General features: G+C 38.2%; 4 protein-coding genes and 1 pseudogene across 4 annotated transcripts; 3 read left to right on the top strand and 2 right to left on the bottom strand.

The window, feature by feature from the left end:
• Positions 1–24,806: 24,806 nt before the first annotated feature.
• Positions 24,807–25,651, bottom strand: LOC111204650. Its single transcript, XM_022699836.2, has 2 exons — positions 25,317–25,651; positions 24,807–25,158 (listed from the first exon to the last, which is right to left on the bottom strand). The coding sequence occupies exons 1-2, from the start codon at positions 25,523–25,525 to the stop codon at positions 24,954–24,956; spliced, it is 414 nt and encodes a 137-aa protein (XP_022555557.1). The 5' UTR covers positions 25,526–25,651; the 3' UTR covers positions 24,807–24,953.
• A 4,480-nt stretch (positions 25,652–30,131) lies between these two features.
• Positions 30,132–32,244, top strand: LOC106355817. The gene is made up of 4 exons (XM_013795696.1): positions 30,132–30,323; positions 30,471–30,872; positions 30,941–31,737; positions 31,833–32,244. Exons 1-4 carry the CDS (start codon positions 30,132–30,134, stop codon positions 32,242–32,244), a joined length of 1,803 nt encoding a protein of 600 aa, XP_013651150.1.
• Positions 32,245–32,503: 259 nt separating this feature from the next.
• On the top strand, positions 32,504–33,584 carry LOC106355816. The gene is made up of 2 exons (XM_013795695.1): positions 32,504–32,828; positions 32,872–33,584. Exons 1-2 carry the CDS (start codon positions 32,504–32,506, stop codon positions 33,582–33,584), a joined length of 1,038 nt encoding a protein of 345 aa, XP_013651149.1.
• Positions 33,585–47,384: 13,800 nt separating this feature from the next.
• On the bottom strand, positions 47,385–49,574 carry LOC106353716 (acetolactate synthase 1, chloroplastic). The gene has a single exon (XM_013793508.3). The coding sequence runs from the start codon at positions 49,532–49,534 to the stop codon at positions 47,567–47,569; it is 1,968 nt and encodes a 655-aa protein (XP_013648962.1). The 5' UTR covers positions 49,535–49,574; the 3' UTR covers positions 47,385–47,566.
• Positions 49,575–50,072: 498 nt separating this feature from the next.
• Positions 50,073–55,644, top strand: LOC106366635 (annotated as a pseudogene).
• Positions 55,645–72,089: the final 16,445 nt, after the last annotated feature.

The raw sequence follows: 72,089 nt of genomic DNA, 5'->3' as shown, positions 1-72,089 counted from the left end.
TTGGGCGTCTCGCGCCAACATCTCGTCTCGCATGCGAGCAAGATCCTTTTCCGCCTTCTCCGCTTTAAAGAGATAGATCATGGCCTCTCTATGGCTCGCCTCAATGGCCGATCCAAGCAAGTTCAAACCCTGTAAAACCGATTAACACGTTATAAGCAAAAAATAATAATAACGATCGTCAGCATTCTTAAAATTTATACCCCGTTAATGATGCGAGATCCTTCCCCAACAACTTTCGGCCTCCCTGACTCGCTCGTGGCCTGAGGAGCGTCAAAGCCCGATGGAAGACCAGCGAAGAAATCATCGAAGTCCGGAATAGGGACCTCGCTCGTACCACTTCCATCGCCAAAAGCAAGGTTCGGATCCCATCCTGGAAGCATGCAATCGTCCACCGAAAACTCCAGGTCGCCGAGATCAATATCTTTCCCCTTCGAAGAATTCGGCCCCGACACAATAGTGGGAGCAGCGTTGGGACCTTGGTCTTCAGGCTCGGAATCACTCCTCGTTTCTCCGCCCAAAGCAGGACCACGATGCACAAACCTCAACGCCTTTCGAACTCTCTTCGGCGTAAAAGAAGTCCAGAAAAAAGGACCATTCCTGAGCAGATCCCTCATCGCAATAATGTCCTCAGGAAACGGAGCAAGAGGGTTGATAAAGGGACGATCGTTCGGCAACCTCCGAAACAGTGGGATACAACTCTCCTCAACGGACGCTGCGTCTACACGAACGAAGAAGAAAAACTTCCTCCACGAGTTGAAGTTAGAAGTGAACCCCTTGACCACTGACATGAAGTTCCGAGGAACCAGCCTGTATGTGTCCGTTTCCCTGATGATCTGTAATCGAAGAAGCGCTTCGAAGTGATCAATGGTGAGTGAAAGACCATGCTCGTAGCTCAGGACCAGGATCCCTATGAGGTGCTGGATGCCGAGAGGGTTCAGTTGGCTTATCGCCACCCCGAAGCGATCCAACACACGGACGATGATCTCGGGGATCGGAAACCATAAACGGCAACGCACTACAAATGCCTCGTAACAAGTAAAGAAGCCCTCCGGGGGACTACTAGCCCACTCTCCTTGACAAGGAACCCTGAATTCCACCGCGTCCGAAATATGGTAGAACGACCGCATCACCTCGAGAAATCCGCTAGTGCTCCTACTCGGCGCACCTGCCTCCACCGGGCGATGGTTCATGCCCGGGAACGATTTCTCTATGGGAGGCGTGATCGAACCGTAACACGCCACCCACCATGCCTCGTTCTCGGCGGGGTCTACCGAATGAGGAACGAATTCCATCTTCGGCACTCGAAGCTCTTCAGAAACATTCGCGGGCAAAGACCCTTTCTTAGAACTCCTCTTCTTACTCGACATCTCGTGTTTTTCTTTTTCTTTAAAATCAAGGAGGAAATGACAGAGAGAAAGAGAAAGAACTTTTCAAGAAAAACCTCTCTATGAGAATGAGTAAGTGTGAAGGTTATGAAGAAGTTACCTCCCTTCTTATAGGCATGAGAAATTACTATTTACTTGCGGATTTTTGGACACGAACTTCGCCCAAATACAGCAATCTCGTCCAAACTCGCCATACCACGCATTGGGACCTCGCTAGAAATCCATGTTCCCAATGTGCTGGGGGGGCTAACTGTTGGGGTCAAAAACGGTTACAACGAAGTTAACGTCCAAATCCCCGAAGAAGAAAAACGTAGAAAAATTCTTCGACAAATATTTTTTCGAAATAGATTCTTCTTTACGAAAAACCTTTGTGCAAGAAACGCGAATCATCGGACAAGAGCTCGAGAAGGATCGTTACGCAGCGACCAAACGCGTGCTCCACTCGGTCGCTACGAAGCGACCAAGTTCGAGCCAAAGCTCAAGTCGCTACGTAGCGACCAAACGCCCATTCTGCTCGGTCGCTACGTAGCGACCGAGCTCGAGCCAGAGCTTGACCGAGCTCGAGCCGGAGCTCGGTCGCTACGTAGCGACCAAGCGTTTCGGTCGCAACGTAGCGACCGGGCTCGAACCAAAGTTCGTTCGTTAAATAGCGACCGAGCGTTTCGGTCGCTACGTAGCAACCGGGCTCGAACCAAAGTTCGTTCGCTACGTAGCGACCGAACTCTTCCAAAACGTCGATACGACATCAGTCCATGCACTCTCGTCTACCCTTCGATGCTATCTCCCGAATACCATAGCGATCCCGTCTCACATTCCCCGCCATTTCTAAGTTATCAATCAAACTTTACCGTTAAAACCGCGGAAAGTTCATTCTTTATCGAAAGAAGCCGTAATAAACGCTTCGAGTCAGAAGACGGCCCAAAGGGACCTAAGACATGACTCGAGGCCCAACTTACGATTTCTTAACCAACAGCCCGTAAACCGCGTGTCGGTTTACGCTTGGTTCGCAAGGGAAGATAAATGTCAAGTTTCCGCAGATAAATACGAAATTTGGAAGATGATTACGAAGATCGGACAAAATGGAATATCTTCATTTTTATGCTATGGCGGCTTAAGGGCAGCAGAGGAAAGGCATAAACCGACCTTGGAGCCAGTATATAAGGGGTCCTAGGCGAGAGGCATGAGAGGACTTTGGATCAGAGCAAACTTAGCACTTAGAGAAATTAGGCAACTTTCTGTTTTTGTTAGTTCGAGCTGCGACTCAACTAGGTTTTGCAGTCTTAGGTTGTTAGAACTAGGAATCTCTCCGACAGCTCTCGTAGCCAAGGCTTCTACCTTGTTGTAACGCTCATACGCGGATTCGGAATAAAACTCCTTTTGCTCTCTTTTGCGATTTCTTATTGCTTTTGGTCTTTAATCACGTGTTCTGATTGTTTGGCGTGTGGTTTAACAGATATCCGGGACCTCTGGGAAATTAGGGTTTTCCTAACTTTCCTAATTTAAACGAAAATCGACAGTGCGAATTTCGGTTTCCACAGAGACTCCGTTCTTGCTGCTCCGTCTGATGCTTCCTTATCAGGCTCGGGCTCCGAGTCACTGTCCTCCCCGTCGTAGGTCTGCGCGTCCTTCGCCTTTTCTCGTGTAGATGCCTCTCCTCCCGACGCCACAGTCGGGAGACTTGCGCCTGTCCCGAAGTTAGGTGTTTCCAGAGGTGGCATAGGGCGAGCCTGAGTCCGGAATCGGCACTTCTTGTTGCTCGCGGTGTTAAGGGCTTGGTTCTCGTCTCAGAGGGTAAGATTCTCCGATTCGAGCTGGCTGAGCTTCTCGGATTCTGCTCCAGTTGCTTGGAGTGTTCGTTGAGTTTTTCCTTCAGGATCTGAAACTCCGAGGACAACTCGGGATTGGTCTCTTCCAGAGCTCTATGTAACCCGGTTACTTGACCTTGCAGGTCATCGATTTGTCTTTGGAGTTCAGCCTCTCTCTGGGTAGCTTCAGGTAGCTCGTCATGCTCATCCACCGCCATTATCATGTGGTTTAGATTACTCCCCTCCTTCTAGCGCCAAACTGTTAGGGGATTTTTGTGTAGGATCTTTGTGAGTACCGCGGAACGATGGACAAGGCTAGTGTTTGTATTGATTTCGTATATAGTTTGAGAGACATAGACTTGAAGAGATATTTTATTGAGTAACGAAGCCGGAACTACAATGATTGATGTATAAACCATAGTTATAGCCGTCTAACTCTAATCTCTAAGTCTTGAAGTGTCGATCCCTTGCTTTAGGGTTTAGGTTCCCTTTATATAGTCTTCCTAAGGCGGGCCTTAGTCGGTTGGAGTAGGTTGAACTCTTCCATATTCGGAAATATGGAAGGTTCTCCTTATCAAAAATTTTACATTTCCCGGAGGAAGGGGAGCGATCCTGAGACCCAACCCGGAAAACTCCACAGCGGGGAACCGGCGTTCCTTCTAGCAGGGATCCTGGGAACCGGGGTTCCTTCCAGCGGGGATCCAGAGGCCGGTGTCCTGCCTAGGGTCTGGAGGAATTCGATACCTGAGTATTTTTCCCAACATTAGGTTATACATTTTATTGAAAAAAAATCTTGAGCAAGAGGTATGTTCTCGTGAGCTATTGAAGGCGAATAACTTGTGAGTGCAGCTCGGCCTTTGTGTTTAAGAGATTAGAAATTGATCTGTCACTAGTCGTGTGTGACTGAGGGTAAATCGAATTAAACAGAATCCGATTAAACATAAATTGGTTCTTGAATCTCTCTCGTGTTCCTTTGCTTGGCTGTCTATGAACTTTCAATTTGAATCAGAGGACCCCTAGTCGACCATATATCTGACCAAAAAGATTATGCTCGCCCATATCTTACTTCTATTTTTATGAACCGTGCAGCCAAGGTGTGAAGTTTTAGAAGTTTCCTCCACATCCAGGAGTCATGAGTTGTTGAATCGGAGATGTCCCAAAAAGATTTTTCTCGAAGAAGATAGGTCTTTGTCCAAGAAACCCACAGCATACCAGTAATCTGAATCAGAGGCTAGTCGACCATATATCCGACCAAAAAGATGCTGCTCGCCCATCTCTTACTTCAAATTTTTATGAACCGTGCAGCCAAATGTAAAGTTTTTGAAGTTTCCTCCACATCTAGGAGCCATGAGTTGTTCAATCGGAGATGTCCCAAAATAGATTTTTCTCGAAGAAGATAGGTCTTTGTCCAAGAAACCCACAGCGGAGTAGTATTGCAAAGCAATCACCAGAACTATTTCAGAGTAAAAACCAGAGAGGAATAGCTGAGTTTCCTTATCCCGAGTCCTCCCTAATTTTTTGGCACTGCAAGATCATCTCACGCAAATTTTGATCTCGTAGTAAGTGTTGGTGTTCTTGTCCAGAGGAAAGTTACACACATCTTCTCAATCGTTTCAAAAAAGTTCTAGGGTAGCCGGATATCTAGCTGAAGAAATTCATTAAACTCGAGATTACCGTCTGTATAAGTTGTAGCCTGTCAAAAATTGAAAGCATTTTGGCTGACCAGTCGAGGAAGCGAGAACGAATTCTATCTATCAAGGGTCCATATTCTGTTTTCGTCATAATCTTCGTAGTTAAGGGCATTCCAAAATATCTTATGAAAAGTTGTTCAATATATTGACCAACAGTAGTAGCTTTCTCTTCGAAATTATGATATGTTCGACCCCGCCATGTACAAAGAAGATTTCATCATATTGATGCGCAAACCTGATTCTTCTTCAAAATCTTTTAGAACTGTAACCAGACCATCCAGCGATTCAGCTGAGCCATCAATGAATATTATCATATCGTATGCAAAATTGAGGTGGGTTAGCAGAGCCGTGCCTCGTTTTACCAAAAAGAAACATTGGTTTACGGCATCATTTTTTTCAAAACAACACTTAATAAAATATACTATATATGTAACTAATACTTACTAATCTCAAGTAATAATATATACTTTCTTGCTCTGTTTTCCTTTTTACTTTTTCTTGTTTTTTATTAGCTATGAGTTATGATACTTTGTGGATTCTTTTTCGAGTCGAAACTCCGAGGACCTTTTGAAATTCCTTTTCTCAATGAAATATCAGTGTAATATATATATATATATATATATACTGATATAGGTTTAATTATAAAACTATAAATAAATATTAGTAAGCAAGATATGAACCACAACAAATAAAGACATTTATTAAAATATTATTAGTTCACTATTAAAATTTACTTAAAACATAAAAAGATTTTGTTAATTTTACAAAATTAGGGTAACAAACAAACTTCGCCGACCGGCTTCTTCTTGCGAACATGTTCTCAAATTCAAGGTTTTTAAAAAAAAAAATTCAAGGTTTCATATTAACAAAGTAGTTTCATCTCATTTTTTTTCTTACATAATATGTTAAGGATTTTAAGTGACTGGTTATTGAAGACATCTTTTTATCAATGACGGCATATTTCTTTTACTCGCTTATGTATGCTATTAATGCTAGTACGGCTCTGTGGGCTTAGCTCCACATCTTTCCACTTTGGGTGGAAGGAAACCAATCATTTGGTTGATATAACATAGAGGGTGATCGGTAAGTGCTCTGAGTGCTTTCCACGGCTCATTTTTCTCTATATCCACTTTAGTTTATCAATCATGCTTTAAGAAAAAATTTAAAGCTACAGCTATAAAAACTAAAATAGGAAACAAAATAGTTTTGGAAATCAATTTTTCTAAAGCTTTATATTTAATGCTCTGGAAATAATTAATCTACAGCTACAACAATAAAATCTACAGCTATTATTTTAAAACCAAAAAATAAAAGTCACATCACTTACCAATCATCCCCATAGTCGCAGCATATTTATTATTTGGATCTACCTCCCTTGGTTAATTGTATTCAGTTTCTTCGTATAGATTCTGCTATGTAATCTATACTATTAAAATGGAATGCATCTTAAAAAATCTATTTAAACAAGGTTGTTGGATTATTTCATTAGACTTAACTTTTTTTGTCTTATCTTATATTTCTGTAACTATATAAATACTTTACATAACTTAAATGAATTCATTTATTATTCTCCTATAATCTATTATATAATTACTCTAACAATAAATCCCCATGAATATATGACAGATTATTCAAACATGTTTACACATGACGTGATCATTACCACATATAGTTCCATTTATAGTATAAAATTTTCAATGGCTTAGTTTTGTTTATTATAGGTTGTAATGGAGAATCCTATGGTGTATAACAATTTTTTTTCATTTTTATGTGAATTGGAAACTAAAAACCTTAATGTCAACTATTCAACTATGAAACATTAATTTAATTAATTACATGCAATCAATTATTAAGATTTGATTTTACATTCTTATATATGAACTAAGTGATTAATATTATCATAAAAAAAATATCAAATTGTCTAAACGGGTTGGAGATTTAAATGTAATTAGTAAAAAAAAATATTTGTTTAAATAGAACATGTTTATTTACTTTACAAATTCTAACAATGCATATGATACGTTATATTGAATTTTCACAAATGTAAAATATATTGCGCTTTAATCGGGTAGTTTAGGCTGTTTGCAAAAAAAAATATAGGATAAATAATTAACTATTAATTATTCGAATAAAAAATATTCGAGTCACTAATTTTTTTTTTTTTGCATAATTTGGTTTATAAATAGTATTTTTAGGATATTTGGTTATTTATAAATTAAATATAATTAATATCTGTAGGTATATAATTTGTATTTTAAAAGTTTATGTACTCATTTGGTTCTCAGTTCGGTTTCTATTTTTCGGTTCTAAAGATATAGGATATGCTCAGTTATTTATGAAATTCAGCTTAATTTTTTTTTTCAGTTTGGTACGGTTCAGTGCACCCCGGTGAATGTATCCAAACCTATACATTATCTAATATAGAAATTATATAAGAACAATTTATTTAATTTCAAAAATAAACCCGCGCTTTCTAAGCGCAGGTCGAAATCTAGTTCCGATTATAATTAAATCTATGGGTTTGTAGTTTGTTCTTTGGCATATATATAACTAACCAAAAATAACTAAATTGATTCGGTTGTTTTGTGAGAACAAAAAAATAAGTTTGTTTTTTTTTTTTTTTTTTTTTTTTTTTTGACGTCGAACGGCTATTCTATTACTCAAGTTTGAGGTGGTCTGGGTAACCAGACCAGAATAGAACAACCAATGAAAAGTAACTCTCTACGAAAGGTCCTAGCAGTTTTAACCAAAAAATCAGAAAACTGGTTGCGCACTCGTGGTACATGGGTGATTTTGAAGTCCGGGAAGCAAATCTGCAGCGTCTCTATCTTCTCCAATTCTGTCGCGAAACTTGGCCACTCTTGGGGTTCATTTATCATTTCTATCAGCTCCTTGCGATCTGTTCCAAAGCTCTGGCATGGCGAGTGTTGAAGCATATTCTCCATCGCCCATCGCAGTGCTTCTACCTCCGAATGCAATGCTGATTCACATCTCATGAAATTCCGTGTTCCCATAAGTTGTGTGTTCTCCCCGCTATCTATCCAGACCCATCCACATCCACTAAAGCGATCAGAAGCTGTCCAAGATCCATCTAATAGGCAAATATTACCCAAGCTTAAGGCTTGGCTTTCCTCATTATTGATGACCTGAACTACTGGTGGTATTATGTCGTTTGCTACCAGGCTTGACATTCACTTTCTGCGTATCGAACTAGTTCCAATGGGTCTCTGTCTATTCCCCTGAAAATTTTATCATTACGAGCCTTCCAAATATACCATATTATCCAGGGATAAGGATCCATGTCTTGGTCTGGTTCTAAGATTTCATTCTTTCTCCAGAATAGATAGTCCATGTTCGTGTAGACGCTTGCCACTGGAAATATACCTGGGCTTGTAGGAGTTGCTGATAGGGACCATACTTGGAGTGCTGGAGGGCATTCAAATATTGCATGTGTTACAGATTCTTCTAATTCTCCACATCTTGGGCAATAATTATCGCACCTCATATTCCGCCTTACTAGGTTCCTCGTTACTGCCACCTGACCCGTTATCAATTGCCATATAAGATGGCACATCTTCCTTGGTGCTTTTAACTTCCAAGCAAAGGCCTGAAGTGTAGTGACACTTGGTTCCAATATTTCTTTTTCCTCTTCTGGCTTCAACAGGTTTTGAACAACCCAATACCCAGATTTAACTGTATACTGGCCATTCTTCGTGTAGTTCCAGCAGAAAGTATCACGGCGATGAGTAGAGCTTATGGCCATACTACGTATGAGAGATATGTCATCGGAGTGGACATAAGCCTCCAGTAACCCTACGTCCCATTCCTTCAAATCTTGGTTAATGAGATCACTCACTCTCATATTCGGGTGCATCACAGGTGCTACAGGTGTAGCTGGTCTAGCAGGTATCGTTGGAATCCACGGATCCTCCCACACTTTGACTTCATAACCAGAATGAATCTTCTGTCTGATCCCCAGAAGAAAAAGCTTCCTTGCGGCGTAAATGCTTGTCCACACATATGATAGACTACTTGCAGAGATTTCTCCCAATGGCGAGGTCATCCTATAATATCTGCCCCTCAAGACTCGGGCAACCAGTGAATCAGGGTACTGAACCAATCTCCATAATTGCTTTGCCAATAGTGCTAGATTAAACTCATGGATTAAACAGAAGCCAATTCTGCCCTCCTCTTTTGGTAGACAAACCTTTTCCATTTCGCCCAGTGTATTCCTCTTTTCGGTGGATTCGAACTCCACCAAAATTGTGCAATGGCACTAGCGAGGTTTTCACAAATCTCCAATGGGAGCAGAAACGTCCACATAACGTATGTCGGAAGAGCGAGCAAAATGGATTTGATCATTACCTCCTTCCCCCCTTTTGAGAGCCATCTACCTGTCCATCCATTTACTCTATGCATCAGGTTATCCTTTAGGAATGCAAAGAGTTTGCATTTAGAGCCACTAATATCCTCTGGAATTCCCAAGTACTTTCCCATCCCACCATCATTATGTATGCCGAGTACATCTTTAATCTCTTGCCGAGTAGTTGCATTAATCCTCTTACCAAAGAGTAAGGAAGATTTGTCAAAGTTAATACATTGGCCAGATGCTTTACCATATGTCCTGACTACTTTCATTACTTCTTCACATTCACGGGGCTCCGCCTTACAGAAGAAAAGACTATCATCAGCAAAGAGAAAGTGGGATACCGAAGGACAAGCGCGTGTGACACGCATACCCGTTATCTTCCCTTGGTTCTCTGCATGATTAAGAAGGCTAACGAGCGCTTCCGTGCACAGAATAAAAATGAAAGGAGACAAAGGATCTCCTTGACGCAAGCCTCTACCTGGAACAATATTCCCTCTTGGCTGCCCATTCATAAGAACTTTATATTTTACCGATGTAATGCACCTCATGATCCAGGTGATCCATGTTTCGGAGAAACCCATCTTTCGCATCACAGCTTCAATAAACGACCATTCCATCCTATCATATTCTTTACTCATGTCTGTCTTGATGGCCATCCTCTTATTACGTCCACTCGGTTTAGTTTGCAAGGAAATAGGTTTGTTTTATATCTAGTATAAAACATTCTAATTATTTGGCCTAAGACTAGGATTTTGGATTTTCAGGTTAGTTTTAAGAAGTATCTGATTGGTTCTGGTGAAATGGGTAAAATTGTACCTATGTAGGACTTGGTAGATTTTCGATTCTGATCCAGGTGGGTTCAAGTAAACCCAAAAATAATATATTTATCTATTTTCATTATTTTTCTTTTTTTTTTTGGAATAAGAAAGGTATATATATCTATAAAGTGAAAGAAGTTCCAAACAGTTTAAGTGGTCAGTGGTAATACGAGTGAAAATTTGCTTTTATCAACTTGGATTAGAGAGTCTTAAAACGTGCAATATCTATTTTAAAATATGAATTTTGATTTAAAAGAGTATCCGATCGATTCCTGGTAATACCGGAACCAAACTGATACCAACAAGTATTCATGACAATACCCATCAGATAAAACTCGATATCAAAACCGATTTGAATTAGTCTATTTTTAGTCGAATCCAGTTCAAATAATCGGGTTTCGCGTACAAAAACCCAGCCCTAATTTACCTAACCATCGAATAAAGAGAACCTCAAAGCATCTATCAGTGATCGGCCCGAAAGTTCGTAGTTTTTGGAAGTGTTAATTAAATATTCCAATAAAGTATAATAAATTAGTAACCTTTATCGTCTATAATAGACTAATTATATAGTACGTTAAATAAGGCTTTCCGAAAAGAATCCACGTCTTGCCATCATAACCTCATGCTGGAGAAAGACATGAAAATACTTCAGAAAAAAACTTCTTTTAGTGGATTTAATATTTGACCATTTAATATTCCATATGTTTTATTGTCAAAAAAAAATATTCCATATGTTTTCCATAACTTTATTATTCTAGTTTGAATAAAAAAAGCTTTCGTCACGTACATCAAACCAGGAAAAAAAAACGCTTTTTTGGATATTATTTCCTTCGTCCGATGTCTGATTAGTGCTTCTGAGATTCTTTTTGGATCATGTGAAAAAATATATAGTGGCTAATTCAATTTGTTCCCCATAATTTGATTCATACATTTTAGCTTCTTCTTTTATTAAGCCCATATTTTAGGGTTTCTATATATTGGATCAGTGTTAAGTTATGATTTACCTGTTTTTTTGACTCATTTATTCATGTATATTTTAACTTTCCAGAATTAGAAAAATGTAATTTAAATAAATGTTTTTCATTTAAAACTTATTTAATTTAAAACCAGACAATCATAAAACCAAGTTAAATTTTAAAAGGTGTATCTAATCTTTTATATTTAGGAAGCTTCAAAATAATTTATTTTCAAATAAAGTTTAAAGATGATTTCGATCAATTAGAAAAGTTACAATAAATTTAGTTAAAACATACAAAATTAAAGTTTCATGTAAGACAATGTGATTTCAATTTGCATATTTAAATTGAAAGTTTTCATCAAATTATTTTTAACCCAAATCATTAAACATCTCAATCATCTCCTATATATTAATAGATAAACATTTAAGAAGTTATAATCTTAAGTTTGTATTAATTAAAAAAAAAAGTCTTAGGTGTCATTTAATTAAGATATCAATTTGGCTTACGTGGCTCGTAAGTCCAAAATCCATTGTCAGGAAAACTTATATTAATTCAAACATAAATGTATATGATATGATAAACTTAATACTCAGTGATCTCATTAAATTAATACTCGGCGATCTCATTTTATGAGACTTTCTTTAAATGGCTCAAATTTGATTTATATTGTGATCCAACATTATAATTTTTTTAACAAAGTGTAAGATATATTCTTAGTCCGTATTATTTGGACAGCAATTTAAATCAAAGTTTGCTATATATTATGACAGAAATATTGCATGCTTTTAGTAATGATTTTTTTAAGTGTTGATTTTTTTATTAATAGCAAAGAGACACATCTATTCAAAATTGTTTTGTTAATAAAAGAAAAAAAAAAGAAGAATATTGTTCAGTTCTTAAGCCTTCCTCGTCTACAGAAATTTATATAAAGAGTAATATAAAAATTAAGTTGTTTTGTTATTACTAGATAAACTTATATATAAAATATTTCTCCTTGCTACACAATTCTTTAGAACTTAAATTGTGAAATTTATATTGAAGATTAAGAAAAAGCTTTGGCACCTGTCTAATTGTTTTTCGTAGTCTAGGAAAGCATTAATAATGACATTTCTTAGTAATTAGTGATATATATCACGTTAACCTAACTTCCATAATACCATCATCTTTCTATATTTAGGCCTTTAGTATAATAATAGTCGGACTGTAAAATTTTATGTTCTATTAGGCCCATAACCAAATTATACTTCAAATTATAAGCCTAACCCAATTTGTAATTATCTTTTTAATACTTTAATTTTCTATTTTATGTCAAAATGAAAGTAAAAATATGATATTCTGAAATTAGTGTAACTTCAAAATCGAAAATATATAAATTTTATTTACTGATAAATTACTAAAAAATATATCCAAATGTGTCGGCCCAACATATAGATGATTATATAAACAATCAAAAATTGTATACATATAAAAACAATTTGAACATATATAAATCTTAAATTTGTCAATACAATATGTTTAATTTTTTAATAATATAATTTAATCTGCACAAAGCGCGGGTCTTTATCATAGTATTCAATGTAAAATGCAGTTTCCTTGCAAGATTCGTAGATACATCAACCGTATAGTAATCACGGTGTATTAGCATAATGAGATTCAAGAAGTAATCGCAGTCCAGTGGCATTCTTCAAGGGCATTGGACTAAAGAGCTGGCCCATTCTGGCCCAAAAAGAAGTAAGAACATATTGTTGCTGTTACAAAAAAAAATGTTTGTAATATCCCGGTTTGTGGTACACGTTTGAAAAGGTTATAAAAACAATAATTTGACTACATCATCAAAGTATATTTATCTTTTAGGTCTTCCAAAACAATTCCAGAATTGAGTGTGCTTGATGTAGAGTTGTGGAATTGATATCACTCAAATTACCCTAAGAAGTGATTTATACTCTCTCAAATAAGAGGTCGAGTTGTAGTACTTAGGGATCGAATTCACAGGAAGCTAGGGCACAGAAAAGATCTAATAGTTACATGATTAAGCTAGGTTGATTATGATTAAATGTAAAAGACAGGTTTGTGAGCAAGGTAGTTGCTCGGTTGATTGATTAAGTTTTTTTGATGAAAGCATGGTTGCTAGATCTAGGGTTTCTATTCAGGAAATCATGATTATAATCCTACAGATGCCTAACAAGTTGTATGCATGATATTATAGAGCTCAACACTTATAAACAAACCATTAGGATCTCGCTTTCTAGGTTTGTCTATTGAACAGTGGCGTTCGATGATTCTATAGGAATACCGATCGATACACTTGTTGAAACGTCGACCGATTATTCGATTAGAATATCGATCGATGCTTTTGGTCAAGCGTCAATGCACGTGTTGAATGTGCTCACTAAGCTTCCTAGATCAGCTCTCGTCTTACTCTAGCAATCTTAGCTCAGTTAGGATGGATTCAGGGTGATATGCAAGCTATCGCTTCTGTCTACAACTCCTAGGAAAAGTTCTAGGTAGCTAATATAGAAACAGGCATTAATAACAATCCTAAACATGAATATCACAACTTAGCAATCTATAGTTGAGGCTAATCCCTCATAACCTATTTAAACCCTAAACCTAACAGGTGAATCTATTCAAGCACGAAGTTTGTCACAGAAATCATAGATGAATATATCAAATTGCAATAAAATAAAATATAAAAACCAAAGAAGTTCCAGGAAGACTCTGAAGGAGTTCCTCCTTTCTTTCCTAACCTAGAACTATGAATTAAAGAAAGCTTAGATAGCGTAGCCGTCAACAATGGCTTATAAATAACATAAATAGGGTTTCTGATCGTTTATGGGTATTTTGGTAACTTTGTGTGGCTTTTGGGCTTCAGTCGGTCTTGAAATAATGCTTGGCCCACGTTCTGGCATCACCGTCGATCGATGGCAAGGGTGCACCATCGATCGACAGTCCTTCATCTCCTCAATAGCTTGCTCTCGCGAGGCAGACTGACCACTCTTCAGTAAAACGGGCATAACTTCTGTTATAGGATGCTGATTCACCTCAAATCGGTGGAATTGTAAAGCTAACTCAAATCTCTAACTAGTGAACCAAAATGGGCTCAATATAACGGTGTGAAAGTTTCTATCCATAGCTAAAAATCTGACGCGTCTGTCCAGCTCTACACTCAAAAAGGCTCCAAAAGACACCAATATCACCACTTTCCTCCAAATCATCCTTGAACTTGTAAATACTCTAATAGACTTTATATAGTAGTAAATATATATATTAAAACACTTATAAACTATGGCTATGAGTGGGTAAAATCCATGGCCTATCAACTCCCCCAGACTTACTCTTTCGCTTGTCCTCCAGCAAAACATACATGCATTCTCTCTAAAAGAGATTTGAAAACAGCAGGGACTCACAAATTTAAAACTCAGAATCATCACCTTAGGAAATCCTAATCTCAGAATCACATTATACCAATTAGCAACCAAATTCATCTAGTCAACAACTTAGCAAATCATGTCTGGCAATCCACTCTATCAACCTCAATTCTTACATAAATAAAAGTGTAGGCTTTACTTTGGGAGTATCGATCACAAGATGCAAGGATGCTCAAACAAGTATCTGGACCTGCAGGTAAATAAGAGTTATTTTCCTCTCTCTACTAATTTCTCTCTCAGTCAAAGTCTGCTTATATTGCAAGATCATTGACCAAGATTGGACAGGTTTCCATGAATCAAGCTTTAATGGTTTTGGCCACCAAATCCTGTTCACTTCTTTTTGACCTATATCCTAGGATTATTTGTGAATCAAGCCTTAATAGTTGTAGCCACCAAGTCATGTTCTAATCATTTACCTATAGAATTCTTATGAATCAAGCCTTAATGGTTGTAGCCACCAAGTCCTGTTTGAATTCTTTACCTATAGAATTCTTATGAATCAAGCCTTAATGGTTATAGCCACCAAGTCCGGTTCGAATTATTTTCCTAAATTATTATCTGTAATTATATTTACCTATAGAATTTTTCTTTATAATCTAAATTTTGAAATAGAGAGAGAGGGTGATAAATCTACACAAGGCTTTACCTTCCAGATATTTTTTGAATAATCCGATCCCATGTATACCAAGCCCCAAGACAAGCAGAGTTGAGCTCAATTAGGTTGGAGGTCAGCTTTCGTTCCTTGAAACATTCTCAGCAAGTGTAACATAGTTGACAGGTTGATCCACTTTGGTATCTTTAGTGTTATCTGCAACTAGTAACTCTAGAATGATGTGGTTAGATAATAAGCAAAATCAATAAGTTCATTGTCCCCTTCTTGACTCAATAAATTTTTTTTTTTGAAAACATTTTAATAAGACTCATGAAGTAAACTTAATATTAGTAAATTTTCCCCCAGACTTAAACTACAATGTCCCCAGTGTATATTCAGTCGGAGTTATAGTAATAACATAAACATAAATACACAATTTAACAAGTAAGAACGATAACCTGCTCGCTGATGTCAATGTCGATCAACACAATGAAGTGACAATCCATCGATGTTGTTGAAGTGCTGTCGAATGATAGCAAGATGGTCTCATTGGTCGATGGCTAGAGCAATCATTCAACACAATGAAGAGACAATCGATCGTTGGATCTGAAGTGCTGTCGATCGATATTTAGCTGGTCTCATCGGTCGATGTGCTGAGGAATCGTCTACTCGGATCTGTTTTTTTAAGACTCATCATAAAACACAATATTAGTAGAACCTCCCCCAGACTTAAACAACACTGTGACCAATGTTATACAGTCTAAGATTGGTGGGAAAATAAATCATAAGGACAATATTAAAAAGGTTTCGCGAGCATACATGCCATTGATGTGAGTATCGATCAACACAGTTAAGTGGCGATCAATATTTGTGATGCTCTGTCGTGCGACACCGGCCGGTTGTCAATCGATGCTGGTGCAGAACTCGTCTTCCTCGTATCTATTTCCTTTTACCTAACAAAAATAAAACACTAAAAGTCAGTAATAAATAAATAATAAAACCAATTATATTTTTTTCTAATGAACAGTGACTGCTACCGTAGCTCTGCTACATTATCGCTGTTACAGTAACTCCCGATTTTCTGCTACAGTGTAGCTCGATTTTTCTTGCTACAGTGTCGTTCGGCGCTGCCACTGTACCGTCGTTACTGTTCACTTTTTTTTTTTACCAGCATAAAAATAAAAACAAAAATCAGTAACAATCTAACATAAACTGAATGAAATTACCTAATAGTGGGTTGCCTCCCACTCAGTGCTTTGTTATAGTCATTTAGTTTGACTTTGGAGATGTGATTTAGTCCGGATGAGAATGAGAACATTCTCCATAACAAGTCTCAATATCTGCTCTCTGAAGCTTTATCATTCTTGTGTGAAAGCCTCCTCCATAGACTCTTCTCCTTTGTCTATCATCTCAGCAATAAGGAATGCTTGAAGCTTTTCAAATGGTTGTGAGAAGCATTTGCTGCATACTCTGGATTTCCTGACACCATCTGAGGAGTGAGGAATCAATGATAACTGAGAACCTCTCTTGTTCCTTTTCCTCTTCTTCCAATTCCTCATCTTCTTTCCCCTAGACTTTTCTGATCGCGTGGTGGTTTCTCCATCAAAAAGATTTCCACATACATCGAACTCCTTCTCTGGTATGCGCCCAATGTCGATCGATGGAGAAGTGGTAGTGTCGATCGATACTGGTTTTTTGGTGTCGTTCGATGGTATCCTGTTGGTGTCGATTGATGTTCCTTCTGTTGGGCCCTTATCGACTTCATCTATAAATCGTAACACTCTCTAAGAAGCTTCTACGTGTAGATGATCATCCAACACCTCAACGTAAGAACTCAGATGCGCACCTTTATCTGGTAGGATAGGAAATTCAACTTAAAATACTGCGCAAGGAACCACAATCATCACAGGGTCATGTATCCTTTTCACTCTCTTGTGAAACCATGTAGCTTCTTCTGCACAGATATGTGGTCTCTGATGTTCGTGGACAGCAGGGTATGAGACCTTTGACATGTACATCCTTTCCTCAACTTGTTCCAGCTCGACTATGTATCCTGGCAGTTCATCCAACCATGGGTGTCGATCGATGCAATCGGGTGGGTGTCGATCGATGATGGAGTGTGGGTGTAAATCAATGCTATCTGCTGATTGTCGATCGATGATATAGGGTGGGCGTTGATCGATGATGTGGGGTGGTTGTCGATCGATCTCATCAGGTTGGTGTCGATTGATGCTAGCCTTTGGTGAAGTTTCCAGATCTCCTCTCGAAGTATGCTGATCGTCATCAAGCTTCTTCTTCGAATTATGATTCATATCTTCAAGCCACTCCTCCAGCTCTAAGAAGTCTTCCATAGTGACTTCTCTACTCGAATCCAAGTCTTCAAGTTTTTCTCCATCCTCAAACTCCAAGAACTCTTCTAGCTCCAAGAAATCTTATGTGATGATTTCTTTTTCTACATCTGGGGCAGGAGAAATACTTGATACATCAGTGCTCTTATGGGTCGAGTCTTCAATGTCCTGAGGACAACTCGATCTTTCAGGGATTTCGAGTGGTATCGATCGATGACAAAAGTCTATGTCGATCGCTGCTGAGGTGTTGTCGATCATTTCGGAGTTCGTACCATCGATCGACGTTGAGGTCGTGTCATTGGTCGACGTTGAGGTTGTACCGTCGATCGACGTTGAAGTCATGTTGTCGGTAGACGTTGAGGTCGTACCATTAATGTCAGCTTCTTCTACTCAGCTCAGCTCTCCATATACATGTTGTTCATCACCCTCTATCATATATCTCCTTATAGATTCCATCTCAATCTCTAGATTTGCTGCAGCATCATAGAAAAATTTGTTGAGGAAGGCATCTCTCATGTCATTCGAGGTAGTGAGAGATCTTGGTGGTAGATTATTGAACCAGTGAGTTGCATCTCCAGCTAGGGTGTATGGGAAGATTTTGCAGAAGTGGTGGTCTTCGTGGACTTCATTGAAGATAAACAATACCAATTCCTAAAACATGTTGATATGATCCATTGGTTGTTCGTGAGGAAAGCCATGAAAGGGATGCTGACGCATATGCTTGATATATGTAGGTTTCAGATCAAAGTCATCCCTCTCAGCAATGAGTATCTCTACCTTCTCTGCCTTCTTGCAAGTAAAGTCGATCGATGGCGTTGTGTTGCTGTCGATTGATTACTGGTTCACGCTGTCGATCGATGTTGCTTGGAGGGTGTCGATCGATGCTTCCCTCGTAGACTTACGGATCGTGCGCCAATCAGCAGGCTCTTTCTTTGAAGGACCTAGAAATTTTCTCTTCATTGTTGTTCCCGGTACTAAGATGTATGTACCTAAAACAGAAGAATTTTTTATCAGTTTTAGAACAGTAGTATAACCTAGACTAAATCTAACTAAATAAGATCTAATGGCGATCAAAGCTCCCCGGCAATGGCACCAAATTTGATCTCACTCATATTACCCTAAGGAGTGATTTATACTCTCTCAAATAAGAGGTCGAGTTGTAGTACTTAGATATCAAATTCACAGGGAGCTAGGGCACACAAAAAATCTAATAGTTATATGATTAAGCTAGGTTGATTATGATTAAATGTAAAAGACAGGTTTGTGAGCAAGATAGTTGCTCGGTTGATTGATTGAGTTGTTTGATGGAAGGATGGGGTTCTAGATCTAGGGTTTCTATTCAGGAAATCAGGATTATGATCCTACAGATGCCTGGCAAGTTGTATGCATGATATTATATAGCTCAACACTTATAAACAAACCATTCGGCCCTCGCTTTCTAGGTTTGTCTATTGACCAGTGTTGATTGATGATTCTAAAGGAATACTGATCGATACACTTGTTGAAACGTCAACCGATTATTCGATTAGAATATCGATCGATGCTTTTGGTCAAGCGTTAATGCACGGGTTGAATGTGCTCACTAAGCTTCCTAGATCAGCTCTCGCCTTACTCTAGCAATCTTAGCTCAGTTAGGATGGATTCATGGTGAGATGCAAGCTATCGTTTATGTCTACAACTCCTAGGGAAAGTTCTAGGTAGCTAATCTAGAAACAGGCAATAATGACAATCCTAAAGATGAATATCACAACTTAGAAATCTATAGTTGGAGCTAATCCCTCATAACATATTTGAACCCTAAACCTAATAGGTGAATATATTCAAGCATGAAGTTTATCACAGAAATCATAGATGAATAGATGAAATTGCTATAGAATAAAATATAAAAACCAAAGGAGTTCCAGGAAGACTCTGAAGGAGTTCCTCCTTTCTCACCTAACCTGGAACTATGAATTAAAGAAAGCTTAGATAGTGTAGCCGTCAACAATGGCTTATAAATAACATAAATAGGGTTTCTGGTCGTCTATGGGTATTTTGGTAACTTTGTGTGGCTTCTGGACTTCAGTCGGTCTTGAAATAATGCTTGGCCCACGTTCTGGCATCACTGTCGATCGATGGCAAGGGTGCACCATGGATCGACAGTCCCTCATCTCCTCGGCAGCTTCCTCTCGCGAGGCAGATTGACCACTCTTCAGTAAAACAGGCATAACGTCTGCTATAGGATGCTGATTGACCTCAAACCGGTGGCATTGGAAATCTAACTAAAATATCTATCTAGTGTCAAAATATGGGCTCCATCTAAAAGTGGGAAGGTCCTCCATCCATAGCTAAACATCTGATGTGTCTGTGCAGGTATACACTCAAAAAAAGCTCCAAAAGACATCAAAATTATCGTTTTCCTCCAAATCGTCCTTGAACCTGTAAATACTCTAAATAGACTCCTATATAGTAGTAAATATATATTAAAACACTTATAAACCATGGCTAAAAGTGGGTATAATTCATGGCCTATCAGGAAGGATGAGTAACATATCAGGAAAGGATTCACGATATCGTGCGAATGAGACTAAAGCACATATAGAGATCATGTTGTGATTACATGGTCAGTAAACAAGAGTTATAAGCCTCCAAAAAATTTATCTCACCGCCGGTCACAAGGGATGGGCCCACGGACCGAGTGACAGGGTCTGGGAGGCCATTAGCCTTGGGAGATCAGGGCATTACAAGTTTTGTATGGGCTCACATTCTTCAAGAAAAAAATCCTGAGTTAAGCGTGTTTTAGTTGGAATATATAGTGGAATGATGCGTTATTTATGAAAAAGTGATTCGTGATACTGTGCGAGTGAAGCTAAAGCAAGAGGAGAACTCATTGGTATTTCAACCAGAAAACAAAACTTATGATCTTTCAAAAAATTAAGTCACCGTCCAGTTGCACCTAATGGAGTCTACATACCGATTGAGCGGGCACAGAAAGCCCATCAACAATGGTGGTCTGGGACGTTATAGTTTGTTTCAACATATAAATGAAGTTTACATGTTATGGACACTAGACCTGGGACGGATTGGGTATCCGGGCAATTTTAAGATATCCGGATCCGGATCCTTATCCGGCGGATCCGTAATTTTACTATCCTTATCCGGATCCGAAGTTCGCGGATATCCGGGTGTCGGATATCCTTCTAAAAATTATAATATCCGGCGTGAACAAATATAATATATACAAACCTTTGCCCCGTTCTATCACTTGCTATTTACGAGTAAATGGCCCAAATATTTTATAACAGATATATCCCGTTAATATATCTAGACTAAACAGAAGCATCATACTAAATTCAAGAAACAAAAGTAATGAGCTAACTTACCACAAAGCTCCAATGCTCCATTGAGCTTCCTTGGATGGAGGTGTGGCTTGTTTTCTCTTGTGGGAGCACGTAGCAAAGCGTCCTCGGTTCTCCTGTGTAGTTAGCAGCAGAAGAGGCCGTACTAGAAGAACCAACAGCTCCATGAGTCATGGAATAAGGTGTACCAGGAGTCACAGGACGTACTTGATCTAAGGAAGGATCCCTTTGTGGTCTTCACTGTTGCGTTTCTGTGAAAGAGTGAAGAGGTATGAGTTGGGAGAGATTTAAATAACAAAAACATAACCACGATCCCTAAATACTAATCGCAAGATTTAATGGATGTCCTTTACCGAATCCAAACTCTAGAGAACATAAAATTGAAACCCTTTTATAGTGAACAGAATCGAAACCTTAACACAAAAGAGATCCTAAATCAAAACCCCAACCCTAATGGAAACTCTAACATAAACATGCAACTGAATCACTTTCTCTGTGTAATCTGTCTCTGTGGTTGACGAACATAGACACAGTATGTTAGGTTCTCTTATCTTGGCCATGGTTGTGTTGGTGAAAGCAGTATCCTCGTGAGAAGTAAATTGGCCAAGATGTTTATTTATGTTGCGGGCTTAATACAAAGTCGAAACCTCATATAATTTGTTGTTTGCTGAACCTGTTAAGTAAATAAAATAGGTAAATCAAGCAGTGCGGATCAAGAGTAGACCATCACACAGATCTAATGGTATAAATGTACATAAAGTGGATCTAGCAATCCACAACATATGTTTAAATGTTGAAAGTAGATAAAAGCGATCTAAAATATTGTATAATTTTTTTAAGAAAACATAAAAATATATTGCTAATTATTTTATTAAAATATAATTTTTTTGAAAAATAATAATTTATAAATGTAATAAATCTAAATTCTATATTCAACTACGATAAAATAAATTTAAACAAATATCTAATTATTTTGAGATTTAAAATAAAAATATATCTTATTTTGGATTCTTTAACATAAATTTTTGGTAAAATATTATAATTTTTCGAGTTTTAAATTAATTAAAATTATTTTTAATATTCAAAAGTTTTCATACATAACAATTGTCTTGAAACTATCTTCACCAACTGACAATAATATGTCGCAAACGTTACATGGGATTCTTCATAGATTTCATCGCCCATATAAAGGCTTCAAATTCTGCATGTAAAGGGGATAGGTGCTCTTAGTATTTCTTTCCCCCATCAATCCATCAAAACACTCCAAATTACTATACCAATAATTGCCCGAGAATAAGTTCTTATTCTTCCATGACCCATATGTGAAACACCATCTTTCTATCCTGCTAGGCAGTTTGCGAACTTCCTCTTTGCCATTCTAGGTCGCCGGTGTCTGAGTTCCATTCTGTGACAATAATATTTGAGTCTTGTTCCGTAGCATTGCTTCCGTCTCCGCCAAATGTAGAGTATCTCTAGGATCTCTATAAAGTCTGTTAAAAACCTTATCATATTGCACCCTTTCCAAATATACCATAATATCCTAGTAAACTGATCATCTTCTATGTGTAATGCAATCCTTCAGAACAAGTTATCCATATTTGATTAAAATAATTGCATGAGAAAGTTATCTGGACTTGTAAGAACTCTTGATAAAGCCCATGTATGAATAGCGGGAGAACATTCAAAGAATACATGATTTACTGACTCATGTTCTGTTCCACATCTTTCACATTGCATATCATATTTTATCCCTCAACTTTTTAAATTCTTCATTACCGATAAACATCTTGAAATAATTTACCATAGAAAGTGTTTCAACTTTGAGAGACATTTTATTTTCCATGCCTACGCCCGTAGTGTCTTGGTAATTTGGAAAAATAATGGTATATGTCTCTCTCTCTCTATCCGGATAAATTTGCTCTACTGTATATTCAAATTTGGCCAAGTATCTACCCGACTGAGTAAAATGTCATTCATCTCTATCTATAGTCTGATACTGACACAATGGGATGCTTTCAATAATCATTGCATCAGCCAAATCAACCAAGTGTCTATTTACGATGTCGGGTTGATGAGCTTGTCTACAGTAAATGAATGATAAACGTGAATTAATTTACTATTTAATGGTCTCTGTCAATTGGCTGGGATTTAAGGTTCATTCCATACTGAAATAGATGCTCATGTTCCCACCATTTTGATTAGTCATTTGCTAACTAGAGATCTAGCTGATACAATACTTCACCAGCCAAATAATGACGAGTATTATCGAATTGGTTCCAAAGGGCTTGTATTCTGAAATATCGACCTTTGAAAACCTTCGCAAATAAAGAGTTAGGCGTCTCATGTAAAAGCCAAAATTGCTATCCTAACATAGACGTATCGAAATCGTCAAGATTCTTGAACCCTATGCCACCCTCATATTTTTTCGACATAATTTATCACATGCCATCCAATGCATCCCCCTTCTATTTCCAACAATGTTGCATCAAAATTGTGATACTATAGTAGTTAGCTTCGAGGTTGTTGCTTCCAAGAGACAAAAACAGGACATGGCATGGCTCAGCATTGCCGTTGCCACAGATTTTATAAGCACTTCCTTTCCACCTTTGGTAAGATATATAATTGTACATCCATTCACTTTAGTATGCATCCTCTCTTGGAGGAATCCGAAGATTTTTGTTTTTGATCCTCCAAGACATTCGGGAATCCCCAAGTATGAGCCCATGCCTCCTAAAGTTTGGATCCCTAATATATCTTACAAGTGTCCCCAATCTTGCGCCCAAACTGTAAAGAGGATTTTGCCAAACTGATTTGCTGACCTGATACATTTCCATAATCCTTAAGAATATGTAAAATTGTCTGATATTCATCCTTTTGCGCTTTACATTCGACAAGGTTATCATCTGCAAAGAAAAGATGTGAGATGGCCGGGCTTTCTCTTACTACTTTTAATCATATTAATATCTTATATTGTTCGGCTTTACGAATGTTTTCTATCAATGCCTCCGTGCACATAATGAAAAGATATGGAAACAAAGGATCCCCTGCCGTAGGCCTATTTGAGGGATTATATTACCATGTGGTTGGCAATTACAATTTTTTTAACTACAACGATCAGTACAAGAAAAAGAACAAATATGTTAAAGAAGCTGATAATCTCCACCTTCTCCTTCTTTAAAAATCATGTTCAAATCATGGGAGGAAGAATAAGTTCCTTAACCACCACCAAGTCCTGTGGATTGCGACCACCGTTGATGGATTCTCAAAGTAACAGAGGCAAATCCGTCTGCGGATTTTCCACCACTATCTGGATCATTATGTATAGAAGTTAGAGAAAGGCTGAAGACTATGTGATTCTTGTGCAACGTAACGCAGAGAAGTATTTCTCCAGCTTTGCATTGTTTCTCGTTGGGTCATGTGTGGATCAAATGAGGTGGCATAATTCATTGCTGGAGGAGGCAGTCAGCAGACGTGTGTGGAGTTATAAAATTTGTCGGATCACGCGTGGACAAGTTTGGGTAATGTGATTGCGTGAAGGCGTTGAACTCACGGGTATCAATTTAGGTGGTGAACTCTCACGTGGCAACATGAGGAATGCAAATATACCTCTTTAGGTTGCATGGTCTCATGTTGTAACTGTTGGGATTTATCCTCGTTTTTTTTTCTCATTTTGGGGTCCCTAGAGGTTTCCGCACTGAGTATTTTTCAAAATATTCACTCCATTTTTTTTCAGGTGAGTTCGAATGAGGTGCAAAACTAATTTTCTCAGTGTAGTGTTGGGTTTTGGCTTGTTGAATAGCTAGATTCATAATGAACAAATCTAGTGCTAATATTTATTTCTCTGGTTTTCTTTATCTGCTTATCCTAGGACATGTCAAGCACAAAGTCCTTAAAAATTCTAAAATAACGCAAAAAAACTTCTAACCGAAATTCTCTAATAGTCTCATACTTCAAGCCTGTCCTAGGCAGCCAAAAGAACATACCAAAACAATTAAACCCCTAGATCCTCGACGCGCTAACCTAAGTTAGGATGATGAGGATCGGGCAGGAAATGCCAGCAACGGGACATTACATGACGAGAAATCACTTAGATATCGAAGCAAATAAATCCCAGCAATGCATAGACTGATACATGACACACAAAATTAAGTCAACATACAATGACAGTGAAGTTATATCGAACATATCACCAAATATGCGGAGCAGAAACTGATAACCATTCACTCGAATTGGTAGTGTTTATCAACAGCAACGGATACATCCCAAGTGCAACTCATCCCTTTAGGGAAAACAACAAAGTCGCCTGCTTCAATCTCCACGCCTTCATCGGACCCATCAGGGTACACTTTCACTTTCCCCTCTAGCAGAAAACAAGTCTCCTTTGCATCATAAGTCCACGGAAACTTGCTTGGAGGACAACCCCACCTGTTCCATCATTTCACCAAACCAACGGTGATTGAATTCGACAACAACGATAAAAAGCTTAAAGACATCTTTTCCAGGCGAGAAAAAAGAATAAAGCTTTGATGATTGTGTCTACTAATTGGTTTCGAATCAAGAACTAAAGACGAAGAAGGGCGTACTTGGGCCAACTACGAACACCGAGTTGGGTGAGTTTGGACTCGGGAGGATTCTTCTCGATAAAGATTCCTAATTTCTCAGTAGCCACTGACTCAGCTCGAATAGCAGCCATCGATGATCCTCTTGTGATGTAGGGTTTGTTTGATGTTCTTGTAAGCACCAGCCGATAAATATTGGTACTTGTTAAATTGATAAGATCAATGCAGCCCATCTTTGCTTCTCTGGTAATACCTCTCTAACTTTTAACTTTTCTTTTCTTTTTTGAAAAATGTTCTCTGTTTCCTACTGCACGTGAAACTTTATTTTTGGGCATAACATGACCACATGTTTTGATATTTTTTCAGGGGTATTACATGATCCGTTCATGCCTCATCTCTTTAGCCAACAATCATTTTTTCTTCTACTTTTTTCTCAAAAAAATATGAGAAAATTTTATAATTTTCGAATCAACTCTTGCGTCAGACCGTGAGAATTGAAGATCTTCAAATTACTGTGTCATTTTTTATAAGCTTCTAATAAGTACATAACAATATGCTTCCCGAGTCCTTAATAATATATACAAGTATTTATGCATACTTGTTCTTCCCGAACTGAGCCGAGTTTTGTTATTGAGGTAAACAAAAAATTTACACTTAGCAATCAGAATATTTTGAAGAGTTTTAACTAAAAACTTATGAAAAGATGGTGTTTACGGCAAGAACAAGATAAACACAGTCAGAATATTTGACATTTTTATTAGATAAACTTGTTAATTTCGTTTCAGCTATTTCGTTCATGATATATTTCTTAACTACCACATAAATTTCACAACATGTATTGTTGTGACACAAAAATGTTCCTCCACAGTTTGGATTATGCTACAGAACTTATTTTATAACACATGAACCTTTTATAACACATGAACCATTTCATATTAGGAAAACTAGTTATATTTGACACCAAATCTACATGATATCTCACATTTAATGCAACAAATCTGGTTATATAATTCATTTTTAACTACTCCCTCCGTTTTGTAATATAAGTCATTTTAGAATTGTCTGCATAGATTAAAAAAATCATTAATTTTTTATATTTTCTAAACAAAAACATCATTAACTACTTACCTAACCACAAATCAACCAATAATAAAATTATGTGTTGTGGAGGAATAAATTTTTTAAAAGTTAAATTATATTTAAAATGAAATTTATTAATATTAGATATTTTATTATTTTTGACTAATATTTAATATAAAGTTGATTATTTAAGCATAAAATTAAGAAAAAATAATTTTGTTTATTTTAAATTACATTTAATAATATATATGTAATATATTTAAAATTCTAATTTTAGATAAATTTTTTATCTATTTATTTTGGTTAAATGTATTAAATCAACTTGTATAAAATTACTAAAAATCATATAAAAATTGTATATTTATTAAAAAATTATAACTAAACAATATTTATAAAATTTGTAGATATCTAAAAGAAACTAATGAAATTACGATTAACAATTTATTTATTTTTTTAAAAAGATGTAGAAAATTTTGAAAATATTAGTAATAAAAATTGTATAATTATAAAAATACAATTAAATAATGTATTTCGAAATTTATAATGCATATTTCAATATATTTATTTTAGTGATGATTTATGAATTATTACCATATTTTAAGAAGTTTAACAAAAATATAAATCAACATTAAATGTAATGTATTAGTTATTGCAATATTCTATAAAGTGTACCAAAAATATATGTCAGTAATAAATGTGATTGTCCATGTCATATTAACTATAAGCCATGTCATCAATTTTGTTAGCCATGTCATCATTTTTTTTGTAAAAATGATTGTAGATAGGACATGTGGCAAAATCACTTCGCAAATATAGTCTAGGGGATAGAATGTATATTATCATTAGTCATATAACACTAAGTGTTAATAAATTTTGCATAGAAAACCGAAAACGTCATATAATTTGGAACCTAAAAATTTCTCCAAAACGACTTATATTAAAAAAAACGGAGGGAGTATAATTTATACTTAAACATAAACATCAACAAATCTGGTTATATTTAAATAAAACCAATTATATTAAACATATATAGAAATACATAACATTATCCAGTTGTTAAATTATATCTAACCATCAAAAACTAAAAAACAACATGCCGGATACATACTGATTTTCATGCACATTACACCATACTAGCAATATTTATGTCAAGGAATATTTTAAATACCCACAAACATTTCCAACTACTTCATAAGACGATTCATCCACCTAGATGGTTTTGCATCTTTCATGATCACCTTCGTTAGATCAAGTGAAGGACATTCATATTGGAAATTTGAGTGTTCTGTAGTCACCGATAGCAATAAATACTTGTTTGTCACTGATCGAATTTGGCTGCATCTACCTGGAAAGAAACATTATTCATTAACAATTTTTATCGGACTAATAATAAAATAATTGGAATAACCACTTAGGAACAAAAAAAAACAATGATAAACCATTCTCCGGAGAGAATGTGAAAACTCCGGTGATCACACGCGTGGAAATCTGGAATGATGCAAATTTGAATTCGGATCCTTTTAGGAATCTACGGAACATCTTGACCACCCGACCACAGACGTGTGGTTGAATAACCAGGTAGTATTTTTAGAATTTGATGTTTTAATTATAATTTGGTAATTTAAACGTATATCATTTATTTATGGTCATGTTAACCATTTATTTTACAAACGTTCTATTATAATGTATAATATCCGGTTACATTTTCATTACCATGAACTACCCAATGTGAAGTTAAACCCAAATGAATGGCATTTTTAGACGGACTTTATATCATACAATACTTGCTTCTGTTTTGTTGTAACAATAATTAAATTTCCTGAAGCTTTTGCATGTTGATCCACCTCCTCATCATTAAAACTAGTTGATCTTAAATCAAAAATCAAATCTTTTTCTTGATCAAAATCCAAAAAAAAACCAACTCCCAAATAATTATAAATCTAAATTAATTATTAATTATTCATATTCATCTCATAAAAACCATCTTAAAAAAAGAACATGAGATATTAATATTATTAGACTAACTCATCTCAAATCCAAAATCAAAACCCTTAATTTATCAAAATCAAAGAGAAATCAATCTCTAAAAAATTATAATCCTAAGATTAATCAGTAAGATCCAATAAAAAAAATTTGAAAGAGAAAATATAATCACCAACTATAGTCGGAGAAGAAGAGCTTTGTTGTTCTTCTATCCTCAGTATTAATTTCACATAGTAAAAATATTCTTTTTCTATCTTTTGCTTCATCTCTGTATATATTATTGTTTACATTCCAAAGTGAAAGAAAGAAGAATAAAAATAAATACAAGAAAATAAATTAGAGTTTGAGGCTCTGTTTTTAATTTCTTGGCGAGAACTTGTGTTTTGGTTGACAATTTTTATAAGTAATGCATTTTCAGTGAAAAAAAAAAAGAAATTAGAGAAAATATCTCTAATTTACATATTAAATGCAAAACTGATAACTCTATAATAGGTGTCATTATTTGATTTTGTTGACAACAATATCTTTAATATCCATTTTCTATTTTATTATTACGTTAGTTTTATATTTGTTGCAGTTTGTATGTCGATGAAGGAGGACACTTTCGTTTTATAGGAAATAAACATGCGCGACAACCTACGACGATTAGGAAGGGGATCATGCCCTTGATAATAAATAGGACCAGATGGTGATTGAAATATTTACGTACCTAGGGTTCTACTGTGAAATGAACAGGGATATGTGTGACGTCGTCACGACCAAACAAGTTGTTAGATGGGTTGGTGGTAATTCTACGCAGACTGCATTGTCGGAGAAGACATTGATGCACCAGTGCTGTTGATGGTAGTCAAGAATGATATACTTGATACTGTTTCCACAATCTGTGCAACGGTAGATCAAAGCAAGTGTACATGTTAGGAGCTAAACAGACAGTAACTCAGCACCTAACGCCTATAACGACTAATCAGACCTTAAATTATTATTTAGGTGGTTTATGCGTTTATAAATTATAAAAATATATTAAATATGTAATGTTTTATATTAAAACTATTCTTCACGAAGTTTATTTTTATAAAATTCTATACTATAATATATTAACTAAGTGATTGTCTGCGAATTAGCAAATTTAAATATTGTATGAAAATATATATTATGCATATAATCCCCATAAGTTTTGAATAATGATTAGAAGTATAAAAAGATAATTTTTAACTCAAAATAGCTTAAACTTTTAAAAATTCAGTATTTTAATTTTAGAAACGTTAATTTTAGTAATAATTCAAAATATTAATCTAAGTTGCTAAAATTATTTATTTTACATGAGTTAGATCAAATTATTAACGAACTCATGATCAGTGGACGTAAAATATATTTTAAAGCATTTATATATCATGACATTAACTTATATATCACCCCATTTAACTTTGATGCACAATAATTTCGAGTTGCAAAGTTTTCATAAGTTTAATACAAAATAAATAATGAGTATTTAGTAATAACAAATATTTGTGGAATTACATATGAAATTATCAGATTGACTTATACATTTTCTTCGTATTTGTATTATTTTGTATCTTCTTATTTATCTCATTATCATTTCTTTCTTTTTATCACATTTAACATGTATTGCTAATTTCTTCCTAATTTCCTTACATATTGTTTTGCCAAATATCTCAATCTCCCCCTAAAAAATAACACAAACCATACAATCAATATGGCTTGAAGTGTTTGATGAGAGCGGCTGGGAATTTCGTAAAACTTCATCCCAATACGGAAATGTGTACTCATTTGGATGTAGCTCGTATATTAGCAGAGGTTAACTTGCATAACCCGTTAGTTGAGAGAATTGTCTTCAAAGACAAGAACGGAGATCAGTGTGAGATTGAAGTAAACTATACTTGGCTTCCGTCGCGTTGCGCTGTTTGTAAAGGATGGGGGCATAAGGGATCAGACTGCAAGGCTGATAATGTCAAGATACTCCAGCGCTGAGTAGAGGATGTACGCAAGGAGGTTTTCAAAGTAGTTCCATCTCCGGTGGAAGATGGTACGCGAGGAAATGTTGTTACTGATCTCTTGAAGGAGTTGGTAGCACTACCAAAAGATTCTCAACTGCAGGGAGAGGGACCACCGGTGGAACAGGCTCTGCCTCGCATAGAGGTAAAGTCTCATGATGATGGTGAGACAGACAATGTTGAAATTTTGCCACAGATTAGGATTGCTGAGCCAACAACTGAGACTTTTCCAGCTACAGTGGAGGGAAATTGGTCACAGGTATATGGCAATCAACACCTCAATTCTGCAGAGAGTTCAGAGCTTAATAAAGATGATGAAGTCAACATAGTGGTCTCGCCTTCTAGATTCAGCCCTCGTTTGGACTTGGAGCAGGAGGATGGGGAATTTGAACAAAAGGATGAGGATGATATGAACAAAGAGGAGGATGAGATCGAGGAGGGTGAATTAGTTGAAAAGAGAGGAGTGCCTTCTAAAGTCTCGACCGTTAAAGGGAGGCGCCAAAATGTTGGTTTAGTAAATAAATCAAAAAAGAAGACCATAGTTCAAGCAAAAGATTTGAAGTTTGGGGGTAGGCAGGGACAACAAAAGAAAACTTCTGTAAGGAAGCTGTGACGAGTTTCTTTGCTTGGAATATGCGTGGATTTAACATGTCATGTGAACATAGAGCAGTGAGAAGTTGGATTCAGGCTGAGAAACCAATTTTTGGCTGTCTAGCAGAAACAAGAGTCCGAGAAGAGAAGTTAACGAAGTGTATGGAAGCGGCTATGCCTCACTGGCAAGTCTTGACGAATTATGAATACCATCGTCTAGGTAGAATCTGGTTTTGCTGGTCAAATGAGGTGGTGGTAACAAAATTGCACATGAGTGATCAGATCATAACATGTGCCATTCAGATACCAGAATCAGGGGATCAATTCATTTGCTCAGCTATCTACGCCCACAATACGTCTGTAGAGAGGATACAGCTTTGGAGAGACCTGAGAGAAACTAAAGCAGCATATTCTATTCTTAATCTCCTGTGGATTCTGGTAGGGGACTTTAATGTGACTCTATCCTCAACCGAGCACTCTCGCGCTTTGGATTATCGAAGTGATCAAACGGGTATGACGCACTTTCAAGAAGTTACAACCGACTGTGTGTTGCTGGATCTACCTTATATTGGTGCTCTTTTTACGTGGTGGAAGAAAAGAGACGAGGACCCTATTGGGAAGAAACTAGACAGGGCTCTTGTAAATGGGGAATGGCTGCAGAGATATCCTCAGTCTTTTGCTAAATTTGAAGCAGGAGGGGTTTCAGATCATGCAAGATGTATGGTCAGGCTTTCAGGAGACCTTGATGAAGAAAGCCATTTCGGTTCTTTAACTATCTGGCAAATCATGAGGATTTTCTACATACTGTCAAAGAAGTTTGGGATACATCGCCTAAGCTATACCATTCTCGTTCAACTTTGTCATGTTTTCATAGGAAATTAAAACTGCTTAAGTTCAATCTAAGAGCTCTGAACCGGACCAGATATGGTGATTTACCGAACAGAACCAAGCAAACTTATGAGGAGCTTTGTGCTTGTCAGAACAGAGTGCTCACTGACCCCAGCCCTCTAAAATGTTCTCAAGAGTCTAAGGCTTCCGCTCGCTGGCAGAAGCTTGCAAGAATAGAGGAGAAATTTTGGTTACAGAAGTCGTGTATAAGATGGCTGCAGGCTGGAGATCTGAATACGGTTTTCTATCATCGTTTCGTTCAGACTTGGACTGCTAGAAACGCTATTCAAAGCCTCACTACAGAGATTGGAGAATTCTTACTGCATCTATTGACATTAAGAGAGCAGCGGTCTCACACTTCCAAAGATTCTTACAAACGCAGGATATCACTGGACTAGAGGGTACGGGTGCTGATCTCTGTGGTCTACTGACGTATAGGTGCCCAGGAGGTGTATGTGCACAGCTGGTTGCTCCTGTCTCAGGACGCGAGATATATGATGACCTGACGGCTACACAAAATAATTCTACGCTGCGGCTTGGCCTGTGATTGGCAGAGATTTCATTACTGCGATTCAGTCTTTCTTCCTCTTTGGATTTCTCCCTACATGAATAAATGCAACAAGTCTAACATTGATCCCGAAGACCGAAAATGCACAGATGATGAAAGACTTCAGGCCCATAGCATGCTGCAATCTGTTGTACAAGGTAATCTCGAAGGTGTTAGCTAACATGCTCAAGCTCATATTTCCAGGAGGTATAGAGGCGAATCAGAGTGCATTCATAAAAGAAAGGCTGCTGTTGGAAAATGTTCTCTTGGCATCTGAGCTGATAAATGGCTATCACAAGGCCTCCTGCTCAGCAAGATGTGCAATCAAAGGCTTCTTCACGAGCGCCAGAGGAATAAGGCAGGGATGCTCGGTTTTAGTAAATGGAAGTCTTGAAGGCTTCTTCACGAGCGCCAGAGGAATAAGGGAGCTTGTACGTCATTCTTAGTAATGTGCTCTCAAAATTGCTCAACCAAGCAGCCGAAGAGGGGAAGTTTGCTTATCATCCTCAGTGCCAAGGAGTCAAGCTCACTCATTTGAGTTTCGCAGACGACATCCTGGTTTTTATTGATGGCACCTCAGAATCTTTAAACGGGATTATGGAGGTTCTGAAAGAATTTGCAGAGATATATGGACTTCATATAAATGAAGCAAAGTCCCAAATATATGTAGCAGGAAGTAACCATATGTTAATGATTACTGAAGCGGAGGCATTGGGAATTGGAGTTGGAAACCTACCTATTCGATACTTAGGTATGCCATTAAGCACAAAATCTTTAACAACTCATGACTATGAGCCTTTGATAGATAAGATCAGAAGGAAGATGCTCTGCTGGTCGAACAAGAGCCTGTCCTTCGCTGAGCGATTCCAATTGATTCAGTCGGTTATTGTGAGCATGATGAATTTTCGGAGCTCTGCTTTTATACTCCCTGATAACTGTCTGGACACAATAGAAAGCATGTGCAGTGCCTTTCTTTGGTCAGGATCGCCTATGCAAACTCTGAAAGCAAAGGTGAGCTGGGAAGATTTATGTTACCCTAAGGAGGAGAGAGGGCTTGGGTTGAGGACGCTTAGAGATACATCTAAGGTTTATGCTTTAGGCTTATATGGCGTATTTTCACTCAACCAACTTCACTGTGGGTTTGTTGGATCAAGCGCTACTTGCTTAGACAGAGTTCCTTTTGGGATGTAAGAGATGATAATAAGGGATCATGGATTTGGTGGAAATTACTTAAGCTGAGGGACATTGTGATAACCCGCCCTTCGGGATTAAAAAAAAAAAAAAATGAATGTGGAGCCGAGCATTTGGGAGTCTAAGTATCAGGAGGAATGTTGAGTTTTGATCACATAAAACTTGACATGATTCGAAGAAAAGAGAAGACTGGTCGAACATCAACTTGGTGGTCGAACCGCGGGCGGTAAGGATCGATCGGCAAATTTCGAAGAACGAGGTGGTCGAAGAATTGTTTGCGAGGGAACTATGAGTCGAATAAGCTGCTCGACCATAGTTAGAAGATGTCTTAGATTGATCAGACGAAAGTTTTGGAAGCATAACATTTTTGGAAGCACGACGTTTCAGAAGCTCGAAGTTTTGAAGACCGACGTTTTGAAGACCGACGTTTCTTCATTACGAAGTTTTCTCGGAAAATCTTCGTATCAGTAAAATATTATTCTGGAGACATAATAAGTTGGAAGCAGGATGGTAATTAAGCAGGACGGGAAGCAAGCACGACGGGATCGAAGCACGACGGAGAAAACCCGAAATCGGGTAAAAACCCTAATTTCGGTATTATGGAATTCTTCGAGGAAGCCGGAGGCTCGGGAAATATTTTTACAGGATATCAGAATTCATCTGGAGTCTATTAAAAATATTTAGAGCATCAGAATGGGAGCGGAAAAATATTCGGGATTGATCACGGGTCAGAAATTTGTCGGAAGGGTAAAAAATCGCGTAAACCGACCGAGAAGCTCGAGGTGGCTCGTTGCATGGGTTCAGAACGTGGTGTCAAGCATCTAACAAGCTGAGTGTCTCCAGAAGCTCGAGGTGTCGCCGTGCATGGAAGCTGTACATGCAGCCTGACATGTAGAAGCACGAGGTGGATCGACCAAGCACGAGGTGTCTCCGCGCATGCAACCGAAGCATGCTGATCGACATGTGTGTACTGGTGTGGCTTCTTGCATGCACTACAGGCATGCATACTGACATGTGGGAGGAGTGGTGGCGTCCTGCATGTGTCCTGGACATGCAGCCTGACATGTGGAGCACGAGGTGCCGCCGCGCATGCGTCCGGAGCCATGCGAAGCGACACACGGGCTGCCACCAACCTGAAGCTGATTGGCTGGTGTCTCCTATAAATACCCCACGACCCCAGCTCATTTATTCACATCCAGACCTGTCCAAACCAAGTTAAAAATGTGAGAGAGAAGTAGAAAAAGAAAGGAAGTGATTCCGAGCTATTTCGAGAATTTTAGAGAGTTTTCGAGGTCAGTTCTCTACTGATTTCGAGTCAGCGCCTAGGGACGGTTCTGTCCAACTGAATTCGTCCAGGGCACTCAGTTCCTTTTATGATCAAGTGGAGATGCTTTCCGGAGTTAGTTCAGTTCTACGGGTTCATATCAGTCGAAGTTCTGCTCGATACTCCGCCGGGAAGTCCGAAGAACTGTCCAGAAGCTAAAGGAGGTTCTGTCCGAGTCAAGATCAGTTTGTCGAGGCCTGTCAGTTTCTTCATGGTGAAGCCGAGGTTCTTTCCAAGTCAAGATCAGTCCAAGTCGAGATCAGTCCAGTCCACTCCATTCAAGTCGTCCCTTGGGTTTTGGCCAAGTCCTCTCCGATCAACCAGCTACTTCTCGCCTAGAACACTGTGAGTTGGTTTTGTGTGAATTCCATTTGGAATTTAGGGTAGATCGAGTAGCATATAGATTGGAATGATCAATCTATTGAATGGTAGAGTCCTTAGGGTTATTTATTTATGGAACTGGACTCAGTTTAGCAAGGGCTAAGCTGAGATGAATGGAATTAAGACTGAGTTGATAACCTGACTAGGACTAGGGCTAGGATGCATCATGTTTTCTATTCTTGTGTGTTGATATGATTGAGTGCAGGTTCCCGTTATCTTTAAAGATAGTGTCGTAGCAGGAGGCCGAACTATCTGGGTAACGGTTTGATTGAGTAGATTGATTGAGTAGATTTAATTAAATGCTTGCTCGTTTAATTAATCTTGTTGATTGAGGTTAGTCATCTCTTGGTAAGGGAGTGACTAACTGGTTGAGTGGTTTAGTTTTGGGTTGGAGTCTTGTCCCTTAGGTCTTTCCTAGGGATAATTGTGTCGAGTGTGTGTTATGCCGACAGCAGGTGCGAAACCCGCCCATGCTAGGCATGTTTTGGGGTGGACTAGTGTTTCCTCGCCCTCGTATTCAGCGGGTTCAAGGAAACCCCTTATTCGCTGGATCGGGAAGACTCAGATAGACGGGGTCATGGCCTATGGCTGAGTGATTACACGACGGTGTAATGTGGCAGTGACCCGAAGGACTGTGGGCTGTCGTGCGGTGACCCGAAGGACTGTGGGCCGCGGTCGGTTGAAAGTTCCTTCTTTTGGCCTTTGTGGTAGGGAGATAGGATATTGCCGATAGAGAGGAGGAACACGAAGTCACCAGGGCCCAGGTTAGAGTGTTGTGTTAGTGTGTCGTAGAGGGTTATGGAACCCTCGAGTCAATGTAGCACTGATATACGGTGTTACGAGTAAGATCGAGTCATTGGTAGTTACTATCTTGTTATTATTGTGATTGTGTTTGGTTGTTGATTGTTTGCTTGCAGGTTCTGACATTAAGTCCTAAGTCTGGTTTAGGTACCGGATTAGGCTTGTGTGTATTTTGTTAGTGTAGGCCTGACGTTGGCCTGTATGTGTTTGAGGGATTGCTTGTGAAGGGTGGTGGATATTAAAGCTATGCGGTATCATTGGTTGGCCGATCATGTTCTTGTTTGATTGTTGGTCGACCGGCTCATGATACTTGTATAGTCTAAGTGTCTAACACTACATGAGTACTGAACTCAAGTGTATATATGGTTAACTAGGGATTGGTTGTTGACTTGTTTAAATGCAGGTTCCCGTTACTTGAAGTTAGATTATGGCAGGAGGCCAAGTCTAACTTAGTAACGGTTTGCTTAGCCTTAGCTTATATTGCATGCTAGGGCTAGATTGATTGTTATTTTGGGTTGTCTGGGTTAGAGTCTAGGTTGCGGGTAGAGGCTGCCAGCTCACTGAGTAATACTAGATTACTCATCCAACTCCGTTGTCCGTTTTGCAGGTCGCTTTAGGTAAGGATGATTGGATAGCATGGTGCTGGACGTTAGGACCGCCGGTGTAGATTTTCATGCCTTTTGTAAACGGTACTGTGAATTATGTTATGTTGACTCGATTTGGCATTAGGCCGGGCCCAGTCTGGAATTATTCAATGTATGAATATTTCTTAAATCAATAAAAGTAATTGTTTTATATGCGCTACATGAGTACTCTGATATTTGACTAGTCCGGTCTAACACAACGTTAGGTCGTGGTACGGGTTGAAAAGCTTTAGGCCTCGATCTAACGGAAAACGCTAACTCTAGGTACAGGTTGCAAAGCCTTGTGCCTTGACGCAGCGGGACGTGTTAGTGGACGAACTGGTCGAGGTCGTGGAGTAAATTTTGTGACTCTGGCCGGATCGTCTCTAACCCGTCACGTAGCGCTCCCGGACCATGGTGTTGGGTTGGAGGGTCAGTCATGTTCTTGTTTGATTGTTGGCTGGCCGGTTGGCCTTTCATCTCCAACCCTTGGTGTGGGTCGTCCGTCGGTCATGTTCTTGTTTGATTGTTGGCCGGTGGGTTGACCTATGCCAAGGGACGGTTCGGGGGTGTTATAGAGGTGGTATCAGAGCATGGTTTCGTCCATGCTTCCGGAACTCATGATTTAATCGGTTTTAAATATTTATCGAGTCAAAATGAGTCACAAAAGGCATTAGGGAAACCGGTCACGTCCAGCAATAAGATTTATTGTTTAAGGAATTACGATTGAGATAGTGGAATCTAGAATTGCTAGGTTGCTGGTTAGCACTGTTAGGTTGCTGGTTAGCATTGCTAGGTTGTTTGATTAGCATTGCTAGGTTGTTGTTAGTAGACTGTTGGGATTAGTTGTCTACTAACTTGTGTGTGAAGTGTTCTTTTGAATTGCAGCGAGTAAGTGTGTTCGTTGATAGGAACTTTAAGGGATGAAAACCTTAAAGTGGAGGGAGTTCAAGGCCAAACCCAAACCCGAAGCGAAAGAGGAGAGACAGATTCAGAGAACTGGGCTGTGGTATGGACTGGACAGATGGAAAGAAACAAGACTTCGTTGGGAAAGGACTTCATCAGTATCTGGGAAATAAGAGATCGAGGAAATGGTTGGAGTAATCAGAGGCGCAGATTGGCAAGATCGTATCATGGGAAATTAGTTGGGCAGCAAAGTAAAAACTAAGAAGAAGACGCAGTGATCATTCAAGTGAAGATTTATGAAGATGATTGTGGTGACATTGGGAAGGACACTCAAGGGACAGTGAAAGACAGAGTGAAGAGATATAAAGACGATTATGGCGACTTTAGACAGTATACACAAAGAGACATGGGCAAGCAAAGTAAAGAGTTATGAAGACGAGTTGAGATTAAGTGAAGCATGAGAAATCAAGAAGTGAAGAAATGAAAGGATTCAAGACCGAGGAAATGCATGGAGATGTATTAAGATGGAGCGAGTTCAGAATCAGAAAATCTAGAAGAAGACTGAAGAAATCAAGGGGAGATATCTAAGGCCAACCGATAAAGAAGCACATCTAGTGATCAAGACAAAGTTATGTAATGAGGAGATATGGAAGAGTTGTTATCAAGGTGGAGCACGTTCAAAATCCAAAGTGTTTATGGAGACCCAAAGAAACCGAAAGAAAGGCGAGCCAGCAAAGAACCATATCTTATGACCAAGACCGCAAGACGAAGTTATTCAAAAGCTGAACATCATCACTACACATCAAGGAGGAACATTTCGTGAAGCTAAGCAATTGCGCAACTAAGAATTCGAGGACGAATTCTATTAAGGAGGGGAGAATGTGATAACCCGCCCTTCGGGATTAAAAAAAAAAAAAAAAAAATGAATGTGGAGCCGCGCATTTGGGAGTCTAAGTATCAGGAGGAATGTTGAGTTTTGATCACATAAAACTTGACATGATTCAAAGAAAAGAGAAGACTGGTCGAACATCAACTTGGTGGTCGAACCGCGGGCGGTAAGGATCGATCGGCAAATTTCGAAGAACGAGGTGGTCGAAGAATTGTTTGCGAGGGAACTATGAGTCGAATAAGCTGCTCGACCATAGTTAGAAGATGTCTTAGATTGATCAGACGAAAGTTTTGGAAGCATAACATTTTTGGAAGCACGACGTTTCAGAAGCTCGACGTTTTGAAGACCGACGTTTCTTCATTACGAAGTTTTCTCGGAAAATCTTCGTATCAGTAAAATATTATTCTGGAGACATAATAAGTTGGAAGCAGGACGGGAATTAAGCAGGACGGGAAGCAAGCACGACGGGATCGAAGCACGACGGGGAAAACCCGAAATCGGGTAAAAACCCTAATTTCGGTATTATGGAATTCTTCGAGGAAGCCGGAGGCTCGGGAAATATTTTTACAGGATATCAGAATTCATCTGGAGTCTATTAAAAATATTTAGAGCATCAGAACGGGAGCGGAAAAATATTCGGGATTGATCACGGGTCAGAAATTTGTCGGAAGGGTAAAAAATCGCGTAAACCGACCGAGAAGCTCGAGGTGGCTCGTTGCATGGGTTCAGAACGTGGTGTCAAGCATCTAACAAGCTGAGTGTCTCCAGAAGCTCGAGTTGTCGCCGTGCATGGAAGCTGTACATGCAGCCTGACATGTAGAAGCACGAGGTGGATCGACCAAGCACGAGGTGTCTCCGCGCATGCAACCGAAGCATGCTGATCGACATGTGTGTACTGGTGTGGCTTCTTGCATGCACTCCAGGCATGCATCCTGACATGTGGGAGGAGTGGTGGCGTCCTGCATGTGTCCTGGACATGCAGCCTGACATGTGGAGCACGAGGTGCCGCCGCGCATGCGTCCGGAGCCATGCGAAGCGACACACGGGCTGCCACCAACCTGAAGCTGATTGGCTGGTGTCTCCTATAAATACCCCACGACCCCAGCTCATTTATTCACATCCATACCTGTCCAAACCAAGTTAAAAACGTGAGAGAGAAGTAGAAAAAGAAAGGAAGTGATTCCGAGCTATTTCGAGAATTTTAGAGAGTTTTCGAGGTCAGTTCTCTACTGATTTCGAGTCAGCGCCTAGGGACGGTTCTGTCCAACTGAATTCGTCCAGGGCACTCAGTTCCTTTTATGATCAAGTGGAGATGCTTTCCGGAGTTAGTTCAGTTCTACGGGTTCATATCAGTCGAAGTTCTGCTCGATACTCCGCCGGGAAGTCCGAAGAACTGTCCAGAAGCTAAAGGAGGTTCTGTCCGAGTCAAGATCAGTTTGTCGAGGCCTGTCAGTTTCTTCATGGTGAAGCCGAGGTTCTTTCCAAGTCAAGATCAGTCCAAGTCGAGATCAGTCCAGTCCACTCCATTCAAGTCGTCCCTTGGGTTTTGGCCAAGTCCTCTCCGATCAACCAGCTACTTCTCGCCTAGAACACTGTGAGTTGGTTTTGTGTGAATTCCATTTGGAATTTAGGGTAGATCGAGTAGCATATAGATTGGAATGATCAATCTATTGAATGGTAGAGTCCTTAGGGTTATTTATTTATGGAACTGGACTCAGTTTAGCAAGGGCTAAGCTGAGATGAATGGAATTAAGACTGAGTTGATAACCTGACTAGGACTAGGGCTAGGATGCATCATGTTTTCTATTCTTGTGTGTTGATATGATTGAGTGCAGGTTCCCGTTATCTTTAAAGATAGTGTCGTAGCAGGAGGCCGAACTATCTGGGTAACGGTTTGATTGAGTAGATTGATTGAGTAGATTTAATTAAATGCTTGCTCGTTTAATTAATCTTGTTGATTGAGGTTAGTCATCTCTTGGTAAGGGAGTGACTAACTGGTTGAGTGGTTTAGTTTTGGGTTGGAGTCTTGTCCCTTAGGTCTTTCCTAGGGATAATTGTGTCGAGTGTGTGTTATGCCGACAGCAGGTGCGAAACCCGCCCATGCTAGGCATGTTTTGGGGTGGACTAGTGTTTCCTCGCCCTCGTATTCAGCGGGTTCAAGGAAACCCCTTATTCGCTGGATCGGGAAGACTCAGATAGAGGGAGTCATGGCCTATGGCTGAGTGATTACACGACGGTGTAATGTGGCAGTGACCCGAAGGACTGTGGGCTGTCGCGCGGTGACCCGAAGGACTGTGGGCCGCGGTCGGTTGAAAGTTCCTTCTTTTGGCCTTTGTGGTAGGGAGATAGGATATTGCCGATAGAGAGGAGGAACACGAAGTCACCAGGGCCCAGGTTAGAGTGTTGTGTTAGTGTGTCGTAGAGGGTTATGGAACCCTCGAGTTAATGTAGCACCGATATACGGTGTTACGAGTAAGATCGAGTCATTGGTAGTTACTATCTTGTTATTATTGTGATTGTGTTTGGTTGTTGATTGTTTGCTTGCAGGTTTTGACATTAAGTCCTAAGTCTGGTTTAGGTACCGGATTAGGCTTGTGTGTATTTTGTTAGTGTAGGCCTGACGTTGGCCTGTATGTGTTTGAGGGATTGCTTGTGAAGGGTGGTGGATATTAAAGCTATGCGGTATCATTGGTTGGCCGATCATGTTCTTGTTTGATTGTTGGTCGACCGGCTCATGATACTTGTATAGTCTAAGTGTCTAACACTACATGAGTACTGAACTCAAGCGTATATATGGTTAATTAGGGATTGGTTGTTGACTTGTTTAAATGCAGGTTCCCGTTACTTGAAGTTAGATTATGGCAGGAGGCCAAGTCTAACTTAGTAACGGTTTGCTTAGCCTTAGCTTATATTGCATGCTAGGGCTAGATTGATTGTTATTTTTGGTTGTCTGGGTTAGAGTCTAGGTTGCGGGTAGAGGCCGCCAGCTCACTGAGTAATACTAGATTACTCATCCAACTCCGTTGTCCTTTTTGCAGGTCGCTTTAGGTAAGGATGATTGGATAGCATGGTGCTGGACGTTAGGAACGCCGGTGTAGATTTTCATGCCTTTTGTAAACGGTACTGTGAATTATGTTATGTTGACTCGATTTGGCATTAGGCCGGGCCCAGTCTGGAATTATTCAATGTATGAATATTTCTTAAATCAATAAAAGTAATTGTTTTATATGTGCTACATGAGTACTCTGATATTTGACTAGTCGGGTCTAACACAACGTTAGGTCGTGGTACGGGTTGAAAAGCTTTAGGCCTCGATCTAACGGAAAACGCTAACTCTAGGTACAGGTTGCAAAGCCTTGTGCCTTGACGCAGCGGGACGTGTTAGTGGACGAACTGGTCGAGGTCGTGGAGTAAATTTTGTGACTCTGGCCGGATCGTCTCTAACCCGTCACGTAGCGCTCCCGGACCATGGTGTTGGGTTGGACGGTCAGTCATGTTCTTGTTTGATTGTTGGCTGGCCGGTTGGCCTTTCATCTCCAACCCTTGGTGTGGGTCGTCCGTCGGTCATGTTCTTGTTTGATTGTTGGCCGGTGGGTTGACCTATGCCAAGGGACGGTTCGGGGGTGTTACAGACATGGCCTATGAGTTCATGAAAATAGAGGTTCGAGATGGATAAACTATACATTTCTGGTTCGATAATTAGATGGGTATGAGGAAATTAATCGAAGTCACAGGAGCCATTGGCACTACGTATTTGGGTCTTCCTCGAAAAGCACTGGTGTGTGATGCGGGTTCAGGTTATGGCTGGAGTATGAGAAACAAGCGCAGCAGAAGGTTTCACGTGTTATATAATCAGATTCTTACAGAGCCTGTCCCTGATGCAGATAGGGGAACTGATCTGGTTCTGGGGAAGCAAGGAGAGGATGATTTCCAGGATAAGTTCTGTACTGCAAAGACTTGGGAGCAGATAAGGATCAAGAAGCCGAAGGTTGAATGGTGCAGGGTCGTTTGGTTCACGCAGAGTGTTCCTAGGTACGCATTTATCACTTGGCTAGCAGTACAGAACATGCTGTCTACTAGAGACAGGACGAGGAGTTAGGGTATCACGCAGGGTTGTGGACTCTGTGGAGAGTGGGACGAGACAATAGATCATCTCTTTTTTGCTTGTCCTTACTCATTCACAGTTTGGGAAAGTCTGGTGAGAGGCTTCTTTGGCCAGAGGACAAACTCCGACTGGACCCTCACACTCAATGCGATCCAGCGAAACAGGTTGAATCGTCTTGATTCCATCCTAATCAAGATGATCTTTCAAACAGTCATTTACTATGTATGGAGGGAAAGAAATACGAGGCGGCACCAGGGTAAATGGACATCCATGGACCAGCTGCGAAAGGTTATTGATAGGTCGATGAAGAACAGAATCATGTCACTGAAGTATGGTCCGCAGCATCGAAACGCTGGACTTCTGCAGAGATGGTTTCCGCTCACCAACTAGTTTAGAAGATGGAATTCCATATAATCACACATTATTCTTTACAGTATATTCTTCGTAGCCTGATTCTTTTGTAAATGAAACTCTTTCATGATTGATCAATAAATTTGAAATTTCATCAAAAAAAAAAAATCATTGAACCAAAAAATCCATTTTAAAATCTTTTTTCAATCATCACATTATCTTATCTACTATATTTATGGTCTCTTTGACTTAAACACGAAATATTTTATAATTGCAAAATTATCATATGTCTTTAAAGCTTATATATTGAACGATTAACATATATATTCTTCAGTGTGCATTGCAATAATCACACATTTATATTGATATCTAATTATCACATTTATTTTATTTTATTTTTAATTGAATACATAACATTTTTCTATTGTAAATTTCTAATTGTTTTTTAATTTTTCTAATTTTCTCTAATAAATAATTTATAAGTTCTTATAAATTATTTAAATTTTCTGATAAAATAATATTTAAACCATCATCATTAATTTTATAAATGTTATTGAATTTATATAAATGATTTATAGGGCTTGTATGAATTATATAATACACTATAGTTATTATACACTTATATATGAATATAATTTTTGATGTAAAATATAAAATTATTATATTCATTTATATATATTTTTTAATTATATAGTTTATAAATATAAAAATAATTAATCAAACATCATAACTCTTTCTATAATTTCAATAATTAGTTACCATAAATCACCATTTGTAATATTATTCGATTATTTGGAAAGTGATATTAATTTGTTCTGGACGTAATATATATTTTTTAAATCAAAATAAATGAAATAAAAATTAGAAATCATCGACCAACTAAATTATAAGAAATGTTTAAGACTTCACCAATGATGGACAGTAGACACATAAGAAAGTGTAACTTAAGTGACTTCTTGTTAAATAAATAATTTACATTTTTATAAATGATTTTTATAATTTTATAAATTATTTTAAAATTGGGATAAATTGATTTTTTAATAGATTATAAATAAGTTTTAAGTCTTTAAAAACATTATTAATGATTTATAAAGCATGTGTGGACTTGATATGATTTTAAAGTCATTATATATGAATATATGAATATAATTCATTATGTAAAATATAAAATTATTATATTTATTTTTAGATAGTTTTTTTTGTTCGCTATATTATATAGTTTATAAATATCAAAAATAATTGATCAAACATTATTAGCCTTTCTCTAACTTCGAAAATTAGTTACCATAAGTTATGATTTGAAATATTTTTTACATTATTTGGAAAGTAATGTATATTGATTCTACACTTACCTTAAATTTTTAGATCTTAATTATTACAATAAATAAAAATTAAAAATCATCAACCAATTAAATTTTAAAAAGTTCATAAGACTTCACAAGTAAGTGTGACACATAAGGAAAAGTCACGTAAGTGACTTCTCATTTAACATATAAGATGATTATTATAATTTATGAATAATAAATTATATATATATTATTTATTATTAGTAAGTATTTCTGCAGTTCAAAAGGTAATCGTCACAGTTTTTTTTTTTTTTTTGGTAAAAGTAATCTTCACAGTTTTATAGGGCATAGCGCATAGGTGGCATAAACAGCTCCCTAAAACGTTTCTTAACACTTTGATCCCATTTGAAACTGTATTTGTTTTATTTGTCTGGTATATTTATTTTTAGACTAGGTCTAGGGGATGTAGAGAGAACAAAACCTCATGAAAAAACTATGTGTCTTCTTTAGTTTACGCATTTACATATCACATTGATGAAACATATAAATATATCCTGAAAATCCAAAATTTCAAATGGTACCAAAGAGGATTCATGCTAGAGATCTTGTAAATCTGATCTTGTTTCGGGTAGATTATGGATTGGTGGCTAGGAGCCTAGGAGTATATTATCTGAAGGAGATGAGGAAGAGAACTTGTAAGTGAAGTAATAAAAGAGTTGAATTAGTGATGTGACCGAGAAGTATGAAGTTCCATGGATACATTTCTGATGAATGGCATGTGAATTTATTTTCGATTAATTAATGGTAATCAGTCGTATATTGCTTGAGGAATTCCTTGGTGGATACATGGTAGGATCATGGAAAAAAGTTTGGCATTATCACGAGAATTCAGAGTTGTTGATCTTTTGATTTTTGAATAAACTTATTGATGTATGTTTCGTAGGATATCATGATATTTACTTATTTTGATTAATTTATTATTATAAATATTTATAACTAAATATATAACTATAATATATCCATATAATTATTCATTAAGGGTACCAATGACTTTAACCAATTTATTCATTAAGGGTACCAATGACTTTAACCAATTTAACTTTTAAAGTGAAAAATTTAATACGAAAATTACATAAAATCATGGAGAACATGACAATTAAAATTACTTTTCGAATGCAAAAAAATTAATTCAAATAATAGTAATATACATTATTCAAACTAATTATTTAACATAAAATAGGGATTTTTTAGAAGTTTTGACTATGTCGTTGGATGTAAAGGAGGAGTAGACTGACTCTCATGTGTTGTTTATGATATTAGATGAGCTTAGAACCTGAAACCAATTGATAAGTGGATTGACCCCATATATCTTATATATTATTTATGTTTACTTTCAACTTTCAATTTGGGAGACTTTGTCTCTAGTAAGCACACTCGAGATTTGATGGCTCTTTTAACTTTCGGAAAAATATAGATGGACCAACTTTGGATTGCGGATCGGGTTGGATTGCGGATCGGATTGGATTGCGTAGATAGGGATATGATACCATATTAAGTTCGATAAGTTTTTAACTAAAACCAATTTGTGATGACTGGGTTGGTATGTATATTTATATTATTATATATTATTTATGATCACTTCCAACATCTAGTGTGAGAGTTTGTTTTTAATATTGTTCTCATATTGAAACAGACATAATCGACAGAGATATTAAGATAGATGTGATGGCAGTGTGTGATGCAATTATTCAGGCTTTGTGATGCATCATGGTTGGTGGTGCATAAGGTTCACCATTCACTGGATGCAGCTGTCAGAAAGGGAGGTTCGCAACTATCATGAGTGTTCAGAACAAGATTGAATATCCATATAAACTCTCAAGAAGCTGATGTGAGGAGAAGTCCTCATGGAGGGGCATAGTAAGTTTTTGTTTCAAATTAAGAAGACATGGGTTGTTGTGGTATGGGATCAATCACATGACAATCATAATAGACTCATAAAGTGCTCAAAGCTTGGAGGCGTTTGGTTTTGGATTTGGTCTTCGACAGGCTGAGTTTCGGATTAAGGAGTTAAAGACTGGTTGTAATCTAAAATTTTCGCTAGATCATGTTATATGAGTCGGAAGACTCAAAAGAATTTTATTGTGGAGCTTATTTTTCTTGGACAAGTAAGTGTTTTGCTCGGAATAAATTTCGATACAAAAGGACGTTGTGACAGTAAAGGGTCAATATGATTATGATCGCAAGTTTGGAAATAAGGCATTGTGATAATCGGATGATGATCGTCTACAAAAGTCTTGATATTAAGAAGCTGTGATCACAAGATGTTGGTATGAGGCAAGGGTCCTGATCATACCATCTTTTAAGAGAATGCTAAAGCCGAGTTCGGAATTGTGTCTCACGTGTTCTTGTCAAGCTTAGAGAGAAACCGGGAATATCTCTGATGATGTAATAGTATGGTAGGTTGATATTTGACAGCGGCTATAAGACGCTGGAATAATAAATATCACTAGGCTTATGGTTTGTATAAGAGTGTGACCATTTAAGCAGGGAGAGAATGAAATGCGATGACATAGGGGTGTGTTAAAGTTGATCTGATGTGAAGCTGCTGTATGTGATTTGGTTGTTTGATCTGTTAATGGGTTTGAAGTGTCGCACTTAAATAAAAATGGGGAGAACGAAAGAACATGTGTTACTTAGGTGTAAGACAGAAAATTATTGTGTTGATAAAAAAAAAAGACAGAAATTATTGTTGTTACAATGAACCGAATGTTTATTTCAACACAGATGAAGTTGACATGTTATTGACACATACACAAAGTGTGATGAGAGAATAAAAGATGTTTTCAAAAAGCTTCTTCGTATGTTGCTTACGACTGGTGTAGCTTAGAGAAGAAGCAATTTACATCATATTAAAGAGTGTGATGGATAATATGAGAAAAGGAAAGATAGAAATGTTTAAGAGCATACAACATCGATCAAACATATATATAGTGTGTGAAATCTGAACTTTCATCGTTCTCGTAGCTAAAAAACTGAAAATATGACAATCACACCCAATGTAAAGTGCCATTTCCTAGCAAGATTAGTAGATAATCGCAGTCTAGTAGCATTCCTTGCATTGAGTCCCAAACATATGAAAAAAAACCCAAGCAGTTTATTTATATATAAAAGAAAAAGGAAACAAAACAACAACAGCGAGTACGTCTGGGAACAACCAAAAGTAGTACAACAACTGACAAACCCAAATTACCACACAAAAGAAACTGGAAACTGAAACTAAGTCTTTTACCATATGATCGATCACCAGCTTCATCTCTCAGTACTTAGTGCGACCATCCCCTTCTGTTATTACATCTTTGAAAGTGCCACCACTTGGGATCATCGGTAACACATGTTCTTGGTGCGGACATATCACATCCAACAGGTATGGTCCTGGTGTATCCAGCATTGTCTGAATAGCTTCTCGGAGTTCTTCTTTCTTCGTCACTCTCGCAGCTGGAATCCCGCAAGCTCCTGCAAACTGCAGCATGTTAGGGAAGATCTCGTTCTCCCTTGCCGGGTCCCCGAGATAAGTGTGAGCTCTGTTAGCTTTGTAGAACCGATCTTCCCATTGCATGACCATCCCAAGATGCTGGTTGTTTAACAAGAGTATCTTCACAGGAAGATTCTCTACACGGATTGTGGCCAGCTCTTGAACGTTCATTATGAAGCTTCCATCACCGTCAATATCCACAACAATCGCATCAGGGTTCGCCACAGACGCTCCAATCGCAGCAGGAAGTCCAAAACCCATAGCTCCGAGGCCTGATGACGACAGCCACTGTCTCGGCTTCCTGTACTTGTAAAACTGCGCCGCCCACATCTGATGCTGTCCAACACCAGTACTGATAATTGCCTTCCCTTCGGTTAGCTCGTCGAGGATCTGAATCGCGTACTGCGGAGGAATGGCTTCTCCAAACGTTTTGAAGCTCAAAGGGAACTTCTGTTTCTGCTCGCTCAACTCACTCCTCCAAACACCGAAATCAAGCTTGAGCTCCTCCGCCCGGTTCTCAAGAACCTTGTTCATCCCTTGCAAAGCCAGCTTTACATCACCACACACAGACACGTGAGGTGTCTTATTCTTCCCAATCTCAGCAGAATCAATGTCTATGTGCACAATTTTAGCCCTGCTAGCGAAAGCCTCGAGCTTTCCCGTGACACGGTCATCAAACCTAACACCAAACGCCAGCAACAAATCACTATGCTCCACAGCGTAGTTAGCATACACAGTCCCGTGCATGCCAAGCATCTGCAGGGACAACTCATCGTTACAAGGATAAGAGCCAAGCCCCATCAAAGTACTCGCAACGGGGATCCCAGTAAGCTCGACAAATCTCCCCAGTTCTTCACTCGAGTTCAAGCTTCCACCACCAACGTACAAAACAGGCCTCTTAGACTCCGAGATCAACCTAACGATCTGACCTAACTGAGAAACTTCCGGAGGCTGAGGCAACCTAGACATGTAGCCAGGTAAGCGCATAGGTTGATCCCAGTTAGGAATCGCAAGCTGCTGCTGAATATCCTTAGGAACATCAACCAAAACCGGTCCGGGTCTACCGGAAGTAGCTAGAAAGAAAGCTTCTTGAACGATCCTAGGTATGTCATCAACATCCATCACCAAATAGTTATGTTTCGTAATAGACCTCGTTACCTCAACGATTGGTGTCTCTTGGAAGGCGTCAGTACCGATCATCCGGCGAGGGACCTGTCCTGTAATGGCGACAAGAGGAACACTGTCAAGCATCGCGTCTGCTAACCCGCTGACGAGGTTGGTAGCTCCGGGACCCGAAGTGGCTATGCAGATTCCCGGTTTGCCGGAGGAACGAGCGTAACCCTCGGCGGCGAAGACTCCTCCTTGTTCGTGACGGGGAAGGACGTTACGGATGGTGGAGGAGCGAGTCAAGGCTTGGTGGATCTCCATGGAAGCACCTCCGGGATAAGCAAAGACGGTTTCGACGCCTTGACGCTCGAGGGCTTCGACGAGGATATCAGCACCCTTGCGGGGCTCGTCGGGAGCGTAGCGGGAGACGAAAGTCTTGTTCTTGTCGGTTTTTTCAGGGGAAGGAGGTGCGACATTGACGGGTGAGTTGAGAACGGCGGAGATGGCGAGAGGACGGTGGAGACGGGAGGAGTCTTTCTGTGGGGTTAAGGAGAAGGGAAGGGAGAATCTGGAAATGGGTAGAGGGGATTTGGAAGAAGGTTTAGCGGTTAAGGAGATCGGAGAAGACGATGTTGCCGCCGCCATGGTTAGAGGAGAGAGAGATGATGAATGAGTTTGTGAACGTGAATCGTTTTATAAAACGAGACTTGTGAGGGTTTTGTTTGTTTACGAAAATACCCTTGGAATATGATTTTTGTTTGTTTGGTCTTTTTTTTTTATTAATTATGGATGAATAGAAACGAATCTAATCTCGTTTTTTGTCACTTCACTTATTAAATAAAATGTAGAATTTGTGGATCTAACTGTTCTTGATTTCTTGATTGTGAGACCTGAATCTAAGCAACAAAGTTGGGAAACTGCAGCAATAGAGTTATTTATATAAAACAATGAAGTAGTTTTATTTTACAGAAATTAGGACCAAATCCGTAATATATTTGCATTTAAAAATGTGCACTAAGAACGTTTAGGCTACAATATCTATTATTATAAAGAAGAATTTTCTTCACTCTTAGACTATCTACCTCAGCTTCCATGTTACTAAGTCGTTCAACTTGAGCGTGAAACTTTATATAGATAAGTGGATTTCCCCCGTGCTGACACATGTCATTCAGGAACGAAACTCATGGTTTCATTAAACGCAAATGTTGATGGGCTTCCGTTGGTTATTACGTTGGGCTCTGAGTTTGGCCAGCAAGACCAAAGCACAAACTTTAGAGTTCCTGTTCTTCTTCCACACTGAATCGAAAAGGCTTCTCCTTCGATCTCTGTAACCAGCTATGGAACTTCGAGATTTTCAATTCACGTGATGATTTCCTTTGTAGATCATCAATCTTGACGTTTTGCCTTCTCTTCTATCAACGGAAACGGTTCCTTCTCTATCACTCGGAATGTGTATGAATACATCGCAGGTGATATGTCTTGGCAAATTAATTGGAGATTTCCTATTATTACTTTATGGTTTCTAATTTTTTTTTACACTTTGATTTCTGATTAAGCGATTCCTTGAATCTTTTATTACTTTATTGTTTCCAGTTATTCAAATCCATGATTATTCTCTTTTGCTTCCCTTCTTTCCATTTTCTAAAAATCTCAGGAGATGGCGAAGAGGTTCGGTCGGTAAGATCAGCTCCACAGGGACCTTCACGACGCTCTCTGGAACCACCAAATGGCAGGTTTCATTCTTTATCTCCTTCTCTGCTCTCATATTGTCTTATTGTATAACGTTTATTGATTGCCAGTATCGTTTCTCTGTACTTAGATGAGTTCCAAAATGATGTTCAATCTAGCTACGACAATGGTTTGAAAGACGAAACTCGAGACAGGCATCGTGAGTTTACTTTCGCTATGGAGACTCAGGTTGTGAAGATAGAGAAGTCTCACAAAGAAGCTAGCAAAGGAGCTCCGAGACGGGTTCGTTTGGACGAAGATGATCAAGATGATCGTAATGAGCTTACCCTTTTCTTAGCTGGACCATCTGACTCTTAAAGGAAACATATTTCCACAAATGGTGTGAAAGTAAATCAGCTTCAAGAAGAACGGCGAGTGCTACTGATGATTTTGGTGCTTGGATTGCGCTTTCTGATGATGGGGTACTCCACAAAGCTTTGGCGAGCCATATGTCTGACCTCCAAGAAAAGTTCCCAGCTTCTCTGGTGTCTTGAACTATATGGAAAGCCTTAGATTGTCAAGGAGACTTTGATGCTGCATTGTTACTTATCCAAACTAACCAAGCAAGATCTTCCAACGTAAGAACATTACGCACGTTGACCATATCGGTTCAAAATACTTGCTTTGTGCTGGAATAGATAATTCACTCATTTTGTTTTCAACCATATATAAGCGACCACTGGATATTCCATTTCAGTTAGAGGCCGGAAAAGAAGACTAGGACGAGGTACAGCTTCTTCAGTGAGACCCCTTCGGTGAGCTTGCACGTTACCATGGAAACAAAGCATTTGGATCATGCTTGGTGCCACTGAAGTATTGTCTTATTTACATTAAGTTAAGGTAAAATCTTAAAACCTAAAAACCACTTTATAGGAAACTTGGTCGATTCTGATCATGACAGTTCTTGAAAGTTAATGAAGGAACAACTTAACACACTTACTGTATATATATGTTCGACTATGGCCCACGAACATTAGACTAGGAGTCTGACTTCTGTGAACTGTATTGCGATATCTTGGGGAGAAATTTGTGTGCTGGATTCTCTAACAGCCAATGTTTGGTTAATATGTGGTTCAATGGATGATAGTGTGTAATATATTTGGTTGGGAAGGTGATATTCAAATCTTCTAACGTGCTGTTAACTAATTATTTTTCAGAAAATATGGGACCATAGGCTTACAAGAGAAGGATCTCAGGCGGACAATACTCACGTTACAACTGCAGTAAGCAATGTTAGTGAAGTCTATGTTACGAGGAAGCTTCATGCTTTAGTTTTGTAATAAGGTATAGGAAGATGAGTGATTGATTGTGTTATGTATGCTATTGCTTTGCTTATAGAGACAAAGAGGAGAAAGTGGCTTCAAGATAACCTAGAAACAAGAAGAAAAAGATAAGAGAATCTGAGAAAATGGGTCCGCATCTAGAAGGACCAAATATATTTCTCCTTATTCTGGGTTTGGTTCTGAACAGTTTATTGCTGTTCTGTCATGGTGGCAGAACAAGTAGATATGTCAGGAGGTTAGAGGAAACAGTTGATATGCCGCTCGATAGTGATGTTTTTCGTGTTCCTCCTGGTTTCAGTGCACCGCAACATGTACGTATACACCTTTTCTCTCTATAATCGACAACCTCTTCTGAGTTTTGTTCCCCAAAATAATTATAATGATTAAGTATTAATTTTTTTTTTGTTTTTTTTTGTTATGTTGCTGGTACATCATTTTAATTTTTCGGTGGGTGTTAGATTTTCTCTTTTTAAGTTTAACATTAGAAGAGCCGGCCATCCTGAAATTTTAGATATTACAGTAATTTAACTCTTGAAACCTAGGGGTTCAAAATCTTATTTAACTATGCTAGAACCGGCTCTGAATATTAGGTGTGACGTGTTATCTTTTTAATATTTGTTTCTTTAGCTACTTGGGTTAATTGTGTCAGTAGTTTTAGTGGTATGTATTCAGTTAGGTTTGTTAAGGTGTAGATATTTTAGATGATGAAACGTTCCAAAAAGAAAATGATGAATCGTTTAATATTTCTATTTCATATTTATCTATGTGCAACTATGCAGTTCCTAGATATGTGCAGACAGACCATCTTCTGTTAAAGAGGGATCTCTACGGTTTTGTTGTTGTGCTCAGCCAGATCATATCCGACGCCCGAACCAATGAGAGAAGCAAACCTCACACTGAACCTGACAATTGATGGCTCCACAATAACTACGCAGCTGCAAGAACATGGAGTTTGGGTAGACTTGCTGATCTTTGTTTAAAAAAAAAAACGATAACGATTGGCCCAAGTTGAAGATTGTAGCGAAAACTTGATGAAGATTATCGAAGAATCTGAGAGTGAGGAGGAGTTAGTGTTGGAGTACAATTTTTCGTTTTCAAGTTTTTTTTTTGTTCAAGTTTCATACTATACTAGATTTTAGGGCGGATTTTTTTTTTTTTATATTTGTGTGTTTTTAGTTATATCTATGTTTTTCTTTGTATAATATTTTCTTAAATGATTAATAAGAGATTTTTGTAATTGTACTAAAATAGTTAGACCATACATATATTAATAGGTTATGTTCCTAATTTAATACTCCATCTGTTTCATATTAGTTGTCGTTGTAGAGGAAAATTTTCATTTTAGAATAAGTGTCGTTTTGTGATTTCAATGAAAAATTTATTGATAAGATTTTTTTGTTTATTTTTCTATTGGTTGAAATATGGTTAGGTGTATGGGTAATGATGTTTTTATTTTGAAAATGTACAAAATTAAATGTTTTATTAATATGTGTGCATGGACCTAAAACGACAACTAAGTGAAACGGAGATAATAATATCTAATTATATAAAGGAGAGATTCTCTCAACCCTCCTTCAGCCACGTCATAAAATAGAGATATGAGAGTTTGACACGTGTCTATCTTGCTAATGAGCTTCACTATTGTTTTATGTTAAAGGGCTTAAACGTTTGGGCTTGAAAAAATCCACAGACAAGGTCACGGCGTTCTCCTTCTTCGATAATGTCGACCTTAGATTAGTGCTATTCGTTTTCTCAAGCACGGAATGGAAAACAATGAAGGTTCAATCTCTGTTCTTGACGTTTCTTGGTTCATCTCCCCTATTCGTTACAAGATGAATCACAATTCGTCATTTAATGATCCTTATCTCCTTTCCAGGCGGCGGAACTCAACCTATAAAAAGGTCCGTCTCCATCCCATGAATATCATCTTCACCATCTTTCTAATCATACGAGAGAAACTGCTTTCAGTATTATATCTAACTCATCTGTCATACTCTCTGATTTGAAAGCGGATCGTTGTTTTTCCACCGTGGAGGTCCGACTTCTCAGGTTTTGGGAAGCTATAAAGTCAACCTTGAGGCCAGAAGTGTGAAGCGAGGCGGGTAGCTTATGGGTTTTCATGGCCGAGAGTTTCAGTCCCTAACAAAAGAAGCTTTCATCATCATCCTAGATTCTTATTAATGGAAATCAGTAAGTAAACTTTTCTTTCTCGTTCTTCCCGTGCACATGGAATTTACATTTGCTCAATTTTTTTTAATTTTGCTTATGTGTTTTTGACGACTGAAGATCAGAATCCGATTTCAAGTTATGGATCTGAAGATTAATCAAGCGCTGGCAATTGAATTTTTTTTTCATACCAACATAAATTCACAATTGAAGGCTTGGTGAAGTTTACGACCGCAGGTTAGCGTTTTGCATTTCATCCTTCTAAAAGTTTTTTGTTTCCGCATACGTTTCTATCGTTCGCTGATTTTGATTGGGTTGGTGATTTACATGTGAAGTTGTGGCTGATGACAAGTCGAAAACCGGAAGAAGCGGTCTAAGTCTCATTTTACGAAGCTTCTTTCCGGTATCCACATGTGTGTCACTGGTTTCATATGTTGTTTGCGTGTTTCGAACGGGTGTGGCGTGTTCTCCTGTAAATTGAGCTTCTATGGAGCGAAATTTGTGAATTCATGAAGGTAAGACCAAACAACTCTCTCTCCCTCTAACTCTTGCAAGGTGATGTTAGAATAATGTCGCTGTCTGGTGAAACTCCAGATTATGTTATGTATAGAAGATAATGATTCCACGTTCTTTATAGGTGTGTGTCAGATACGTAATTCTTTAGTATCCAAAGAAAACAGGTTACTTAAGAATCAGCGGTATCAGCTTCTAAATCTTTTCTTTCTTTTCTTTCTCTTATTTATATTATGAGATTAGTTTTTAACTTTATATCGACATGTTTGACAAAAAAAAACTTTATATTGACACAAAAAAAAAAACAAAAAGAGTCAATATGCAGAGGAAAGAAAGGCGGAACAGAACTGAGGATTTTACATAGATCCACTTATTACTCTGTTCTTCTTATTCTTCTCCTGGTTTTTTCACATACTTAAAAATTATTGGCTTATCTTTTTAATAGGGTTCAAGTATATTCACGGCTAAATGATCCGAGTTTTTATTTTATTCAAGATCTTCTGGCCTTTCACGTTTACAAAATTTTTTTTGAAGAATCTACAACCAATTATTCTTCACTTATGTGTACATAAGCTCTAACAGTTGACTTCTCCGAAACATTTTTTTTAAAAAGGGTAAAAGACAATCTCTTGCATTTTATTTATGATTTCAGACAAGATCGTATATATATATTTGGTGTGGTAGTCTTATCATTGTTCTTTATATATGTCTTGATTGTTTCAACATATTCCTCAAAAAGATTTTTATTTCTCTGAACTATTTTCTGGTGTATGTAGTAGAAACCCTCCCCAAAGCAAAACAGGTGGTTGCATTTATTCACAGAGAAAACTCAGCAACAAGCTTCATCAGATTTGGGCCATTTGGCAGACCTGGAAAATGCCTCTCGGCTTACGACGCCCGATAAATAATCTTAATGTAGGAAACTTCAACAAAAGATCGAAGGATCTGTGCAAAAGAAAAAGGATTGAAGTGTAGTCTAAAAAAAAGGATTGAAGGATATGTAAAGATTACGCAGGTATCTATATATATATAAAAATGTATATAAAAATGTTTGTTTCCCTCCTATTGCGACACGTCCGATTCCACATAGGAAAATCGTTTTATGGCGTTGCGACACGTGTCCAGAGAAGGAAACCGCTGCGTTTCATTAAACGTCCGTATAATTTTTAGATCTTAATGGGCTTTACCTTGAATTTGAAAGTGGGCTCCGTGAAACGATTATACAAGATACAAATTTGATAATCAACTCCGCATAACAGCTGTCGTCTCTCCTTCCACCGCCTTAGCTTGGCCGAGCAATTGCTATCAGTAATGCATGTCAATGAATTCATCCCCACTTATGTGCTATTAAAGTTAGATTTTTTGGCTTCTCTTTCAAGCTAAGTTGTTATATATACTGGCCCTCTTCTCTTCTGCGGATGAAACTCCAAAGTTTTTTCTGCATCTATTTATCACACGATCTCTCTCTGTCTCTTTTTAATTATGGTGATTTACAAGAGACTATGGCTGAGAGCTATAACCATGGCCTCCATCAAATCTGACTCCATCAGACAGATCTACCGAGCATCTCACGGTTTCAGTGACTATTGCTTGGCTCAACAACGGCGGCAGTGAAGATGGTGATTCTTGCTTGGCTTGATGGCGGCGGTGGAGCGTGTTGAATCGAGAGTGGATATGGCTGGATCAGGGCCGGGCCTGAGAATTACCGGCCAGAAGCAAAATATTTTTTTTTTGCCCTTTACTTTTAAAAAAAACATGAAAAACACTGAAAAGTGTAGAGAGGAGATTCGAAACCGGCCCCCATTAGATAATATAATGCATCATTTCCGCTAGACCAAAGACCACTTTATGTATCTTTTGGCCCCTAAAATTAATAATTATAGTCCGGTCCTAAAGCAGATGCTTTACCTGCCTCTATTCAGGCCCGACCCTGGGCTGGATGACGGGTTCTCTTGAAGCTCCGACGGTGCCGGTGCGATGACAAAACTCGACCTCGGCGGCACACCTAAATCACCGATGGAAACTCGCCGGAGATGAAAACTCGGAGACGTCGCCGGAATAAAATATATATGCATCTGAATAATATATGTATATATTTTATAGTTTCTATTTTACTTCAATTTTTATAGTCTAAAAATTGATATTTTAATCTTATTTAGTATGACAATAAAGCTAAAAATAAATATAAGGCCCAAATGTCGATTCATTTATAAGTATTTTCCAACAAATTACATATATCAGATTTATATAAAACATAAAATAAATTGTAAAATGGTATAACATTAAAAATCTGTCATTAAATAAATACTTTACTTTGTTATTTTTACCGATCAAAATATGCTTCATTTTATTAACAATAATTTTTTTGTGATTTTATATTTTATAAAAATAGAAAAGAAAAACAAATTATCTGTCATGCAGTTTACTTAATTCCACTTAATTGCAACAGTTTTGAAGTGTAAGCTCCTAAAGTTCTATAATAACAGAATTTTACATATATAATGTTATATACTAATTAGAAGAATATAATTACTAAAATATATTTTATAAGTTCTATTGTTATTATATTCTAATTTTGCTAAAATTTAATTCTAATAACTTTAGTAATATATATTATTTCTTTTTAAAATATCAAAGAATCCACGCCGTGCGAAGCAGTTAAAAGTATTTCTTGACTTAAATTTCTGTGTTTTTTCTTTAGCTTAATACATGTCTATTTTTTTAATTGGGCATGTACTGCAAAAAAAAAAAAAATTTGAGTTGTATCTCTATCGAGACAAGGAGATGCATCGTGATTTTCTTTAAACGTTTTTTGTTAATGTTTTTATCTCTAATCACCAATCTTTGGTTTATGTAACATAGCTAACAATAATGTTTATGAATCATGAATATGAGAAAGGCTTAGCATTCCCTCCAAAATTAGTAATAAATTAAGTTTTTTTTTACCCTGATTCTCTTAAATGATATTGACTCTGAGAATTCGTCTGTGAAGCGGTTGAATCAACCTTGCTTACGACTGGAACCCTACTAAAGTAGATAAAAACATGATAGAAGCTAAGCCATAATATGGAGAATGTATGGTGACTATGGCTCAACTTACTTCTTTACAAACTGACAGCTCAATACGTTTGTATCTATAAGTTGGTTAAATATCAACAAGACAAAAAATATTTCCTTCTGATTAACTTTTGTCTAGAGAGCTTGATTGTGTGTTCTTAAGATAACTCTTATGAAAATGAACAAAATACAAGTCTTTTGTATTTAATTTATTCTAAATTCTAAAGCACAAGTAGGACTCAAAAACTAAGACCCACCTAACACAATACAAATCTCCATAAAATACAATTGTTGTCATGACTCTATGTTTTACTACGCTAAACAACACAAACCAAACTCAAAATACATAAACCTTACGGTCCACGTATACGTCAATGTAGAAAACAATTCATATAAGCTAATATTTTTGCTAAAGCAAGTTATAAAAACTGCACTAGCCCTCACAAAGAAAATAAAAAGTCCACAGCGAAAACCTACCTATAAAACTCATGTTGTTTTCACCAATGCATTCGCTCAACCAAAATCGCATTCCATTATATGCACAAGAAACCACACTTAATTAAATAATATAGTCCAGCTACAAAAACTCAAAAACAATTCAAAGAACATGATTTTCATGTTGAATCATCCATCCATCAATTTAAACTCGACAGAAAGAAACCAACTACAACATCATTTGCCAACCAACTCTCACAATTGGATTTCCATATTAACAATCATACATTTATAATAAAAAAAATATAAATATAACACATTCCGCACGTAGCGCGGACCGACCCTAGTATTATAATAATCAAAGGGCGCTGTTAACTATAATTATTTGGGTTTATAAAATAAAGAAAGGAAGTCTCGGTTTTCACCTTCTAATGATCTCAAAATTCACCGACTGATATAAAAGACCAGAAGTTGTGATTAAGAACCTTGATTAAAACACATTAATTAGGAAATGAAAAAAACCATATTATTGATGTAATAGATGATACGAATTGTTGATAAAAAAAAAAAAAAGATGATAACCAAAACACTGTGGGGTTAAACAAATAAAAAGCTTGAAAGCATTTGAAGAAAAGGATGTAAAATCCTAATTGGTGATTACCATCTCCAATTAGATGAGCATTGAGTGGTGACAGAACATTATGATAATAAAGTAATATATACAAAAGAGGTACACAGTACACTAGAACATCTATCAATTACTTACACACTCTAAAGTGTATATAAGGCAGGGGGTCAAGAAGTTAACCAAAGGCAGTTATGGACTAAGGGAATGTAGGGAACATCAACCACAGATTACAAAGTTGTAAGCCGGTGAACCAAACAATTATGAACCTTAGTGATACTTTTAGTTAAAATAATACAATTTTTAATTAAATTTGTTTTATCAGTTTATTTACTCGCCCGCCCGTAGGGCGGGTTTACCCTAGTTGATATATATATATATATCAATTAAAGTCAATTTAGTGGTTCGTGCGAGTATTTGCTCTGAGGTCTGACAAATATATCAATGACGCTATCACTTAGTATAATATCAAATTCCAAAGTTTGGTTTGCTAAAATTATAGAATAAAGGATAAGCTTTGTATAAATTCTAATACTTGAACATGTTATTTTGAATTGCATATGTAGTTATTTTGTTATCCAAAAGAAACACGAACAAATGTACACATGTATGCTATGAACTTTATAATTTCATATATGCATTACATTTTCTCAACTCTCACACTCCCAAAATTTTGAAGTCTAAAAAACGAGCATAATAACTATGATGTTGATGACTCTTTAGCTTATGTTTTCCTGAAATATTAAATTAAAATAAAATGATATGTGCATATGTAATTTTTTTTAAAAACTTAGCTATTAGAATAAATAAAAAAGCAAAATTCTAATAAATAAAATGAAACTTATGTCTAATAATAACAAACTTTAGTCAATTTTTTAAATTTACACTAACTTAATTATATATAAAGAAATTAATGTAAAAATCATATTCCTAAAAAAACCAATAACATTTATTTAGAAAATTATAGACGTATATTCAGATAATATGGTTTACTTAATTTACAAATATAGTAGTATATAAAAGAATAAATGATGTATATTTTTTTATCACAGTAATTTGAGTATTTAATTTTTACATTCTCTAAATAAGAAATTATAAAATAAAAATAAAATAAAATATCTGTAAATCCAAAAAACAAACACAATTGTAGAGAAATACATCAAAAGTAAAGTGTAATATGTCTGAAGCTTTTTATTATCTTATTATATGTATTAAGAAAAAATAAAATAGTGTTATCTTTTTATTACATAATAATTGTTATTAAAAATATAATGCAACTATTAAAATCAAAATTTACATTATAAATTAGTTTATATGGAATATATTTTACTGTAAACTTTTTTCGTACTTTTTTGTGATAATTTGTATTTTGTTAAAAATATTTAATCAGAAAATACACAATCTCAATGAAAATTTAACAGTTTTTGGAGTAGTAAATATAAGCAATAATAAACATAAATCAATAATTTACAGTATAATATAAGCATAAATAAATAATATATATATAGTATAGTATAGTTTTAATCCAACAAAGCATTTGACTAATTGTCACTTATATATCAAGTTTTATAATATAAATTTACTCTAGCAATTCTAATTATTTTTGATTTATAATCCCGCCCGTAGGGTGGGCCGGCCCTAATAATCTATATTTAATAGTAAACTCATTTTTTGTTAACCGCTGACGTCATTAAATTTTTATAGGAAAAAAAAATCAAAATCTAACGGTGGAAATAATTCTGAAAATATAATCTAAAAGATATAATTTTGTTTAGAATAAAAGGTATGACGCCATCGCTTTAACAATCAATGCCTTTATCGTATCTCTTCAAAGACGTTCCCTAAAACAAATTGCAAGTTATTTTCCCTTTAAAAATTGTATTCTTTCACACGCATTGTTTCAGTAGAACCGTCTTATAATTCCAGACTCCATTAAATTATTGTTAACCCTTATTTCTCCGCAATTCTCTAATTATCTAAATTATTCCCTTTGGAGTTTCTTCAATTACAGTAAGCATATTTTTGTTTAATCAAAACCTAACAGTGGAGATTGTTCTAAGAATATAATATAAGGGATATACTTTTGTTTAGAGTGAAAGGTATGACACCATAGTTTTACCAATTGACGCCTTCATCCCACCAAATCATACCTGTTCAAAGGCGCCTCTTAAAAAAAACTGCAGAATCTTTCTCGTATCCCCCCACTCGTCACCTTCCCTTAAGAGACATGTCTTTTCAGAATGTTATACATTGAAGAGATTGAATAGGTTGTCAAATTTATTTGAGGTTTTCTCTTGTTTTCTCTTTCGCTTTGTTTTGTTGCCATGCTTTGCAGAAGATCTTATTTCCTCTAATCCTCTCTCCTTTTCAGGTAATTTCACTCTCATATTCTGTCTCTGTTGAGTTTATTGTCCCTATTTAGTTTCTGCAATCCGATATATTTCCCTGCAATATTGTCCTTGATGAGTATCTGGTGAGTTTATTGTCTCCCTTTGCTTCCAGTAAATTCAGTTTCTTATTGTCTCTGTTGAATTTACTGTAGCTATTGAGTAATCCAATCTATTCTCTTCTCTGCTATCACTCAATTTACTGTCCTTGTTGAGTTTTTCATTCTTCCCATTCAGAATATCTCTAGAAACAACAATTCAATACAAGTCATTTGTTCGCTCTATCATAGTAGCGAAAAGGTACCTTTCCAAGCTGACTTGGCGTCCATATTAAAGAGACGTCAATGAATAGAAGTAATAATTTCAACTAAATTCGACTGATTTTACGAATGTTTCCAAATGTAGAGATTTTATGTTTTTAGGATGTAAGAATATTGATTGTATAGCTTCTACGTGTATACCAATGTTCTCCTGAAGATAAATGCCAAGCTTGGTGGACTGAATTGTATGTTAACTATGCAGCGTTCACCAGCAATGCTTTTAGTAACACAAGTTCCTACCATCATTGTTCGGCTGGATGTATCCCATGGTTCCCCAGGTCAGTCTGTTATACCGTCAGTTGTTGCGGTTGTGAGCTCCATACAATGGCCACTCTTATCAAAATATAAGGCATGTGTGTGTGCGCACACAATCATCGGAAAGCAGTAATGATTAATAAGCACGTCTAACCCATCACAATCGAAGAGATTTTATGTTTTTAGATTGGAGAGAATTGATTGTGTAGATTGTAGACGTACACACACGAGAGATGTAATTCATTCCTTAGTTTACAAATCGTTTTTTAACTCTTCGTAAGTTCTAGCAAACCTGTTTCTTTGGAGGTAGACACCACACATTTTGCATCTTAGGGCGGGGTTCAGTCTCTCTCTAAAAACCTTACGTCTCAACAACAAAGTATCGACCTCAGATCTGCTTGGTGGCTCCGGCGGTTCGCCGCTGTCGGAGGCCTTCCCTCTCCCCCTCTGTTTTTTCTTTGCTTCTTCGCCAGCTCTCCTCCTCCCCCGATATGTTGGTGGCTCTGTGGCTGAGTCGATCCGGACTTAGCCTCTTCGTAGTCTGGTTTGGATCTCTCGTTGGAGCTATGGAGTCACGATGAGGGGTGCTGCGGTGGTGGGAGTTGGCTGGAAGTCGTCTTTTTGGGTTCGGCAAAGGCTTGGGTTGAGGTTTTCATTTCTAGATATGGTTCCTTTGCCGGTGGTGGGGGCGCGTGGCCGGGTGTTTAGGACTCCTTCGCCCAGATCTGGGGTTCTCGATGTTTAGGGTTTCAGATCTGCGGTGGAGTGGACCTGTTCGAGGCGGCTTTCTTTCTCGCACGGCTTTCTTTCTCGCACGGCGTCGAGTGGTTGGTTTTCCGTCTCTTCCTCCGGTCAAGTTGGACCTCGGGCCAGTTGGTCTCCGAAGGCGTGCTCGTCGTGGTGAATGCTACTGTGTGGTAGCGGTAGCTTTGGCGCTTGCTCGTGCGGCTGCTAGTGTCTGTCTCTCTGCCTGGCCGTCTATGACCAGCCAGGGGCTGTTCCGGCGTCACTCCGGCTTTGTTATCCCGGGTTCGCCGCTTTTGGTGCTGCTGTGCCCATCTGCGTATGGGTTCTCTCCCCCTTTCCGTCTCTTCGGTTAACTCGTCGGTTCTCCTCAGTTGTTGTTTTGCTGAAGAGGCAATATGGAGCTATCATCGGTTCTCGATGCTAGCACGAGTCAGGGTTTTTGGGTCTTCGGATTCCCGGTTCCTCGTAGGAGCCTCGTGTTCCGATTGGTCATCCCATCCCCATTGCTTGTCCATTTGGTAAGTAGTGGGGGGCCAATTGTTTGTCCATGTTGCAGGTTTTGTTGGACATCATTGAGATGTGGCTCTCACCAGACCCGTCTTTTTGCTAGGGTTCGCGTTTACTTCCGAAGTCGAACCAAATAAGTGTAGTTCTCAGTGTTCTTTGGACTAGCCAGATGGCGCTTCTAGGGTTCTCTAGAGTGTGTAGCTGCTGAAAGCTCTTGGTGTTCGGGTTCTCCGTCCATCGGTGGTGGTTCGTGAGACTTGAGTTTCCTTGACTAGGACCGACAAAGCTGTGCGAGATGGATTCCAATCAGTTGGAGTAGCGCTGCGGGCAAGCCAATATCTACCAAGGCGTGGTCTCATGGTATATCAAAGGTTTTCTTCCCCTGCGGCAATGTCATCACTTGGTCAAGCCTTTTCTCTATGTCCTTTAGATTTCTCTATATGTTCATGTCTAAATATGTCTGTGGTCACTGGGAATTGCTTTTTCTTTCTTTCTATGTTGTTGCTTTAGTTTATTTTCATTTGCTACTAGTTTGCTTTGTAACTTCTGTCACAAAAGAAAATGGTATAAAATTTAACATTTTTACCCAAAAAAAAAAAAAACTTGTTTGTTTGCTCTTCCCGTGCCATAAAATTCTATGTATTTAAAATTGGTACTGAAACAGCCAGATTTGTTGGCTTTTAAATATTTGGAAGATAATTTTTCTTTTCCTCTAACATAGGAGGAGATTATTTCAGAAAAAAACCATGTTGACTATGTCCTTATGGTCGACTTTTTTAATTACTGAAATAAATATATAATTTTACGTGAAGTGCAGAAAATACCAAGTCTTCAAAAATTGAAGACCAACAGTATTGTTATACGTAGGGGAGAGCTGCAGTCATGCAATAATTTTGTTACCATCTATGTTGGTAGTGAACATGAGTTAATATTATTTCCAAAATTTTATAATCAGCAAAGTGAATAACATATCTATCATATATGTTGTAACAATTGTGAGAAGAACAGATGCGGAAACAAATGAATAAAAACGATGTAACAACGACACAGAGATTTAACGTGGTTCACCAACTTGGCTACGTCCACGGGTAAAGAGAGATCTTATTATTGGAGGCGATATTGAGTTTACAGAGTGCAAGTTTAGGGTTACTTCGAATACAAGATATATATAGTAACATCTCGCATCTAAAACCCTAGACTAAACGGACTCATGGGCTTAAGCCCACGATCAGATGTAACATCCATAATAACTTGATGCAATGCTCTTGATGCAACCGAGTCGGTATGATGTACATGATGTAACATCCATCGCCTAGATGTAACATCCAGATTCAAGGCATATCAACAATTCTCCACCTTGACTTGAATCCTCTCAATAACAGATGTACCAGATGCAACTTCAAGTGTCAAATGTACCAGATGCGCTTCTCTGCGCTAGATGTACCATCGCTCTCTTTGCCTCAGATGTCCCTTCGGACCAGATGTGCTGCTTAGACGAACCAGACGCCATTTAACGGCCAGATGCTCAACTAGAGCCAGACGTTCGTTATCAGCCAGATGTCCCAATAGACTAGACGTCCTTACGGACCAGATGTCCTTACAGACCAGATGCCCCGACGGGCCAGATGCCCCAACGGGCCAGATGCCCCAACGGGCCAGATGCCCCAACGGGCCAGATGCCCCAACGGGCCAGATGTCCTTGTGGACCAGATGTCCTTGCGGACCAGATGTCCTTGCGGACCAGATGCCCCTTCGGGCCATATGCCCCTTAGGGCCATACTAACAGTTTGAGATGTTTAGCAAGTCTAAGCAATGCTTAAACTTGCTGTGAGGAACCGACTTTGTGAACATGTCAGCAGGATTATCTGCAGTTCCTACTTTCTTCACTTCAATTCGCTTCTCATCTCTCAAGAAGTGATACCTCACATCAATATGCTTCGTTCTCTCATGATGAACCTGATCCTTGGCTAAGCATATAGCGCTCAAACTGTCACAATACACAGTAGCCTGATCTTGATGCAAACCGAGATCATTAACCAATCCTCTAAGCCATATTCCTTCCTTCGCAGCTTCTGTTAGCGCCATATACTCTGCCTCAGTAGTAGACAATGTCACTGTAGACTGTAAAGTCGCCTTCCAGCTAACCACAGAGCCGCCCAAGGTGAACACATAACCGGTCATAGATCTTCTGCTGTCCACATCTCCAGCATAATCAGAATCAGAAAAGCCTGTTACCAATCGCGGATTGTCGCATCCATAGATGAGACCAACATCAGATGTACCCTTCAGATACCGGAAAATCCGCTTCACAGCTGCCCAATGCTCCTTCCCAGGTTGTCCCATAAACCTGCTAACCACACTGACTGCATGTGCCAGATCTGGTCTTGTGCAGACCATTGCATACATCAAGCTTCCTACAGCGCTAGCATAAGGAACTCGAGACATATACTCTGTCTCTTCTTCAGACTGAACCTCATACATGGTAAGATGAAGATTTGATGCACACGGAGTACTAATAGGTTTACATGAAGACATTTCGAACCTTGTCAACACCTTATTAATGTAGGTCTTCTGTGACAAGAACAACTTCTTCTTCTCCCTATCTCTAAAGATCTCCATCCCTAGAATCTTCTTTGCTGCACCCAAATCCTTCATCTCAAATTCAGAACTCAGAAGCTCCTTCAGCTTCTTGATGTCACACATCTTCTCTGCAGCTATCAGCATGTCATCCACATAGAGCACCAAATAGATGAATGTGTCATCTTTCAATTTTCTCATGTAGACACAACAATCATAAGGACTTTTGATGTAGCCCAACTTGATCATATAGCTGTCGAATCTCTTGTACCATTGTCTGGGAGACTGCTTAAGTCCATAAAGGGACTTCCGAAGCTTACACACATAGTCTTCTTTTCCAGGAACTCGGAAACCATCCGGCTGAGTCATGTATATCTCCTCCTCAAGCTCTCCATGAAGAAACGCAGTCTTCACATCGAGTTGCTCAAGCTCCAAGTCCTGATGTGCTACCAGCGCTAGCAACACTCTGATGGAAGTATGTCTGACCACTGGTGAAAATATCTCATTGTAGTCTACTCCCTCTCTCTGACTAAAACCTCTTGCAACAACCCGAGATTTATACTTAACTCCTTCTGTCGGCGATGCTCCATCCTTAATCTTGTAGATCCACTTGCATGTAACAACTCTTCTCCCTGGTGGTAATGTGACCAAATCCCATGTATGATTCTTCTCATGAGACTCCATTTCGTCTCCCATTGCTGCATGCCATTTCTCATACTCGGGACAAGAAACAGCTTCCATGTAAGTGGATGGTTCATACGTATCCACTTCCTCTGCAACCTGAAGTGCATAACCCACCATATCATCAAAACGATATCTCTCTGGTGGCCTGACATCAACCCTTCTTGGTCGATCCTTCGCGATGCTACGCTTCGTAGCATCAGGCGGTTGAGTCTCCGTAGACTCCAACTGAACTTCTTCTACACGCTCCTCTTGATTTTCTGTGTGTTCATGCACATTGATCACGTCATGATCATCTCGCAGCTCCACCTGTTTATCAGTGCTACCTTTCTCTGCTTCAGAACTGGACCATGAGCTTCTAACCATAGATGCTTCATCGAAAACAACATTCCTGCTTAGAATCACTCGGTTTTCTGATGGAGACCAGACCTTGTATCCCTTGACTCCATCGCCGTAGCCCATAAAAACTCCCTTCCTTGCTCTCGGCTCTAGTTTACCTTCACTTACATGATAGTAAACAGTGCAACCGAACACTCTTAGAAGTGAATAATCAGCAGATCTACCTGACCACACTTCAGAAGGTATCCTGCACTCGATGCCTGTGTGGGGACCGAGATTTATCAAGTAACAAGCCGTGTTGACTGCTTCAGCCCAAAACCGCTTCTCCAGACCAGCATTCGAGAGCATGCACCTTGCTCTCTCTAGCAATGTCTGGTTCATTCGTTCTGCTACACCATTTTGTTGTGGTGTTTCTCTGACTGTAAGATGCCTTGCAATCCCCGCATCCTTACAAAACTGATTGAACTCTGCTGAGCAGAATTCCAGACCGTTATCAGTACGAAGTCGCTTCACCTTCTTCTCTGTTTGATTCTCCACCAATATTTTCCACTCCTTGAAGCTACTGAACGCTTCACTTTTGTGCTTCATAAAAATTATCCAAGTCTTCCTCGAATAATCATTAATCATAGACACAAAATATCTGTGACCTTTCAGTGACTCTACTCTGGATGGACCCCAACAGTCTTAATGGATGTAATCGAGTGTGCCTTTTGTTCTATGAATTGCCTTGCGAAAGCTCTTTCGATGCAGCTTCCCAAATACGCAGTGCTCACAGAACTCTAGACTCTTGGTCTTGTGACCACAGAGAAGACCTTGCTTCGACAGAAGTTGCATCCCACGTTCACCCATATGTCCAAGCCTCATATGCCACAACTTAGTCATATCTTCCTCTGAGATCTCTGGTGATGCAACATATGTTGAACCTGTAACGGTAGTACCCTTTAGCAAATATAGAGTACCTTTCATGAAACCCTTCAGAACCACATCAGAACCCTTGCAGACATTCAGAACTCCATCACCACCCGAATATTTGAACCCTCTACTGTCCAGAAGACTCATGGATATCAAATTCTTCGTCATTGATGGAAAATGCCTAACCTCGTTCAATGTGCAGAATCTACCATCATGTGTCCTAAGCTTGATTGAGCCGATCCTAGCAATCTTGCAGACAAAATCATTTGCCATCTTAATCTTGCCGTCAAGTACCTCTGTGTACTTCGAAAACCACTCTCTCCTCGGTGTCAAATGGTAGGATGCTCCTGTATCCAGAACCCACACATCAGAAGAGTGTGTGTGTCCGTGCACAACAAGAGCGATGTCACTATCAGACTTGGCTTCATCCTCAGCTACTGCAGCAGATCCAGACTGTTGCTCCTTCTTCTTCTTGGGACAGTCTGACTTCCAATGTCCCTTCTCTTTGCAATAGTTGCAAGTATCAGTTGGCTTAGGACCTCTTGGAAACGATTTTCTGTCTTTCGACTTCCTTTTGTTCCCATGTCCCTTCACACCACCGACAAACAATCCCGAAGCTTGATTGTCTGTCCCTGAGCTGGATGCCTTGTGGCGTAATTCCCGACTGTGAAGCGCCGACCTAACTTCTTCCAGTCTCACTGTATCTTTGCCAACAATGAACGATTGCACGAAGTTCTCGAAAGAGTTCGACAAAGATACCAACAGGATTAGAGCAGCGTCTTCATCCTCCACCTTAACATCGATGTTACGCAGCTCCAGTAATATCGAATTTAACTTGTCAAGATGGTCGCGAAGCTCAATACCTTCTTGCATACGCAAGGCAAAGAGGCGTTGCTTCAGAAGTAGCTTGTTCGTTAGAGATTTTGTCATGTACAAGCTCTCCAACTTCTGCCACAAACTAGCAGCAGTTTTCTCATCCGACACTTCGATGATGATCTCGTCTGCTAGACACAACAAAATTGTTGAGAACGCCTTCTCTTCTAGAGTCTCCAAATCAGCTGCTTCAGATTTCTTCTCTGACAATGGTCCTCAAATGCCTTGTTGCTTCAACAACGCCTGCATCTTAATCTGCCAAAGACTGAAGCTATTTCTCCCATCAAACTTGTCGATCTTCGCTCTTATTCCAGACATCTTCTCACTAGATCACAACCCGAAGCTCTGATACCAGTTTGTTGTAACAATTGTGAGAAGAAACAGATGCGGAAACAGATGAATAAAAACGATGTAACAACGACACAGAGATTTAACGTGGTTCACCAACTTGGCTACGTCCACGGGCAAAGAGAGATCTTATTATTGGAGGCGATATTGAGTTTACAGAGTGCAAGTTTAGGGTTACTTCGAATACAAGATATATATAGTAACATCTCGCATCTAAAACCCTAGACTAAACGGACTCATGGGCTTAAGCCCACGATCAGATGTAACATCCATAATAACTTGATGCAACGCTCTTGATGCAACCGAGTCGGTATGATGTACATGATGTAACATCCATCGCCTAGATGTAACATCCAGATTGAAGGCATATCAACAATATAAATTTTATTTTGTGTTAGGTAGAAGGTTAACTCTAATTATTCATCATATTAAATTTTTATAAGTAAAAAAATATACATATAAAACATTAGCCATATCGGAATTCATTCATTACGAATATGTAAATATGATTATGGATATAAAATGAGCCAAAGCAACTGGTAAATAAACATATCAATCAAAACGTCTTTTAAATTGAAACTTTCCACAAGTTTAATTACAAGGTATGTCAACTCGATATTGTTTTATATTCATATTCTGTAAGTTCTAATTCAGCCCCATTTCTAATTTGTATTTGATGTTTTGCCAGTCGTAGTGATATAAAATTGTGAAAAACTTCATTGTAATATTCATCTCTTTTTACTTATATTTGATTTATATTTGATGTTCGTATCTGTTTCCAAATTATAGTATTTCTCTTTTTTCTTTCCAAAAAACTTGAATGCGTAACTATATAAAAGAGCAAAATTGTTTGAACAACACCCAATTAGGTTTGAAAGAGAGGAACTATTCTCTTTACGTCAATGAATGTTCAGGGAGACAAACTTTGGAAAACAGAGAAGTGTAAAATGGGTTTAAAACTGATGAAACTGGATTATGTGTTCCCAGAAACATATTAGTGTTGTTACGTAGGTTTAGGAAAATTCCCATCTACGTAGTATTATTTGTTTGGTTGAGTCATGTTAGTTTGGTGATGCAATTAGACACATTGTACATATTTTATCATATATATCCTTCTCTAGAATAATAGGTACCAAAGAGTATAATGATTTCAAAGTATAATACTTCTATCTAAACTCTTCTATGCTGGCTTATTTCTCTGTTGAATGCATATACCCTTTGTGTGGTTTTGTCTGTTTCATTCTTTATGAATCATTTTTGCTGGGTTTCAGAAAGTTTTCCATATTTTTGGTAAGTTCTAAATGAGGGATCTTTAAAGGCAAACCACTTGCTAAAGAGTTTAATCTAACACTCATCTGCCGATGCATGCGTTTAAGTGGGGAAGATTTTATTAGTACAGATAGTGTTTATCTATAAGATGTATTATCATGAGATAACGACTACACTTATGTAGTTATTATCTTGTACAGATTCGGTCTTATCTCGAGACTATATGATGTATATATACAGAACTCATATGATCGAGACGATCATCCTTTCACAATACTTCTATATGGTATCAGAGCGGGTTTAACCTATCCTAGCAAAAACTTTTCTTTCTACTTCTCTTATCATGTCGACCGAATCTTCCTCTTCTTCTGAAACTACAGTAGTGTTTAACATTACTGATCCAAAAACAACTCTTATCTCCCTCAACATGTCAAACATAACAAAGTTGACACCAACTAACTTCATCACTTGGCGTCTCCAAATCAGTGCCCTTCTTGAAGCTCATGAGCTTCACTGCTTCATCTCAGACGATGATCAATCACCTCCAGAAACACTGATATCTTGTATATTTCCATTATCTTATCCATTCATCCATGTGCATTTTGATCATATAGACTAGGATTTAGCCATGTTTAGGTTGCATTTTGCATACATAAGTCTTTATCAGGTATTGGAGTACCACATGGAGTTCTCGGAGACATTTGGGTGTGTTTGGAGCTCGAAAGAGGTGTAAAGATGATCATTGGACGAGCAGAGCGTTGGGAGCGACTTCCCGGAGCGACACCAGCAAGTCGCTCTGACCTGCCTTTTCAGAGCGACCTTACCAGAGCGATGCGGAGAAGTCGCTCGCCATTTCATCCCGGTGGAAGCCGAAAACTGACCCGGAGCGACCTATCAGAGCGACCACTCCAGGTCGCTCCCGAAGCCCAGAGCGACTTGGCCAGAGTGACACCCCGAGGTCGCTCGCATTTCTATCGCATGACGACAACACAATGGAGCCAGAGCGACCTCTCGCAGCGACACAGCGAGGTCGCTCCCGAAGCATGGAGCGACTACTCGGAGCGACGAGCGGAGGCCGCTCGCATTTTCATCACTCGGGAACGCGAGAACGAGTCCGGAGCGACCTCTCGCAGCGACACAGCGAGGTCGCTCCCGAAGTGTGGAGCGACTACTCGGAGCGACGAGCGGAGGTCGCTCCGCGTCTTATTTCTGCTCGAACTTATGATTTCTCAAGGGCCTTTTGGTCATTTCATGATGCACGTTTTTATTTTCTAAACCTATGTTTTAATACTCTTTAAGCCACCAGGAGGCAGATCTATCTTTGTTCTGAAGAAAACCACCAAAAACCTTGAAAAAGGGGATCTCTTTGATTCATTGATCACATGTTCTACTGTTGATTTCTATTCTATTATCTGTATTTTCTCTGAATGATTAATCTGAAATCCAATATGGGTTTAAGAGGAATCATGGAGATTAGTGAGTAATCACCTTTTGAATTCATGGGTTAGGGAGATTAAGGGTGATTAGGTTAGTTCTAGGATGTTTTAGTGTAGATCATTCTTGTTCCTTGCTAGTAGAGTATTCTTAATGCATCTTCTGAGTTGGGCACTCAAAAGTTGATCAATAGGCATTTCCCACCCGAAAGGTGTTTGATGAAATGCCTGAGACAACTCTCCTAGGCTTTTAGTATACTTTGCCAAAGACATTTGTTGTTAAAGATGCTAAGATAGCTAATAGACTTGTTAGTAATGATTGCCTTCATATTATTCAACCAAAGACATTTGATGTTTGAGATATGTTAGCAAATGAGTATTCATCTAGACATAGAGCTTGCTTAGAATTGTGTCTAGGCTTAAGGTTGATAGTTTGATTGATCATTTGTCATCCTTAGTTCGATACTTGATCACCCAAGGTCTAATCCCTATGCCCATCAGTTCTCTTTTCCCTTAGTCAAGAAAGTATCATTCTGTTATTGCTTTCTAGTTTTAGTCATAGCTTAAAACCCATCTAAATCATTGGTTGCACTTAGATTAAGTGAGTACTTGCATTCTCAGTGCTTTGATATCCCTCAGAACTGGTTCGACAATCACTATACTACAACATTTGTCTTAGGAGCCTTGAAAACTCCTAACATCAAACACTCACCACGGCAGAAGGACAACATCAACCCAACCCCAA

This window comes from Brassica napus, chromosome C1 (assembly GCF_020379485.1).
Source record: "Brassica napus cultivar Da-Ae chromosome C1, Da-Ae, whole genome shotgun sequence".
Lineage (NCBI taxonomy): Eukaryota > Viridiplantae > Streptophyta > Magnoliopsida > Brassicales > Brassicaceae > Brassica > Brassica napus.
This window is presented reverse-complemented; position numbering and strand designations above follow the sequence as displayed.

Excerpts from the sequence above, each read along its gene's own strand:
- LOC106353716 (XM_013793508.3), bottom strand. The coding sequence starts at position 49,534 with ATGGCGGCGGCAACATCGTCTTCTCCGATCTCCTTAACCGCTAAACCT.
- LOC106355816 (XM_013795695.1), top strand. The coding sequence starts at position 32,504 with ATGATGAAAGACTTCAGGCCCATAGCATGCTGCAATCTGTTGTACAAG. Across the intron at positions 32,829-32,871 it reads AGGAATAAGGGAGCTTGTAC|CCGAAGAGGGGAAGTTTGCT; the intron begins GTCATTCTTAGT and ends TCAACCAAGCAG.
- LOC111204650 (XM_022699836.2), bottom strand. The coding sequence starts at position 25,525 with ATGGGCTGCATTGATCTTATCAATTTAACAAGTACCAATATTTATCGG. Across the intron at positions 25,159-25,316 it reads GGTGTTCGTAGTTGGCCCAA|GTGGGGTTGTCCTCCAAGCA; the intron begins GTACGCCCTTCT and ends ATGATGGAACAG.
- LOC106355817 (XM_013795696.1), top strand. The coding sequence starts at position 30,132 with ATGTGTACTCATTTGGATGTAGCTCGTATATTAGCAGAGGTTAACTTG. Across the intron at positions 30,324-30,470 it reads CAGACTGCAAGGCTGATAAT|GGAGAGGGACCACCGGTGGA; the intron begins GTCAAGATACTC and ends TCTCAACTGCAG. Across the intron at positions 31,738-31,832 it reads TTCGGTTCTTTAACTATCTG|GAAATTAAAACTGCTTAAGT; the intron begins GCAAATCATGAG and ends ATGTTTTCATAG.